We start from the raw sequence: 72089 nt of genomic DNA, 5'->3' as shown, positions 1-72089 counted from the left end.
AGTGCACCACAGGACAGCTGCTACACTGCCAGCCACCTGCACCCCCACCTGCGACCCGCGCGCGGGCGGTGTTCAACATCTGGCGCCCATGCGGACCACCGACACCCACGGCCAAGAATGAAAGAGTCACTTCCAATGGGACACCGAGTTAAGACTCCCGTTTTCCCAGCACACATTTTCCCAGCTGCATATGCTCTCGCTTCTATTTTACTGCGCGTCTACAGACCCTTGAAATAGAGGCCAAATCGATGTGCTGGCATGTTCAGACACACAGCCACGTGTCCCCACAATCTCTGCCCTGCTGCACTCTCCCCACGTGGCATTTAGGGCTCAGAGCAGAAATATAAGAGTCTTACGCAAACGCCCACTGAGATCTGACTTGAGTTCATTCCTGCCTGAATACCAAACTTTCTGCACCCGCTTCTCCACTACGACGATCTCCGCCTCCCTGAGACATCTGCTCCAGACAAGAGACGTAGACAACTCCATGCCTGCATGCTCCCAAGGCACACGGGCCACCATCTCACCCCCGGTTAGTGGTGGACAGTATACACAAAGCCATCTCAGAAGCTCTCCCTGCTGGCACCTGTGAAAACCATGAGCTACATCCCTGTCCACCTGCCCTCCACCTCCTCTCTCCTTCTCGTGTTCCCAACTAATGCCTTTTCTCTAATTGTTAACTACATAACTTCCGCCTAATTAAAAAAAAACTAAGTTTCTCTCTCCACGTGTTCCCTACAAAATGGGGAGACTCCTTAATCTCCATTCTTTACCCCTCCCCCAAAAAATCTCCCACACTCTACCTGCCAAGAGGTTTGCCCCTCCACCAGGGGTCAACTTTTTTAACTCTGCCTGCTAGCCTAGTGTAAACTTCCCCCACTCCTCCGCCATTTGTAGCCGGCTGGTTACAGCCCAGCTGACTCACCTCAACAAGAGGACTGGCTCCCTACTTGCCCCCTTCCCCACTTCACCTTCTAGGTCATTTGCAGCCAGCTATAGCCCAGCTGGCTTGCCTGAAAGCAGAAGGTCTGAGACTCAATCTGCCCCCTTCGCCTCCGTTTACCTTACGGTTTCTTTCTCACAACTAAAAACTCCAGGCTGAGCCTAGAAAAACTGCCACTGTCTGTTTACCCCTCCCCCTCTGACTGAGAGCTGCCACCATGACTCAGTCTTTCACAACCTTTTACTCCTGACTTTCCTATCAAACACCCATATTTCTTACTTTGAGCTTTTCTTCAAAGTTAGCCTTTCTTTTCTCCAAGAAAAACTAAGGGAGGAATGCCCTGGCTTCTAACAGGCTCCTTCCCCCACTGCTTTTAGGCCCTTCATTAATAATTTTCTCCCAAACAGGAATACCTACAGTAACGTTTGCACTTTTCAACCAAAAAAATTTTTGCCTTTTGTTTTAATATTTCCTTTTCTCTCTAATACTCATGATATATGTCCAACACTTTCTTCAACTCTTTAAAAATTTTTTTTCTTCAAGATTTGAAAGTCATCTAAATTTACTTCCACAGGTTAAATCAACATGCTGACGACCATCTTTCAGCTTTTAATTAACAACTAATTTTCCTTCACAGACAAACTGTGGATGTCTACTCCAGATATTATTAACACAATGTTTTCTCCTTCAGCCACCCAATTTCCTCAAACACCTTTGAATTTCCAAGAGTGACTCAATGCTCACCTTTTAGACGTCTCCCTGCCAGAGACACTGCTTCCCTGTGATTATACCCACAGACTCCAGAGACAAGCTGATACCGAGACAGTAAAACCTCCTGGAGCCTGCCAAGCTGGCTTCTCCCAGTCATTTCGTCTGACTAAAGACCCAGAGATGCTCCCTACCAACTGCAGATGAACTCTTGCCAAAGTCATATAACTGAAGTGACGTGTTAGTGAGGAAATCATAATGTCTATTTAGATTAATCAGATGTCATTACTCTCAAACTGTACAATATATATTTAATTGATTCAATGACTCCTTGCTTTCCCAACCCCAACCCTCAATTCCCGTTACCCTTGGCTTTATTATGCTACACCTCCCCGATCTGTGTGGTGTTTTCTTTTATTTTCACTACAAATGACACCTCTCCTGAGAGGGAATTGTGGGTGGCAGGCTGTGAAGGCTGGAATGCCTGGTAGTAGAGCCCTAGAAGCCCCATGCCCTAGTCTCTGGGGCTAGCCTCTGATGCAGAAGGTGCTTCAGACCTCCCAGGCCTTCTAACTCTCTCAGCTTCAGCTTCCACAGTCCCTCCCACAGAGAGACTCACAGTCATTTTGTCACATGAGAATAACCTCCACACATGTGACCTATATTATATCTCCACCTTCAGAGTTGCCCCTCCTCTTATGAAAGAAAAAAGGGTGGATTGTGGTGCTGGGTGTTCGGCCACGCTCCCAAAACCCAGAGACCTAGCATAAAGCCCAAGCTAGGTCACATAAGACACAAGACTAACAGGTCTCTGCCTCAAAATTTAAGTATTACCTGAAGCCCCGCCTGCTTCCAATATATAAACAAACCCCTTCCGACAGTTTTTGGGAAAGCTCCACACCACTCAAACCTGCCATTGTGTCAATAAATCAATGCGTCTTAAATTTCCACGTGTCTCTTGAAATCTGGACTCCTTGTGTAAGCCAAGACTCATGTGCGCCACTATCCATGTGGGACGGGGGAGGAAGAGAAGCCTTTCGCCTGCCCTGGCGCTCTCTGCACTCTAGCTAGCCGCCGGTCCCGGGATGGCCTCGGAGCCAGCGCCCAGGACGTCCCCGCCCATTCTTGTTAGCGTCTGCGTGGCAGCCCAGCGTGACTGAACAGTGCACCATGGGATAGCTGCTCCGCCACCCACAACCTGTGCCCCCACCTGCGACCCACACATGGGCAGTGTCCGACACAGGTGGACATGACTGCATGAGTAATAAAAGAATAAAGAGTTAAGAACTGCTGTAGCACAGTACAGATCTGCTGTTCCTTTTATACAAGCTTCATTGGATACAATTGTAGAGGCAAATTTATCCTCCCAATATTGGAAAGGAGATCTCTGAGGGAATTTTGTCTGGTATGAAACAAGGCCCTCATGAACCATTTCATAAATTTTTGGATAGACTACTAAAAGCAACTGATAGAATTTTGGGGGACCCACAAGCAAGAATTCCTTTTGTTATACAATTGGCTTATGAGAGAGCTAACTACAATCCAAGCAATACTTTCACAGTGCTGATAAGAAATATTTTAAGTATGGGGCCATAGGTCGTTTTAGAGAAGACTGTCCAAAACTAGAGGCATAGACAAGGCAGCAGAATTACTCCTGTGGAATGTCGCCTCAGTGCAGAAAGGATAATCATTGGGCCAGGCCAAGGAAATAAGCTCAGATTAAAAACATTTACATGTAAATGCAAAGCTCAGAGTGGGCTCAGCAACAAGTTTGTGTGGCATTCATTTTCTCTTGGTCATCCTGACCAGCCCCTAGAATGGTGTTTTCCATATTTTGTTTATTGCCTTGCTTGTTCCTTGAAGAGAAAGGGTCAGTCTCACACCACAAAGGCACTTATAACCAGCAGCTTATGATTACTATTGCACAGGAGAAATTAAAATTATGACTGCTTCCCCTCATGGCATTATAACCGTGCCTGCTAACAAAAGAATTGCTCAAAGAGTAAGAAAGGACAAGATTGGCTTTCAACTTGACCTTTATCTGATACTCTCCCTTAGCTACAGGGATTGGTTATTTCCTTAATCCAAAACAAAGCTCAAATTTAAGATTTCTGAAAGGTTAATGAAACTAGGAACTTGTGGGACACTACACCCTGTCTTGCTTACTCCAGCTGCCATGCCAGAAAATGCATATAAAATTATTATGGATTTGGAGGATTGATGTTATACTGTTCCTTTATATCCTGGTGACTGTAGGAGGTTTACACTCAGTTTGCTTGTAATTTTGGAGAGCCCATGAAGCAATATCATTGAAAAGTTTTGCCTCAAAGAATGGCTAATAGCCCATCTTCATTTCAAAAATTTGTTGCTGCTTCAATACAAGAAGTTAGGAATTTGAATCTTTCAGTGTATATTATTCATTATATGGATAGTTTATTAGCTGATCCCACTGAAGGAGTTTTACTGCCAGCCTTAGCTCTCATACAACAAGCTTTAAAGTTTTGGGAAGTGCTTGTTGCTCCAGAAAAGATTCAAAGGCAATGTCTTTTTAATATTTGGGACCTCAGTTATATCCTAAGCAGATTTTCACACAGAAATTTTCAATAATAAAACATAGTTGAGGGCATGTGAGATGGCTCAGATGGGTACTGATTATACTTCCAGAAGTCCTAAGTTCAATTCCCAGCAACCACATGGTAGCTCACAACCGTCTGTAATGGGATCTAGTGCTCTCTTGTGGCTTGCTGGTATGCATGCAAAAAAAAGATAGTTTACTTTTAATGATTTTCAAAAGTTGTTTGGAGATATAAAGTGGCTAAGACCTCATAATAATTTTGTCACAAGAGAACTTAAAACTTTGATATTCTTAAAGGGAATGCAAATCTTAATTCCCCTGGACAATTAACTGAAGAGGAACAAATAGCTATGGAGAAAGTAGAAGAGGCTATTAGCCGACAACAGATACATTACACAGACTTATCAATTGCTGACTGTTTTACAGCACTTCTTTGGCAAAGGAACCATTAATGTGGATTCAACCTTCATTTGCAAGTAAAGTTTCAACATCCTATTATGAAACTGTGTTAAGTATAAAATTGTAGGATAGAATCCTGAAAGTATTTTAGATAAAATGTTTTTTCGTATTTCAAAGAGCAACTAAATTGGTTATTGCAGAATACTGATCTTTGGCCTATTGCATGTGCAATTTTTTCAGGTAATATTGATAATCATTATCCAAAAGACAGATTGTTATAATTTGCCTCTATGGATGCTTTTGTATTTTCTGTAAATTACACATGCAGCCCATAAACAATGTGCTTACTTTATTTACAGACTCTCAGCTAATGGGAAGGCAGCATATATGATTGGATCAGTTGTACTCTTGAGTTTCCCACAACTTCAGTGCAGATAACACAAGTATGTGCTGTAGCTACTGATTTTGAAATGTTCAAAAGTTTTAAATTAGTATACAATTATATTCAATATATAGCTTATGGTTTACAATTGCTTAAAATTGCTCCATTTTAAGATATTTCTAATTCTCATTTTGCAATAATTTATGCAAATACAACTAAATCTAAGAAACATGTACTGTTCCTAACTTTATAGGACATTTAAGAGCTCATACTGGATTGTCTAGACCCCTTACTGAGGGCAATGCTACTATTTGTATACCAGACAGATTATAGGCCTTATAGAAACAATTGTCCATACGATCTTACTCTTTACATCATCAAAACAGTAATAGCTTGAGAGAATAATTTAGCATTTCTAGAGCATGTGTACGTCAAACTGAAAAGACTTGTCCTCAATATCCTCAGTTTCTACCTGTACTGCATAATGATGTTAATCCTTGAGGACTAATCAATTATGATCAATAGATGTTATTCATCTCCTATTTTGGGAAAATAAAATATGTACATATGACTTGACACCTTTTCAGGTTTTCTAGTTACACCTGCTTTAACCAGAGAAGCAACTAAAAACACAACTAGTCATTGCTAACATTGTTTTTCTATACTGATTATTCCAAATCAGATTAAGATAGATAATGGAAGTGGCTATTGCAGTTTGGTATTTCAGATGTTTTGTTGACAGTTTAATATTACACACATTAGTTAGATTCCTTATAATCCTCAAGGACAGAGTATTGTGAAACAGATATTGTGGAACTTTAAAATAATATCTTCATAACCCACTGAGCTATACTGACTCCTCTGTCCTGGTTTTGCAAGGAACTCTGAAAAATTAGCTTTAAAAACTAAAGAGGGGGAGTTATACCCTCCAAGTTCACCAAAAGTGCACCTTTGTTTTATCTTATTTGTTTTAAATTTTTTGCAAACTGATGCTGAAGGTTAGTCTGCAGTAGATTGTGGGACTGCATAAGGGTATCCTGGGTCAATGGTTGAGCAGGTGCCTAGAACCCCGAGATTCTGCAGACTCTGCAAGGGATTCTGCGTGAGAATCGGCAGGAGTTTGGCGCCACCCAGAATCTAGGATCCTGAAAAGCATTCACAGTCTCCATAGAATTACATTGTTCAGTCACATCGGCCAGGCTATAGGCCTCAGGCCCTAGGGATTTACGTACTAATGAAGGCCAGAGAGCAGAGCAAATTAAGCATGCCTCCCCCAGATCCTCTCCCAATCCTCCCCCTTTCTCCCTCCTTATATAACTTGAGTCTGCCCTGAGTTCTGGGGGGTACGCCTAGATCCATCTATCATCCGCCATGACAATAAACCTTTTTGGAACCAAGGACTTCCTCATGTTATTGGGGCCTGCCGCCACCAAAGCCTCTAGGACGCTGGAACTATAGGGTTCCTCTCGAATGTGGGACCCGCCACAACGTGGAAGCCCCTCCGGGGCCCCACTGCTGTGGTGGCCTCTAAATTTTCCCCACATTTTGGCGCATCCAACATGGGGCACAGACACCCATGGACTTCAAGAACCGGGCCACCCCAGTCTGCTACAGAACACAGCCAAGCTTCCCGCCTTGCTTGTCTGGTGCTGTGAGGAATCGACTTAGTGAAGATTCAGCACTTCTCCCATGCTGACTAAAGCTACAGCTGCTTAATCTCTCACTTGTAGGATCTCTGCATTCCAGCCATGAGGACCCACATCTTCAAACAAGCTGGCCAGGCCACCGAGTCTGCTAAGCAAGTACAGTCTCTCCCATGGGTGCTGCTAGGGCCTTTTTCTTCGTCCCTATCCCTCTCCTTTTCTTGGCTGTGGGTCATCCAACATGAACACACATGCCCCTGTCTCAGTCCTGAGAGCCAAGGGCTTGAGACCAGTCAGTCCCTGGCTGCCTCAGAGCACAGGGATCCCCAATCCCTTTCATTTTTCTCAGCAGTGGGTTGTCCAATGTGAGCCCACATGCCCCGTCTCGGTTCTGAGAACCAAGGACTTGAGACCAGTCCATCTCCGGCCATCTTCTGGCCTGGAGATCCCCAGTCCAAGAGCTCTACACCCCCGTGGAACCTGAGTGAAAATTCCCCATGCTGGGCAGGGCCCTGCCGCGCTTGCCTGGTATTGCAGGGAATAAACTCAGCCAAGATCCCGTGTGCTCCTGCCATGCTGACCTACAATCCCAGCCTACTGTGTCATGTCAGACACACGGACCCACATCGCAACAGTGCGTACCCACGCATGGGCTTACATCATTCCCTATAGGTGGTAGAGGATTCTGACAAAGCCAGCCACAAGAGTACCCCCCACTGGCACCCACCAAGACCCTCTCCATGGAACCATGAGTAACCCCAGCCTAGTCCCCAAGACTAGGTGGGTCTCTCTCTATCCTTTCTCCCTCTTTCTTTCTCCACGTGTTTCGGGCCAAAGTTTTCTCTCTCAATCCACTACCACTAGCTCCTGCCTGGCTCAAAAGACTAGGTCTATCTCTCTCTCCCTCTTCTCCATGTGTTCCCTACAAGATGGTGAATCTCCATTCTTTACCCCTCCCCCCCAAAAAAACTCCTGCGCTCTGCCTGCCAAGAGGTTTGCCCCTCCCCCAGGGGTCAGCTTTTCGACTGACTGAGAGCCCCTGGCTTCTCCCAAGAGCTACTCTTTGTTAGCCTCCAGGTGTCTCCCTGCCATGGCACAGTTTCACACAAGCCGTTCACTCCTTCTAACTTTCCTATCAAACACCCATATTAAATGCTTTGAGCTTTTCTTCAAAGTTAGCCTTTCTTTTCTCTAAGAAAAACAACAGGAAGAATTCCTTGGCCTCTCTGCTAGAACACCCAGCCATCACATGGTAGCCCAACCACCACATGGCAGAACAGGCCTCTCCTCCACTACTTCTAAATCTACCATTAACCTTTTCTCCCTAACAGGAATACCCACAACAATGTTCGTGCTTTCCCGCCATTAATGCCTTTTCCCCTAACAGAGATATCTACAGCAACGTTTGTGCTTTTCAACCAAAAATTTTTTGCTTTTAGTCTAAATGTCTCCTTTTCTCTCTAATACCCATGATATATTCCCAACATGTTTTTTCAACTTTTAAAATTTCTTCAAGGTTTGAAAGCCATCTAAATCTACTTCCACAGGTTAAATCAACATGCTGATCACCACCCTTTTATTCTGAGGTAGTGTCTGTCTTTGTCACTGAGGTGTGTTTCCTATATGCAGCAAAATTCTGGGTCTTGTTTGTGTATCCAGTCTGATAGTCTGTGTCTTTTTATTAGGGAATTGAGTCCATTGATGTTAAGAGATATTAAGGAAAAATGATTGTGGCTTCCTGTTATTTTTGTTATTAGAGGTAGAATTATGTTTGTATAGTTATCTTCTTTTGGGGTTGTTGGAAGATTACTTCCTTGCTTTTTCTAAGTTGTAGTTTCCCTCCTTGTGGGCATTTTCCATCAATTATCCTTTGAAGTGCTGGGTTTGTGAGAAGATACTGTGCAAATTTGGTTTTGTCATGGAATATCTTGGTTTCACCATCTATAGTGATTGAGAGTTTTGCTGGGTATAGTAATCTGGGCTGGCAATTGTGTTCTCTTAGGGTCTGTATGATGTCCGTCCAGGCTCTTCTGGCTTTTATAGTCTCTGGAGAGAAGTCTGGAGTAATTCTTATAGGTCTGCCTTTGTATGTTACTTGACCTTTTTCCCTTACTGCTTTTAGTATTTTTTCTTTGTTTTGTGCATCTGATGTTTTGATTATTATGTGACGGGAGGTATTTCTTTTCTGATCTAGTCTATTTGGTGTTCTGTAGGCTTCTTGTATGTTTATGGGCATCTTGTTCTTTAGGTTAGGGAAGTTTTCCTCAATAATTTTGTTGAAGATATTTACTGGCCCTTTAAGTTGGGAATCTTCATTCTCATCTATACCTATTATCCTTAGGTTTGGTCTTCTCATTGTGTCCTGGATTTCCTGGATGCTTTGAGTTAGGAGTTTTTTGCATTTTGTATTTTCTTTGACAACTGTGTCAATGTTTTCCACCGTATCTTCTGCATTTGAGATTCTCTCTTCTATCTCTTGTATTCGGTTGGTGATGCTTGCGTCTATGACTCCCGATCTCTTTCTTAGGTTTTCTATCTCCATGGTTGTCTCCCTTTGAACTTTCTTTATTGTTTTTATTTCCAGTTTCAGATCCTGAATGTTTTTGTTTAATTCCTTCTTTGTGTTTTCTTGCATTTCTTTAAGGGATTTCTGTGATTCCTCTTTAAGGGCTTCTATCTGTTTACTTGTACTCTCCTGTATTTCTTTAAGGGAGTTACTTAATTCCTTCTTATAATCCTCTATCATCATCATGAGAAGTGATTTTAATTCTGAATCCTGCTTTTCAGGTGTGATGGGGTGTTCAGGGCTTGCTATATTGGGAGAACTGGGAACTGATGATGCCAAGAAACTTTGGTTTCTGTTGTTTATGTTCTTGCGCTTGCCTTTCGCCATCTGGTTAACTCTAGTGTTACCTGCCCTCACTGTGTAAAACTGGAGTCTGTATTTCCAGTTATCTTGCTTGTTGCAGAGCTCCTCAGAGTCCAGATGTTTCTGTGGTCTTATGCTCCTAATCTCCTGGGTGGAAGAACTCCTGGGACTCAGACCACCTCTTGGATCTGGAAATCCTTCTGCTATGAGTGCAGTGGCTCCTCGGCTGCTCTGAGTGCAGTGCTTCCTCGATGACTCAGGGTTCAGTATCTCCACATGACAGGGGCAGACCGACTCTTTGTCAGCCCCAGCCCAAAGGACTAGGCAGGGGCGAAAGGGAAATGGAATTCCGGAGGGGCAGGGTTTGGGTAGCTGCTGTGTCCCGAATGTCCCTGGCTCCCAGAAGTATCTCTGGGGCTTAGGGAGTGAGATGGAGTTCTTACCAGCTGCTCTGAGTGCAGTGACTCTTCTAGGATGACTCAGAATTCAGTATCTCCATAGGACAGGAGCAGACCAATTCTGTGTCTGCCCCAGCCCAAAGGACCAGTCAGGGGCAGAAGGGAAGTGGAATTCCGGAGGGGTGGGGTTTGGGTAGCTGCTGTGTCCCGAATGTCCCTGGCTCCCAGATGTATCTCTGGGGCTTAGGGAGTGAGATGGAGTTCTTACCAGCTGCTCTGAGTGCAGTGACTCTTCTAGGATGATTCAGAATTCAGTATCTCCATAGGACAGGAGCAGACCAATTCTGTGTCTGCCCCAGCCCAAAGGACCAGGCAGGGGTAGAAGGGAAGTGGAATTCCGGAGGGGCGGGGTTTGGGTAGCTTCTGTGTCCTGAATGTCCCTGGCTCCCAGATGTATCTCTGGGGCTTAGGGAGTGAGATGGAGTTCTTACCGGCTGCTCTGAGTGTAGTGGCTCCTCGATGACTCAGGATTCAGTATCTCCACAGGACAGGAGCAGGCCGATTCTGTGTCTGTCCCAGCCCAAAGTCACAATGTACTTTTAATTTTGCAATTTTCTCATGGCTATTGGGGTGAACAGTTTTAAAATATCGATTAGCCATTTGTACATCAACTTTTAAATTTTATTTTTTATATTCTTTTCTCTGTCTTTTTCTCAGTCTCTGTCTTTCTTTCTGTCTCTCTGTCTCTCTCTGTCTCTGTCTCTGTCTCTCTCTCTCTCTCTCTCTCTCTTTCTCTGTGTGTGTGTGTGTGTGTGTGTCTGTTTGTGTGTGTGTGCCACAAGTGTTTAAGTGTCAATAGAAGATAGAAGGCATCAGTTTTCCTAGAGCTGAAACTACAAGTGATTGTAAATGGCCCAACATCTGTGCTAGCAACTTAATTTATTTCCATTGGAAGAACAGAAAGTGCTAATAACCATTGAGACATTATTTCAGCCCCAACGTACTTGGCTTTTTGAAAACCTTTTGCTAATTTAATCAACTCATGCATTAACTGGGTTGCATACTTTCTTGTTATATACATTTTAACATTCTTGAATGTCATAGATATGCATCCTCTATTTGGTATATACCTTGTAATCTCTTTTCCCTATTCAGTCAGCTATTCCTTCACACAATTTCCCTTTCCACTAGGAAGCATTTAAGTTCCATGAGGTTAATTCTTGGGCAGTTGTGCCCTAGTCCAGAAAGATTTGCCTATACCAACAACTTGAAGTATTATCTTTGCATTTTTCCCAGACCAAAGAAATTTAGGTTTTACATTAATGATTTTGATACAATGAAGACTGATTTTTAATATGAGATGAGATACTTATATTTAGTTTTATTTTCCTATGTATGACTATCCATTTGTCACCAGCAACATTGCAGAAGAGAATACATTTTTTCTACATCATATTCTTGGAATCTTCTTCTGAAATCAGGTAGCCATAGCTTCCTGTATATATTTCTGGTTCTAGTGTTTTGTTCCTTTGAAGTTTTGTCTGTTTTTGTACCAGTGTCATGCTGTTTTTAAAAGAGATATTATTATTTATTTATGTATTTATTTGTTTATTCATTCATTCATTCATTCATTCGTGTGTGTGTGTGTGTGTGTGTGTGTGTGAATATGAACACATAGGTTCTGGGTGTGGGTTCCTAGGGAGGCCAGAAGAGGGCATTGAATTCTCTGGATCTTGAGTTCCAGGCAGTTGTTAGCTGTGAGTCATGAATGCTGGAAAATTAACTCTGGGCTGCATAAGGAACAATGAGTCTTCTTTTTTTATTGGATGTTTTATTTACATTTTATATGTTATCCCCTTACCCCATCCCTCCCCACTGAAGAACCCCCATCCCCTCACCCCTCCTCCTGCTTCTCTGTGGATGTACCCCTACCTACCCCCTCACTACCACCTCCCCACACTCAAATTCCCACCCCCTGGGGCATCCAGCCTTCATGAGACCAAGGATCTCTTCTCCCAAGTATGCCCAACAGGGCCTTCCAACCTTACATATACAGCTGAAGCCATGGATCCCTCCCCAAGTGTTCGCAGGCTGGTGGTTTAGACCTTGGGAGCCCTGGTTGGTTGGTATAGTTACTCTCCTCATGGGACCACAAACACTTTCAGCTCCAACAGCCTTCACTCTAACTCCTCCATTGGGAACCCCATGATCAGTTCAATGGCTAGCTGTGAGCATCTGCCACTGAATATGCCAGACCCAGCAGACCTCTAAGGAGACAGCTTTATCAGGATCTTGTCAGCATGCACTTCCTGACTTCCACATCAGCATCTACCTTTGTTGACTACACATGGGATGGATACCCAGGTGGAATGGTCTCCAGACGGTCCCTCCTTCAGTTTCTGTTACTCACTTTGTCTCCATATGTGCTCCCTTGAGTATTTTGTGGCTCTTTCTAAGAAGGACGGAAGCATCCCCACTTGGTCTTCCGTCTTCATGTGCTTCTTGTGGCCTGTGAGTTGAATCTTGGGCATGTCAAGGTTCTGGACTAATATCCAATAATCAGTGAGTGAATACCATGTGTGTTATTTTGTGATTGGCTTACCTCACTCAGGATGACATTTTTTAGTTCCATACATTTACCTCGGAATTTCTCAAATTCATTGTTTTTAATAGCTGAGTAATACTCTACTGTGTAAATGTACCCCCCCTTTTTTTTATCCATTCCTCTGTTGAAGGACATCTGGGTTCTTTCCAGCATCTGGCTATTATAAATAAAGGCTGCTATGAACATAGTTGAGTATGTGTCCTTGTTATATGTTAGAGCATCTTCTGGGTATATGCCCAGGAGTAGTATAGCTGGATCCTCAGGTAATGCTATGTCCAATTTTCTGAGGACTGATTTCCAAAGTGGTTGCACCGTCCTGTAGTTCCACCAACAAAGGAGAGTGTTCCTCTTTCTCCACACCCTCGCCAGCATCTACTATCACCTGAGTTTTTAATTTTAGCCATTCTGACTGGTTTGAGATTGAATCTCAGGGTTGTTTTGATTTGCATTTCCCTGATGACTAAGGATACTGATCATTTCTTTAGGAGCTTCTTGGCCATTATAGTTTCCTCAGTTGAAAATTTTTGTTAAGCTCTATACCCCATTTTTAAAATAGGGTTATTTCATTGTCTGGAGTGTAATTTCTTGAGTTCTTTGTGTATATTGGGTATTAGCCCTCTATCAGATGTAGGATTGGTAAAGATCTTTTCCCATATTGTTGGTTGTCATTTTGTCCTATTGACAGTGTCCTTTGCCTTACAGAAACTTTGCAATTTTATGAAGTCTCATTTGTCAACTCTTGATCTTAAAGCATATGCCATTGGTGTTCTGTTCAGGAACTTTTCCCCTGTGCCCAAGTATTCAAGGTTCTTCCCCACCTTCTCTTCTATTAGTTTCAGTGTATCTGGATTTATGTGGAGGTCCTTTAACCACTTAGACTTGAGCTTTGCACAAGGAGATAAGAATGGATCAATTTTCATTCTTCTACATGTTGTCCTCCAGTTGAACCAGCACCATTTGTTGAAAATGCTGTCCTTTTTCCACTGGACAGTTTTCACTCCTTGGACAAAGATCAAGTGACGATAGGTGTGTGGGTTCATTTCTGGGTCTTTAATTCTATTGCATTGATCTTCCTGCCTGTCTCTGTACCAATACCATGCAGTTTTTATCACTATTTCTCTGTACTACAGCTTGAGGTCAGGGATGGTGATTCCTCCCGAAGTTCTTTTATTGTTGAGAATAGTTTTTGCTATTCTGGGTTTTTTTGTTATTCCACATGAATTTGAGAATTTCCTTTTCTAACTCTATGAAGAGTTGAGTTGGGGTTTTAATGAGGGTTGCATTGAATCTGTAGATTGCATTTGGCAAGATGGTCATTTTTATTATATTAATCCTGCCAATCCATGAACATGGGAGATCTTTCCATCTTCTGAGATCTTCAGTTTCATTCTTCAGAGACTGTAAGTTATTGTCATATAGGTCTTTCACTTGCTTGGCTAGATTCACACCAAGGTATGCTATATTATTTGTGACTATTGTGAAGGGTGTCATTTCTGTAATTTATTTTTCAGTCTGATTGTCTTTCATGCAGAGAAAAGCTACTAATTTGATTGAGTTGGTTTTATAACCAGACACTTTGCTCAAGTTGTTTATCAGGTTTGGGAGTTCTCTGGTGGAAGTTTGGGGGTCACTTAAGTATACTATCATATCATCTGCAAATAGTGATATTTGGACTGTTTCCTTTCCTATTTGTAACACTTTAACTTCTTTTTGTTGTCTAATTGCTCTGGCTAGGACTTCCAGTACTATATTGAATAGGTAGGGGGAGAGTGGGCAGCCTTGTCTAGTCCCTGATCTTAGGGGGATTGCTTCAAGTTTTTCTCCATTTAGTTTGATGTGGGCTATTGGTTTGCTGTAAATTGTTTTTACTGTGTTTAGGTAGGGGCCTTCAATTCCTGTTCTTTCCAAGCCTTTTATCATGAAGGAGTGTTGAATTTTGTCAAATGCTTTCTCAGCATCTAGTGAGATGATCATGTATTTTTTTTCTTTGAGTTTGTTTATATAGTGGATTACATTGATGGATTTCCGAATATTGAACCATCCCTGCATTCCTGGGATAAAACCTACTTGATCATGATGGATGATTGTTTTGATGTGGTCTTGGATTCGGTTTGCTAGAATTTTATTGAGTATTTTGCATGGATGTTCATAAGGGAGATTGGTCTGAAGTTCTCTTTCTTTGTTGGGTCTTTGTGAGGTTTGGGTATGAGTGTAATTGTAGCTTCATAGAATGAATTGGGTAGTGTTCCTTCTGTTACTATTTTGTGGAATAGTTTGAAGAGTATTGTTATTAGGTCTTCCTTGAAGGTCTGATAGAATTCTGCACTAAAACCATCTGGTCCTGGGCTTTTTTTGGTGGGGAGACTTTTAATGACTGCTGCTATTTCTTTAGGGGTTATGGGACTGTATAGATGGTTTATCTACTCCTGGTTTAACTTTGGTACCTGGTATCTGTCTAGGAAATTGTCCATTTCATCCAAGTTTTCTAGTTTTGTTGAGTATAGGCCTTTGTAGTAGGATCTGATGATTTTTTTAATTTCTTCAGTTTCTGTTGTTATGTCTCCCTTTTCAGTTCTAATTTTATTAATTTGGATACTGTCTCTGTGCCCTCTGGTTAATCTGCCTAAGGGTTTATCTATCATGTTGATTTTCCCAAAGACCCAGCTCCTGGTTTTGTTGATATTCTGTATTGTTCTTTCTGTTTCTATTTGGATGATTTCAGCCCTGAGTTTGATCATTTCCTACCTTCTACTCCTCTTGGATGTATTTGCTTCTTTTTGTTCTAGAGCTTTTAGTTGTGCAGTCAACTTGTTAGTGTGTGCTCTCTCCAGTTTCTCTTTTTAGGCACTTAGAGCTATGAGTTTTCCTCTTAGCACTGCCTTCATGGAGTCTCACAAGTTTTGGTATGATGTGTCCTCATTTTCATTAAATTCTAGAAAGCCTTTAGTTTCTTTCTTTATTTCTTCTTTGACCAAGTCATCATTGAGTAGAGAGTTGTTCAGTTTCCATGTGCACATGTGTTTTCCATTGGTTTTGTCATTATTAAAGACCAGCCTTAGTTCATGGTGATCTTATAAATTGCAAGGGATTATTTCAATCTATTTGTATCTGTAGAGGCCTGTTTTGTGACCAATTATATGATCTATTTTGGAAAATGTATCATGAGGTGCTGAGAAAAAGTTATATTCTCTTGTTTTAGGATAAAATGTTCTATAGATATCTGTTAAATCCATTTAGTTCATAACTTCTGTTAATTTCAATGTGTCTTGGTTTGTTTCTGTTTCCATAATCTGTCCATTGCTGAGAGTCAGGGGTTGAAATCCCTCACTATTATTGTGTGAGGTGTAATGTGTGTTTTGAGCTTTAGTAAGTTTTTTTATGTATATAGGTGCCCTTGCATTTGGAGCATAGGTGTTCAGAATTGAGAGTTCACCTTGGTAGATTTTTCCTTTGATGAGTATGAAGTGTTCTTCCCTATCTTTTTGGATTACTTTTGAATGAAAGTCGATTTTATTTGATATTAGAATGGCTACTTCAGCTTGTTTCTTGGGAACATTTGCTTGGAAAATTGTTTTCCACCCTTTTACTCTGAGATAGTGTCTGTCTTTGTCATTGACATGCATTTCCTGTAAGCATCAAAATTCTGGGTCCTGTTTGTGTATCCAGTCTGATAGTCTGTGTCTTTTTATTGGGGAACTGAGTCCATTGATGTTAAGAGATATTAAGGAAAAATGATTGTGGCTTCCTGTTATTTTTGTTATTAGGGGTAGAATTATGATTGTGTAACTATCTTTTGGGGTTGTTGGAAGATTACTTCCTTGCTTTTTGTAGGTTGTAGTTCCCCTCCTTGTGTTGGCCTTTCCCATCAGTTATTCTTTGAAGTGCTGTGTTTGTGTGAAGATATTGTGCAAATTTGGTTTTGTCATGGAATATCTTGGTTTCATCATCTATAATGATTGAGAATTTTGCTGGGTATAGTAGTCTGGGCTGGCATTTGTGTTCTCTTAGGGTCTGTATGTTGTCATTCCAGGCTCTTCTGGCTTTTATAGTCTCTGGTGAGAAGTCTGTGTAATTCTTATATGTCTGCCTTTATATGTTATTGACCCTTACTGCTTTTAGTGTTTTTTTCTTTGTTTTGCGCATTTGATGTTTTGATTACTATGTGACGGGAGGTATTTCTTTTCTGGACTAGTCTATTTGGTGTTCTGTAGGCTTCTTGTATGTTTACAGGCATCTCGTTCTTTAAGTTTGGGAAGTTTTCCTCAATGATTTTGTTGAAAATATTTACGGGCCCTTTAAGTTGAGAATCTTAACTCTCATCTATACCTATTATCCTTAGGTTTGGTCTTCACATTTTGTCCTTAATCTCCTAGCTGTTTTGGGTTAGGAGTTTTTTGCATTTTGCATTTTCTTTGACAGCTGTGTCAATGTTTTCCATGGTATCTTCTGCACATTAGATTCTCTCTTCTATCTCTTGTATTCAGTTGGTAATGCTTGTGTCTATGACTCCTGATCTCTTTCCTAGGTTTTTTATCTCCATGGTTGTCTCCCTTTAAGATTTCTTTATTGTTTCTATTTCCATTTTCATATCCTGAGTGGTTTTGTTTAATTCCTTCATTGTGTTTTCTTGCAGTTCTTTTAGGGATTTCTGTACTTCCTCTTTAAGGGCTGCTACCTGTTTACTTTTACTCTCCTGTACTTCTTTAAGGGAGTTACTTATGTCCTTCTTAAAATCCTCTATCATCATCATGAGAAGTGATTTTAATTCTGAATCCTGCTTTTCAGGTGTGATGGGGTGTCCAGGGCTTGCTATGGTGAGATAACTGGGTACTGATTTTGCCAAGTAACTTTGATTTCTGTTTCTCATTTTCTTGCACTTCCCTTCTGCCCCTGCCTGGTCCTTTGGGCTGGGGCAGACACATAGCTGCTCTGCTCCTGTGGAGATACTGAATCCTGAGCCATCTTAGTGGAGCCACTGCCCTCAGAGCAGTGGGTAAGAACCCCATCTCACTCCCTATGCCTCAAAATTGCAACTGGGAGCCAGGGACGCTCAGGACGCACCAGGCACCCAAACTCCGCCCGTCTGGAATTCCACTTCCCTTCTGCCCCTGCCTGGTCCTTTTGGCTGGTGCAGACAGATAGCTGGTCTTCTCCTGTGGAGATACTGAATCCTGAGCCATCCTAGAGGAGCCACTGCACTCAAAGCAGCAAACACCTAGCTGGTTTGCACCTGTGAAGACACCATGTCCTGAGCCATCCTAGAGGAACCACTGCACCCAGAACAGAAAGATTTCCAGATCCCAGAGGTGGCGTGAGTCCCAGGAGTTCTTCCACCCAAGAGCTTAGGGTCATAAGACCACAGAGACATCTGGACTCTTAGGAGTTCTGACACAAGCAAGATAACTGGAAATACAGACTCCAGTCTTACACAGTGAAGGCAGGTAATACTAGCATTAACCAATGAATGTTCTTAACTGCTGAGCCACATCTACAGCTTCACCTATTTTTATTAGTATGGCTATGTAGTAGAACTTGAAGTAAAATATGGATATCTGCAACATTTTTATGGGAATTGCTTTGGCTATCTAGGATATTTTGTGTTCGTATTTGAGTTTTAAATATACTATTTAGAAATTTATATGCTTGTATGACATATCATGTTCCTCCACTCCTCTCCCTCCAATCCCCCAGAGTCTCTCCAATTCCTTAAGTTAAGAGTCTCTTGTTAATTATGATTATTACACATACATAAGCATATTGACTTATAAATGCAACTTTCTAAAGTCATCTAATATTGGCCCTATGTGTTTAGGGCTGATTCTTTAGGAGTGGTTAGGGATTCAGGGATACTCATGTCTAGAAAAGAATGGTGTTTCATCTATCTGTCTGTCTGCATGTCTGTCTGTCTTAGCAAACATTAATTTACTAGAGCTTTTCTTATAGAATTGAAGATTTGTGAGAGCTAAATTTTGTGAAAAATGAAACAGGGGTTTTGATGGGGTACTTCATTTAATCTGTAGCTTGTTTTGGTACTATAAATATTTTTATAGTATCAATTCTTCCTATACAGAAGCATAGAAGTTATCTCTTCCCATCTTTTAGAATCTTCAACTTCATTTTTGAGTGTTTTCAAGGTTTATTGTAATGGTCTTTCATTTCTATGGTGTTCTGATGTCATGTTCCCCATCCCATACCTCCCCCACTCATCTCAAAGAGGATATTCTAACCATCTACCCTCACCTGACCAGTCATACCAACTCCTTGTAGCCTCAAATTTCTAGAGGGTAAGGTGCATCTTCTCACACAGAGGCCAGACTATGCAGACTTGGTTGTATATGTGTTCGGGGCCTCACATCAGCTGAGATAGGCTGCCTGGTTGTTGGCTCAATGTCTGAGACTTCTTGGAGGTCTAGATCAGTTAAGACTGCTGGTCTTCCCATGAGGCTGCTTTCCTCTCCATCTTCTTCCAGCCTTTCCTCAATTCAACCACAGAGGTCTTCAGCTTCAGGCTATTGATTGGGCCTCTCAGAGTGCACCCATGTTAGGCTCCTGTCTGCAAGCACAGCATAGCATCAGTAAAAGTGTCAGGACCCTGATCCTTCCCTTGAGATATATATATATATATATATATATATATATATATATATATATATATATCTTTATCTTAACCTAGTTTTCATTATTAATTTGATACAATCTAGAGTCATTTGGGAAGAGACATATGTAGCTGAAAGATTGTTTCCATAAGATCTCTGTGACCATGTCTGTGAGAGACTGTTTTGATGAATGATTGATGCAGGAGAGCCTAGATCACCACATGTAACATGGTCTCTAAACAGGAATAAGAAAATTGGCTGACCATGAGCCACAAAATAAGCCAGTAAGAAGCATTTCTCAATGGTTTATGCTTCTGTTCCTAATCTTTTCTTGCCATGCTCTTTTTATGTCTTCATCATTGTGCTCACACAGAAACAGAAAACAAATGAATACTTGGTGATACATATTCCCAATCTTTGCTTTTTATTTTTCCTTGAAACAATTTTGAAGGAAATTATTTTCCTAAATTCTTTCTTTGCGTGTTTGGAATTGATATCAACAAGGCATCATCTCCTGACAAGAATACACTGATCTTATTCCTGTTTGTTTCCATTTAATTTCTGTCTCTTCATTTTCTGGTCTAGCTAATGCTTCAAGCACAATATACAAAAAGCTGAGAAAATAAAAAACACCTTTCTCTTGCTCCTGAGTGTAGTAAAATGTTTCAGTTATTAAACATTTAGTATATTGTTGGCTGTCAGTTTGCTGTATTTAACATTCATTATTTTGTGAGTTTGTTTATATGGTGAATTAAATTAATGGATTTTCATATATTAAACCATCTCTGCATCCCTGTAATGAAGCCTACTTAATCATGAAGAACGGTTGTTTATATGTGTTCTTGAATTTCATTTGCAAAAAATTTATTGTTTTTGCATTGATATTCATAAGGGAAATTGTTCTAGCATTCTTTTTTCTTGTGTCTTTGTGTGGTTTAGGTGTCAGCATATCTGTGACTTCGTGGAACAAATTAAGTAGTGTGTCTCCTGTTTCTCTTTTGTGGAATTGTTTGAACAGTAGTCATACTAGATCTTCATTGAAGGTCTGATAAAATTCTGGACTAAAAGTATCTGGCCCTTCACAGGAGAAAATTTCCTGAACAGAACACCAATGGCTTGTGCTCTAAGACCAAGAATTGACAAATGGGATCTCATAAAACTGCAAAGCTTCTGTAAAGCAAAGGACACAGTCAATAGGAAAAAGCAGCAACCAACAGACTGGGAAAAGATCTTCACCAACCCTACATCTGATAAAGGGCTAATATCCAAGGTATACAAAGAACTGAAGAAATTAGACTCTAGACAATCAAAGAACCCTATTAAAAAATGGAGCACAGAGCTGAACAAAGAATTCTCAACTGAGGAATCTCAAATGGTTGAAAAGCACCTAAAGAAGTGTTCAGCATCCCTAGTCATCAGGGAAATGCAAATGAAAACAACACTGAGATTCCACCTCACACCAGTCAGAATGGCTAAGATCAAAAACACAAGTGACAGCAGATGTTGGTGAGGATATGAAGAAAGAGGGACACTCCTCCACTGTTGGTTGGATTGTAAATTCGTACAACCACTATGGAAAGCAGTCTGGCGGTATCTCAGAAAATTGAACATAGTGTTACCTGAGGACCTAGCTATACCACTCCTGGGCATATACCCAAAAGATGTTTCAACATACAACAGGGACACATGCTCCACTATGTTTATAGCAGCCTTATTTATAATAGCCAGAAGATGGAAAGAATCCAGATTCCCTTCAACAGAAGAATGGATGCAGATGTGATACATTTATACAATGGAGTACTACTCAGCTATTAAAAACAATGGGTTCATGAAATTCTTAGGCAAATGGATGGAGCTGGAAAATATCATCTTGAGTGAGGTGACCCAATCTCAAAAGAACATATATGGTATGCACTCACTGATAAGAGGATATTAGCCCAAAAGCTCACAATGCCCAAGACACAACATATAGACCACATGAAACTCGAGAAGAAGAAGGAAGATCAAAGTGTGGGTACTTTGGTGCTTTCTAGAAGGAGTATCTAAAGTTTCAACCAGAGCTCCCAAAGTCTAAACCACCAGCCAGAGAACACAAAGGGAGGGACTCATGTCTCCACCTGTATAGGTATTTGAGGGTATCCTTGTCAGACATCAGTGGAAGTGGAGGGCCATGGTCCCCGAAAGTATGGATCCCCTAGTGTTGGGGCATTTGAGAGCAGGGAGATGGGACTGGGAGGATGTTCATAGCACACCCTCATAATGATGTAAATCCTAATTTTAGAGATGTAAATCCTAATTTTCCTCAACAATTAGTTGACAAAAGAGAAGTAATCTCACAAAAAGTAGAAGAAGCTATTACTCATCAATATATTATATAGTCTGATTAGTTGTTGACGGTGCTATAACAGTCCTTTGATAAAAAATTATTAATATAGATTTATATTTCTTTAAATAGGGTCTTCATGATTCTCTGAGTGTGGAAGGAGTGACTGTCAGCGCTTCTGCCCTGATTTTACAAGAACTCAGAAAACTTGGCTTTAAAAACAAAAGAGGGGGAACGGTACCCCCCCAGAAGGAGTCCTCCTGAAATACTCTCTATCATTCCATGTTCATTTTAACTCTCTAAAACTGGAAGTTCATGGAAAATCTGCTGCTGACTGCCTCTGGCACCACTGAGACCAACCAAAACTATGCCACAGATATGGAGAATGACCATCTTACCCTTAAAGGGAATGACCCAGACCCAGTTCCCTTATGGGGCTGAGGATTGATATGCCCGTTTGATACCACAGAAGTCACAGCTAACCAGCTACCAAAAAGATTAATGAAATAAATAGATACCCCCACAAGGCCAGGCCCAACCATAAATAAGATGAATAACAATTGACATCCAGGGAAGAGAAATCTCCCTGAGAATTCCCTTCTCTTTCCTTTCCAGGTAAAAATGAATCACCCATGATGTCTGCTGTTAGAAGTTCTAATCCAGAAGCGGGCCTCGGAAATTATACTACTCAGACCTTTGAAGGGCCACTGACAAGAACATCAAACAGCTAGAGATTGACATCACTAATCTGAAGAAGTCCCTCGTTTCACTGTCTGAAAAGACCTCCAAAAATCACAAAGAACCTTATTGGACTTGATTTACTCTATTATAATAGAAAAGGCTGTGTACAGCTCTTGACTGTGTACAGCCCTTAAAGAAGAATGTTCCCTTTACATAGACAAGACAGGGAGGGTTAAAGAGAGCATGAAATAGGTCAGTGAAGGCCCTGAGAAAAATCAGAGAGAGAAAGAGACAGATGAATGCTGGTACAAGAATTGATTTTCAGCCTCTCCAAGGTTGTCAACCCTACTTCCTCCCATCTTGGGACCATTATTTAGGTTCTTTTTGCCTATTTCTGCTGGTCTCTGGGCCTCAAATAGGCTGACTAACTCTGCAAAACAACAGATAAATAATTTGGTAGCAAAACCTATTCAGTTATATTATCTTAAGTTAGCTATGGAGGACCACGAGACTCAAGAGGAGATTGTCACTTTATACAGGGTGCTCCCAAACCCATCTCCACCCAACCTAAAAGAGGAGATTTCTGCCCCTAGACCAAGCAGAGAGGGACCACCCAGAACCCCCTCTGACTGGCAATCTGAATTCTTGCTTAGGCTGTGAGGCTAAGCACTGTAAGGGAATATCAATTAAACTTAAAAATATCTCTCTGGGTTCTCTCAGGCACAAGCATGACTGCATAGGGGTTGATGTCAAAAGTACCCCCTCTCCAGGAAAAAGGCATCGGGATGGGAATGGCCCTTATGCCTCACTGAACAATGACAGGGGGACCGGAGCCACTACAAGGTCCCATTCAATTATTGGAGGTCAGGCCTCTATCCCCGCCTTTGCAAGATTAGAATCACCACAGACCTTCTGTACTTAGAGAAGGGAGGAGATATCAGGGGCAGCCCTGATTACACACTGAAGGCCTAAAGCCAGCCATAGGCTTAAAATCAGTAATAGGCCTGTCATACATGTATAGTAACACCAAGTCTTGGGCCTCTGTGAAAAAAAACATTAAAACAGATGGCTATAAGGTATTGTAAACAGGCAGCTTTTATGGAAATTTACCAGCCTGTGTAGTCATAGACCTTGTAAATAGGTAGCCTTGGCAGACAGTACTGACTTAGATAAGCAGTGTCATAGTGACCTGTCCCCTGAACCTTCACCCAGCCAATACCTGGTTCTGAAATATATCTGTAATCACCCCTGAACACCCACACTCCTGTGTCATCCCCTTCTCCACATCCTGCCTTTCTGTGTTTATAACCTCTGTGTGAATAAATTACTATTTGAGAAAAAAATAAATAAATTATTTTTTTAAAAAAAGAATTTTACAGTCCTATTAAGAAAGTATCCTCCCCCCAAGTTAATCACGGACCCAGAAAGTCACTCCACATAAAGTTTAATAACTAAAATGTTAAAAAAAAGTATCTGGCCCTTGTCCTTTTTGCTGTAGAGACTTTTAGTGAATGTTTACCTTAGGATTGTGAACCTGTTTATCATATCCTGATTTAACTTTGTTATATAGTATGTATGTAAAAAAAAATCATCCATTTCATCTAGTTCCACTTTTGTTGAGTATAGACTTTTGTAGTAGAATCTGATGATTTTTTTTAAAATTTCTTCAGATTCTGTTGTTATGTCTTTCTATTCATTTCTGATTTTGTAAATTTGGATAGTGTCACTATGCCCTCTAGTTAGTTTGGCTATGAGTCTACTTATCTTGTTAATCTTCTCAAAGAACCATCTCTGCAGCCAACCACTAGACTGAGCCCTGTGACTTCAATGGAAGAGTTAGAGGAAGACCTAAAGGAGCTTAAAGGGATTGCTCCGCCATAGGGAGAACATCCACAGATTCCAGAGACTAAATCACCAAACAAAGAGTACACATGGAGGGACCCATGGCTTCAACTATGTAAGAAGCACAGGATTACCTTATCTGGCATAAATGGGAGGGAGGCCCTTGGCCCTGTGGAAGCTTGATATCCAAGCATAAGGAGATGCTAGAGCAGTGAGGTGGGAATTGGGGGCTAGGTGCGATACACCTTCAGAGAGGAAACTGAGAGAGGAATAGGATAGGTTTGTGTAGGGGAAAATTGGAAGGGGACAACATTTGAAATGTAAATAAATAAAATAACCCATAAAAAAGAACATTAAAAATAACATTCACAAAAAAATCATTATTTTAAGACATGTTCCATGTATTTCTGGTAATTCTCATGAAAAAAACTGGAATTCTTTTCAGTCATAGTCATCTTTTCTTAATCTACTAAGGCAAGCATATATTTGGTCTTGTCCATCTGTGTAAGATGTACCACATTAAAACACCATAAACATAAAGGTCTTTTATATTCAGAAGATATTATCTTTACATATACAAATCCATTATAAGTTTCATGATTTGTGTTGGTCATGATGGCATTTTTATTTAACTTTTTATTGTTTATAAATTTGACAATATGCACCAAATCATCTGGTCCTGGGTATTTTTGATGGGGAGATTTTTAATGACTTGGTTTTATTCTTTAGGGGTTATGGGACTGTTTCGATGGTTTATCTGCTCCTAATTTAATTTAGGTACCTGGTGTATGTCTAGAAAATTGTCCATTCCATCCAGATTTTCCAGTTTTGTTAAGTATAGGCTTTTATATTTGGAGCTGAGTTTGTTTTTGGATTTCCTCACTCTCTATTGTTATATCTCCCTTTTCAGTTCTGATTTTATTAATTTATTCCCTCAGGTTAGCCTGGCTAAGGCTTTGTCTATCTTGTTGATTTTCTCAAAGAATCAGCTCCTGGTTTTGTTGATACTTTGTATAGTTCTTTTTGTTTCTACTTGCTTGATTTCAGCCCTGAATTTGATTATTTCCTGCCTTCTAGTCCTCTTGTGTGTATTTGCTTCTTTTTGCTCTCTCTAGAGCTTTCAGATGTGCTATTAAGTTGCTAGTGTATGCTCTCTCCAGGTTCTTTTTGTAGGCACTTAGAGCTGTGAGTTTTCCTCTTAGCACTACTTTAATTGTGTCCCATGAGTTTTTGTATGACAAGCCTTAGTTTCCATTAAACTCTAAAATGTCTTTAATTTCTTTCTTTATTTCTTCCTTGACCAAGTCATCATTGAGTATAGTGTTGTTCAGTTTCCATGTGTATGTGGATTTTCCATTGTTTTTGTTATTATTGAAGACCAGCCTTAGCTGTGGTGATCTGATAGGATGCCAGGGATTATTTCAATCTTTTTGTATCTGTTGAGTCCTGTTTTGTGACCAATTATATGGTCTATTTTGGAGAATGTACCATGAGGTGCTGAAAGAAAAGTTATTCTTTTGTTTTAGTATAAAATGTTCTATCAATATCTGTCAAATCCATTTGGGTCATAATGTCTGTTAATTTCATTGTGTCTCTGTTTAGTTTGTGTTTCCATGTTCAGTGCATTGATAAGAGTGGGGTGTTGAAATCTGCCACTATTATTGTGTGAGTTACAATGTGTGCTTTGAGTTTTAGTAAAGTTTCATTTATGAATGTGGATGCCCTTGCATTTGGAACGTAGATGTTTAGAATTGAGAGTTTATCTTGATAGATTTTTCCTTTGACATGTATGGAGTGTCCTTCATTATCTTTTTTGATGACTTTTAGTTGAAAGGCGATTTTATTCAATATTAGAATGGCTATTCCTGCTTGTTTCTTGGGAACATTTGCTTGCAAAACTATTTTCCATCCTTTTACTGTGAGGTAGTATCTGTATTTGTCACTGAGGTGCATTTCCTTTATGCAGCAAAATTCTGGTCCTGTTTAGGTATCTAGTCTGTTAGCCTATGTCTTTTTATTAGGGAATTGAATTCATTTAATGTTAGGAGATATTAAGGAAAAATGATCATTGCTTCCTGATATTTTTGTTATTTGAGGTAGAATTATGTTTATGTAGCTATCTTCTTTTGGGTTTGCTGGAAGATCATTTTCTTGCTTTTTCTAGGTGGTGGTTTCCCTCCTTGTGTTGGAGTTTTTTTTATCTATTATCCTTTCTAGGACTGGATTTGTGGGACAATATTGTGTAAATTTGGTCTTGCCATGGAATATTTGGTTACTTCATCTATAGCTATTGAGATTTTTGCTGGGTATACTAGTCTAGGCTGGTATTTGCTTTCTTTTAGGGTCTGTATGATATCAGTTCAGGATCTTCCAGCTTTTATAGTATCTGGTGAGAAGCCTTCTGTAATTCTGATAGGTTTGTCTTTATATGTTACTTGACCTTTTTCCCTTACTGCTTTTAGTATTTTTTCTTTGCATCGTGCATTTGATGTTTTGATTATTATGCCAAGGGAGGAATTTCTTTTCTTTTTTTTTTTTTTTTTTTTTGATGGGTGCAGAACGTTTATTGATGGTATCTCAGAGAGTAAGGAGGGCTCCCTAGGCCCCTCCTGTTGTTATCGGGGGTCCGGGAAGGAAATTGTGAGGGAGATGCTCAGTGTTGGGGACAGGGACTCCTCAGCAACCGAGGGCCTCTCTCTTGCTCTCAGTGTCCTTGCTGGGGTGGGTGGTCCAGGGTTTCTTACTCCTTGGAGGCCATGTAGGCCATGAGGTCCACGACCCTGTTGCTGTAGCCATATTCATTGTCATACCAGGAAATGAGCTTTACAAAGTTGTCATTGAGAGCAATGCCAGCCCCAGCATCAAAGGTGGAGGAGTGGGAGTTGCTGTTGAAGTCACAGGAGACAACCTGGTCCTCAGTGTAGCCCAGGATGCCCTTCAGTGGGCCCTCAGATGCCTGCTTCACAACCTTCTTGATGTCATCATACTTGGCAGGTTTCTCCAGGCGGCATGTCAGATCCACAACGGATACATTGGGGGTAGGAACACGGAAGGCCATGCCAGTGAGCTTCCCATTCAGCTCTGGGATGACCTTGCCCACAGCCTTGGCAGCACCAGTGGATGCAGGGATGATGTTCTGGGCAGCCCCACGGCCATCACGCCACAGCTTTCCAGAGGGGCCATCCACAGTCTTCTGAGTGGCAGTGATGGCATGGACTGTGGTCATGAGCCCTTCCACGATGCCAAAGTTGTCATGGATGACCTTGGCCAGGGGGGCTAAGCAGTTGGTGGTGCAGGACGCATTGCTGACAATCTTGAGCGAGTTGTCGTACTTCTCGTGGTTCACACCCATCACAAACATGGGGGCATCAGCAGAAGGGGCAGAGATGATGACCCTTTTGGCCCCACCCTTCAAGTGGGCCCCGGCCTTCTCCATGGTGGTGAAGACGCCAGTGGACTCCACGACATACTCAGCACCAGCATCGGCCCATTTGATGTTAGCGGGATCTCGCTCCTGGAAGATGGTGATGGCCTTCCCGTTGATGACAAGCTTCCCATTCTCAGCCTTGACTGTGCCGTTGAACTTGCCATGGGTGGAGTCATACTGGAACATGTAGACCATGTAGTTGAGGTCAATGAAGGGGTTGTTGATGGCAACAATCTCCACTTTGCCACCAGATGGAGAGCAGAAGGCAGCCCTGGTAACCAGGCGCCCAATACGGCCAAATCCGTTCACACCGACCTTCACCATTTTGTCTACGGGATGAGGCTGGCACTGCACAAGAAGATGCGGCGATCTCTGGAACAGGGAGGAGCAGAGAGCCGGAATTTCTTTTCAAATCCTGTCTATTTGGAGTTTGGGAGGCTTCATGTATGTTCTTGGGCATCTCTTTCTTTAGGTTAGGAAAGTTTTCTTCTATAATTTTGTTGAAGATATTTACTAGACCTTTAAGTTAGGAATCTTCAATCTCATCTATAACTATTATCCTTAGGTTTGGTCTTCTCACTGTGTCCTCAATTTCCTAGAAGTTTTGGGTTAGGAGATTTTTGCTTTATACATTTTTTTGACAGTTTTGTCAATGTTTTCCATGGTATTTTCTGCATATGAGAGTCTTTCTTCTATCTCTTTTATTCTGTTGGTTTTGCTTGTGTCTATGACTCCTGATCTCTTTCCTAGGTTTTCTATCTTTAGGATAGTCTCCCTTTGAGATTTCTTTACTTTTTTCTACTTACATTTTTAGATCCTGGATGGTTTTGTTTAATTCCTTCATCTCTTTGGTTGTGTTTTCTTGCAAATGTTTAAGTGATTTTAGTATTTCCTCTTTAAGGGCTTCTATCTGTTTACCTTTGCTCTCCTGTATTTCATTTATGTCCTTCTAAAAGTCCTCTATCATCATCGTAAGAAGTGATTTTAAATCTGAATCCTACTTTTCCAGTGTGATGGGGTGTACAGGACTTGGTATGGTGGGAGAACTGGGTTCTGGTGATTCCAAGTAACTTTGGTTTCTGTTGCTTATGTTCTTGTGCTTGCCTTTCCCCATCTGGTTTTCTCTAGTGCAACTTGTACTCACTGTCTCTGACTAGAGCCTGTCTTTTCAGTTATCTTGCTTGTGTCAGAACTCCTCAGAGTCCAGCTGTCTCTGTGATCCTATGATCCTGAGATCCTGGGTGTAAGAGCTCTTGGGAGTTAGGCTGACTCTGGGACCCTGAACTCCTGCTGATCTGAGTGCAGTGGTTTCTCTGCTGCTCTGAATGCAGTAGTTCCTCAAGGATGGCTCAAGATGTGATGTGTTCATGGGAGACAACCAGCTAGTTGTTGTCACCAAACAAAAGGACCAAGTGAGGGGCAGAAGTGGAGTCGTATTCCGGAGGGATGTGGTTTGTGTGGGTGATGGGTCCTGAGTACCCCAGGCTGTCATGTGCAGCGCTGGGGTGTAGGGTCACAGGGGAGGGTTTTTACCCACTGCTCTGAATGCAAGGGGTCCTCTTGGATGGCTCAGGATATGGTTAAAAGGGATATGTTTATATATGCCATTTGTCTTTATTTCAAACAGCACATTTTATCAAACTTACTCATTTTGAACAAGGTGAATTATAGTTTAATTACAAGAATAAAGGGATTTTAAATTATTGTTTGATTGTAAATTAAATGAGAAGAAAATTGTGAACTATAGAATACTCAAAAAATGTATCTACAAGCTGAATTTTATGCTTTCTGTGACAGCATTGGTTTGTTTTTGTTGTTGTGGTTATTGTGGTTGTTGTTGTTTGGTTTCTTTTTTTTCGGTTTGTTGTTGTTGTTGTTTTGTTAATGAAACCAATGCTAGTAGCTCTCTTTTAAATTCATGTCATGGCATATAATCTAGGCATAAGTTATTCATTTTGTCCATAACTATTCTTTACAATTAATAGTTGAGAGAAATACCTTAATTTTAATATTAAACTGTAGCCTCTGGTTAGTACACTTTCATATAATTTATTCACCAAGTGATTAACATTCTATTCCTCATTTGTGTCCCATATGAATTTCAAGGGTATGTTTTTCATGTTACAAGAACATAGAAACCATGCTACTAGTTCCATTAGAAATTCATATCATGGAAAACAATAGGCACAAGGTAATAATTTTGTCTGTAAATTAGGCTTATTACTAATAGTTAAGCGCAACAAATACATTAATTTTAATATTATAGTACAACCTCTGGCTAGTACATTTTCATATGATTTATTCACATGGTGATTAAATTCTACTCCTCATTCATGTCCCAGATGAATTTCAAGGGGAAGTTTTTCATGTTTCTGTGAAATATCTTGTCAAATCTTTCACTCTGATCCACAGTCAAATGATGTTTCCAGTCTCCAATGGCTCCTAATGGGAGAAGCACAGAGAATCCCTAAGTAAACAGAACTCTACTGTCTATAACTCACCTGACACATCACTGAGCTCTTAGTAAGGACCAGTTGGATACCTTTCCTTAGATCACTGATTAGTAAAATAAACTTCAGTTTAAGAATGTAGTAAGTAGAGATCACCTGCTAATACTGCCAATATTTAGAAGCAAAAATCCATTAATATTTAAAATATATTAGAATTTAAAGCTATGTTTTGCAAATTCTTTAATATTTAAAATATATTAGAATTTAAAGCTACATTTTGCCATCTAACAATCACTAAATTGACAAAATACTTCTTCCTTCAAAAGCAACCTCATTAGATACAAGTGAGTTTTTTTTTTTCAAAAACAAAAAAATGAGTTCTCAAGATTTCATCAAGTAAAGACAAAGTGACACAGAGTGTCAGCGGAGCCAGTGTTATCATTTTACTAGACAAAATTTGAAATAGCCAGTTTGTAGTGGCACATGACTTTAATATCAGTACTCAGAAGGCAGAGGTAGGCAGATCTCTGTTAGTTCAAGGCCAGCATGGTCTACCCAGTGAGTTCCAGGACAGCCAGAGCTGCACAAAGAGACCCTGTCTTGAAAAAGCAAAACAAATCAAAACAAAACAAAATTTGGAATGATCACTGTATCATTTCAAAAGCAAATAGCCACTTGGTATGTTCAACTGTCAGAGACAACAATGTTAATTTATTATTTGCATTTGGGACAGATGGTGAGCTGTACTGGGTAAAACATTTGGTCTTGTTCAGAATGAGATCTGAGAGCTGATATTAAGTGGAAGAAAAGACAAACAAGAAAAGTTTCTGAAAAATATAAAAATCAAGAGATAATAAATTATAAGCTATTGCCATGATAATGGTGTTCAAAGCATATTACAAGAAAAATTTTCATTCTTATCAAGACCTCCTGACTTAAAATGAAATTATAAGGTTGTATAATGCCTTTTATCAAACTCAATTCATATGAGATAAATATATTCAGACATCATTATAATCGTTATAATGAAAACATGGAGAAACTCTTTAAACCTACCTCATTTTTAAATTACAAACATTGGTATAAGTGTGTTGCAGAGACAAGAGGGATATGAATTCAAGCCATGGTTGCCTGAGAAATACTGTGAATCTCTCTCTCTCTCTCTCTCTCTCTCTCTCTCTCTCTCACACACACACACACACACACACACACACATACACACACACACACATACACACACACACACAAACACACACACACACTCATACACACACATACACACAAACACATATACACACACACTCATGCATGAACACACACATATGCATGCTTACAAACTAACATCACCACTACTATCACCACCAAAATCATCAACAAACCAGAGCAAAGAAAGAGTAACAGAACAACAGCATAAGATGAATTAGAATCCTTACTTCTAACACATATATTGCCTAGGATAAAACTAGTTGACTTAAATAGTTGATTTGTGTGGGCCAAATGGAAGGAAATTAATATTTATTTAGTAAGTGAAATTGTCAGATTTTTGTATTAAATACTACTGGAAACCTAGACCTTCTATTGGGTAAGATATTTGATTCTTCCAAATACCATTATCATCTTGAGAAATATATTGGAAACACAGATTATTTCTCCTATACAGAAGCACTCCTGGAAACATGTAACATTTTTGCTACTACAGACCACTGAATATCACCTTTGCGAAGGAAACTTCCCATATCATTTCTTGTTCCAAGTTCATGTTTTATAAATTGTTCACAATTTGCCAGTGGGTCATCTTTCATGTTCTGAAATGTAGCTTGTCTCACAATAGCATCCACATCTTCTTCACTAAGTTCTTTCTCCAGAAAACTGCAGATTTTAAGCACTGAGCTTCTGAGGTCCTGAAACAATCATGAACTGAGAAATTACTAACATTATGGAGATATGAGTTACAACCAATCTTGTAACATGAATGGGTAGGGTTCACTTTTGGAATGGAAAAATTGTTCAACACAGGAAAATGTCATAGAAACAGAGTGAAAACACTGAAATGAATATTTAAGGCCAATGATACAGAATAGGCCTTTAATAGAACACAACATTTTGTGCCTCTGTAGCCTAAGCTATCTTGAAACTCAGTACTCTAGGCTGCTCTCAAAGTTAGAATGATCTTCTGATTTGTCTCATGTGCTGGGATGCAAATTGGAGCAACCACACTTCTCTCAACATCTTCCTGTGAGATAAAAACATCAACAAAGTGGTGAAAGAAGAAAAGTACCTCAACACAAAATACTGTGTATTAAATACTGATAGATAAAAATCACACTTAGTTGAGAAGAATGTGATCATTTTTACCTGAGGTCTGGTACAACCCAGATTTTACCCTTTCTATTTAGTATATTTTCTGGAAATAATAGGCAGAGCATTTTGGCCAACAAATAGAAATATAGCATCTGAATTAGAGAAACAGAAGAACATTTTCTCCTTAAAGCAGACAGCATGATCTCATATGTATAAAACTAGCAAATGCACATATAAAGAAATCTACTAGAGCAACAAGTTAACATAATTTAAGATATTGAATTAAAAAAACACAAAACAAATATTAATTCAAATTCTAAATAGTATCACTGGGTTATCTGAAAACAAAATAAGAAAAACTACATGAACTTTGAAATGGTAGCATTAAAAAAATGAAATAAAATGAAAAGTATATAAACTGTCTCTATATATAAACTAAAATATATAGAGAATATATGTAAAAAAAAAAAACTTGCCGTGTAAATTTAAGAATGAATTAAAATGGTGAGTGACAGACATATTGATACCAACAAAACTTTTGTGGAAAAAAACAGAAATACACAGAACACTATTCTTCACACATGAATTGGACAGTTATTTTAAATGTGCTATACACACTGATCCACATATTCAGTGCAGTCCTTATTAAATTCAGAATTACAACATAAAGAGATTCTAAAATTATGGAAGCAGGGCATAGAACATAAGACAGAGGAACTTATGGAGAAATATGAAATCTAAGACTTCGCAACATGCCCTAAAGAGATCACTAGAATTGAAGATATAGAAAATCACAGATCAGAATGAGGAAGAAAGAGAAAATAATAAGGATTGCAAGCAAGACTTGGGGAATAATCTTTTAAAATTAATCAGTTAAAATAAAATGGACAACAGAATATCATAACGGCAGTATAAAGAAAATTTTAAATGTGGACAGATTTAAATTAAAACCTTGAACAGAAACTACAGGAACTGAGGGAACAGTAGTAGAGACAAAAGAAGAGATATGACGCATGGACACAGACGTTAAGGGGGGGATTCAAAAGTTCAATTCAGGAAAATACTCAAGTAGAGACAGAAGATAAAGAAGGCTAACCAAAAATTATTAGAAAGCAAACTTTATCTGATTTTTAAAAAACAAAGACCTACAGACGATGGTCATCCATGGGGCTCTCAGCAATTTGATGGTAACCTGTGGATGTGTAAGAACTGAGGAAATTTAAGGAAAGTGTCACCAATTTTGAAGTGACATCAGATATAAAACAAATCCTGACTTTGTGGGCTGTTAAAAATAGAATAATCCCCCAAAACTGGAAGAATATGGCAAAACCAATACTAGAACCCACCACATACTTAAAATGGTTCTCATGGTGGTTAGAAGAAGCAAGGGAGATAGAGCCACAAAATAGAGCCAGAGGCAAAGAAATTTCCACAGATCAGTTGCTTGATGAAGGTCACATTGCTGAAGTAGAAGTGCAGTCTGTATATGAAGAAGAAACATTGTATTGTATTGATTGACAGCCTTAAAGTCCTGGGACAAAGTCACAGAATCAGGGGAAAGGTCCAAAGGAAACTTTCCCTGACTATTTGGAAAGGCTAACCTCAGCTGTAGAAAGGACTGTATCAGATTAGGCAATAATTGAGTATTTATCCTTTGTAAATATAAATGATGAATGCAAAGAAGTAATCAGACAACCACTGAGAACAAGGTCAGAATCAGTAGATGAGGGGATTAGATATACACCTGATGTTAGACCTCACTTGCCTGATATGACTGTAATCGAGAAGCTGCCTCTAGAGACCTAGAGGTGCCCTAAGATTTCAAGTGTTTTGATTGTAGTGAATAGGGCCATCTCAGAAATAACTGCAGGAAAAACAAAGTAATTCCAAAAGGGGTCCTATGCCTTCTGGACTATGTCAAAGGTGTGGCAAAGGTCAACATTTGGCTAAGGGATGCATAGTAACAACAGACAAATCTGGCAACACCCTACCAAAACCCTCCCAGGGGGACCACTTGCAGACCCCAATGCCAGGCAGGGAGTGCTCTCTTCCTCAGGACAACTAAACACCACAGCTTCAAAAACAGATGTTGTGAGAACAGATAACAAGGCTGAGGAAAGTTTTGAAGACAATTCAAAAAACCTAGAAGGGAGCCAACAATGAATATTTTGGCAAACGTCTACAGAAGATCAAAGGCCATAACTAATAATACTAGTAAACAATATTGAAACTAAAGAAATGGTTGACAATAGAGCATTATCTCCCCAAAATCTTGGCCTGCAATTTGCCAACTTCAAGAAGTATACATCTAATTTCAAGGAGTTGGTACTTTATGCCCCCCTCCCCCACAAAAACAAAACAGCAAATGGCTTAAATGTACAAGACCTGAAGGGCAGATAGGAAAATTGAGGCCATTAAGTTTTGGGGAAGAGATCTATTACAGTAGCAGAAAACATTGATACGTTCTCAGTTTCAATGTCTGGCTAGAAAACCTGTCAGGCTCTTAATAAAAAAATTAAATTACTTAGGGAACATTGTTGAAACCTACAGACTGCCCAGGCTATCCATGAACATGATACAGCAGAATCTGACAATTTAGTTCTATTCCAAGGAGCCACTGATAATAAGATACCAATAGCTTTACTACTAAGGAGCTTGACTGACCAACCCATTAGGATTGATCAATGGTCCATGACAAAAGAAAAACTACAGGCATTAGAACGGCAGGTCCAGGAGCTCAGCATATAGAAGAGTCTACCATCCCTTGGAAATATCCAGTATTTGTCATAAAAAAAAATCTGGTAGATGAAGTATGTTGAGAGACCTTAGAGCAATTTTTAAGATAATTCAGTCAATGAGTTCTTTACAGCCTGGAATCCTATTGTCTTCCTTGTTGCCTAAGAAATGTCCTATCATAGTGATTGATCTAAAAGATTGTTTTTTCATAATTCCTCTACATGATCGTGATAGGGAAAGGTTTGCTTTCTCAGTACTTAACCTCAATAGAGGTCACTCAATAGAAAGATACCACAGGAAACTCATGCCCCAAGGAATGTTTATTAACCCTCTCTACTTTGTGTCAGTATTTTGTACAACAGCCACTGGGGATGATTCACAATTTCCAGGATCCATTTTTTATCATTATATTGGCGACATCCTATTGGCTGTCCTAGATATAAATATTATTGAAATAATGTTTGATGAAGTAAATAAACAACCTTGCCTTACTGGAGATTGCATATCATCCCTGAAAAAAAAAGAGGGTGCATTCTATCAATTATCTAGGATATAGAAAACGTGTGCAAAAGGTTAGACCACAAAAGGTGCAAATCAAAAGAAACCAATTAGGGACCCTTAATGATTTACTGAACTTATGGGAGATATTAACTGGCTGCAGTCTGTGATTGGCTGGGCCACTCAAGAGCTCAACAATTTATTTCAAACCTTACAAGGTTATAAGATTTAAATAGCCAAAGAAATTTGTCAACCTAGGCCTAGAAGTAGTTAGCTGTGGTAGAAAGGAAACTACAAGATACAGATCTAAATTATTTTGATCCAAAGATGACCTGCATCTTAGTTATCTTACCTTCTACTCATTCCCCTACAGGATTTCTCATACAGAGGGAAAATTATATCTTAGAATGGATATTTTTAGCACATAAACAGAGAATGGAACTAAAAACCTACATTGAGAAGGTCTGTGAATTGATACTAAAAGGAAAACTGAGGCTTTGACAATTAGTCGGAATGGATCTACGTGTAACTATGGTTCCTTTTATTAATATACAGATTACCTCATTATGGGCACAAGATAAACATTGGTAAAGAGCAAGCAGTAATTTCTTGGGAGAGATTGACAACAGATACCCTGAAAGCAAGGTACTTCGATTCATAAAAAGAACTAATTGGATTCTCCCTCATATAATAAAGGTAATTCCAATATCTGGAGCCTCTACATTTTACACTAATCCCAATAAATCAGGAAAGATAGGATATCAATCAGAAGATGTAAGGTGGCTGAGAGTCCCTATAAGTCAGATCAAATTTCTGAATTATATGCAATTCTCATTGTGTTGTCAAATTTTCAAGATATTTTAATATAGTAACTGACTCTCAATATGCAGAAAGGGTTGTTTTACTCATAGAGACTGCTGAACTTATTCAGGATGATTCTGAATTGACTTCACTATTTATTCAGCTACAGCAAATGATAAGAAATAGGAGTTAGTCACCATATTTAACACACATAAGATCCCATATAGGTCTGCCAGGCACTATGGTGCAAGGTAATAATGAAATTGACCAGCCACTGATAAGAAATGTACTAGAGGCTTCAGAATTCCACCAAAAAACCCCACCATTTTAACAGCAACAGTTTAAATAATGATTTTTCTTACACTTGGCAACAAGCAAAGGAAATTCTGAGGTAAAGTCGTACTTCTTCATTGTGTAACCAAACTCCATTATCTACAAGATCTAACCATAAAGGTACCCAAAAAATGAAATTTGAAAAATGAGTGTCTTACATTTTAAAAAGTTTGGTAAACTGGAATATGTGCATCATACTATAGACATACATTTAAGATATCAATGGGAAACTGCTTTAGCTTCAGAAAAGGCTGATTCTGTAATTACATATTTGTTAGAAGCTATGGCCACTATGGGAATACCCAATACAAATTGAAACAGAAAATGATCATGTGTATATCTCTAAGAAGATGAAGCAGTTTTTTATATCTTAAAATATAAAGCATTTTACAAGCATATCACACAATTCTACAAGACACAAGATGGTGGAGTGATCTAATCAAACTTTAAGAGCGATGCTTGCCAGATGCAAGATGGGAAAAAACAAAACCACAAAGATAGATTACATAGTGCTTTATTAAGCTTAAATTTTTAAAATGTAAATTAACAAAATACTACAGCTACTGAAAGACATTGGGTTGTGGAAAAATCCTAAACTAATTCAGCCTGTTTATATTAAGGATATTCTAATGTCTGGATGGAAAACTGGAAAAGGTATTTTACTGGGGGAGGGGTTATGGCTATATTTCTACAGGAAAAGAAAAGCTATTGGTTGCTTCCAAGTTAATAAAAATCAGATATCACAAAAGGAGACCTCCTGGAGACCTTGGAGACAGAGAAGAAATGGAAGATTAACAGAATCAACAAAATAGGTGATGTATATGTGCTGATGTCTCTGTCTTTGTGAATGGAGACAGCTCTGGAACTAGCTGAGACTAAAATATCTATACACAGCCAATAACACTTATTTGGTGCAAAATACCCATGACTTGTTATTACAGACCATCCTATAAGGTGACAAGTATAGAAATTTATATTGCACTTTGATTATATGATCAAATTGATCTCTAAAGAAAGGCAGTCATCTTTCTTTGTCATCATTAACCAATCTGTGCAACATGCATGTTGCATATGAATGTGTTTACAGAACTATATGTTGCTTGTAAGTTTATATACTGCAGGATGAAAGAAGAGAAAGACATCCCTGACAAGATTCACACTTTCGAATGCTGAGATTCTCAGATCTTCTATTTCTGCTCCTTGTTTAATTCTACCTCAACTACATTGAATCTGTTTCTTGTGCCCTCCTCCAGCCTTAAGCATGCCTGAAAGACATTGTCTACCAAAATAAACTTTGCCAAAATAGGATCTAGGTGGAGTCATCCACCCTGGCTGCATGTACAACTTCCTACAGGAACTGAGAAGAATAGACTGCTGGTTAAGCTTGCCTTGTGACGAAATCAAGCTGAAAAAAAGGATAGGTTCCCTGGGCTTTTAACCTTGATCAGAAAACTTTGACTTGGCTCCATGTTTCTCCTGCCCCTCCATCTCTTTTTCATTTCCAGCCTTTCTTTCAGGTGAACCCAATTTGTATTTTACCACTGAGTGGCTACAAATATATCTGAACAAGGGACATGAAGATGGGAAGAATGACTGAGAAACACTGTCTTGGGTGGAGCTCCACAGAAAATGAAAAAAGTAAAAATATCTCACACTCAGTAAGCAATAAACAACATAGATGCTAGTGGTATTTTATTTTTTGGAGGCTCTTGATACAGATGCAATAAGCAGATTCAGCAAGGCTGAAGAAGTATTAACCTGACTCTGACTTTATCTAGGGGTGACAGCAAAATTTTGCATGGAGGAATCATAGAGAGGCCTTCATCACAGTCAGAGCGCTGCCTCGGGCGAGAGGAGCAGGTTTAGGAAAAATTGGGGAAGTTAAAAAATCAGGGCTCCGAGAAGTAACTACTATCAGTAGCCGCTGCTACACCTCCTAAAGAAGGAGATGAAGTGTTAGACCTTGAATGTGTGTGAGAGAGAAAGGGTTTTAGAAAAGCTGTTGTCCCCTAACTGTGATGTATTAACAAAAGTGAAGGAAAATGGATATAAGCTATTTCAGAGCTCTCCTAGGAACAGTATGAAATCAGGAGATGTCTTGTTTTCTCTCTGGCTCCTACTGGAAAAATCCATAGTTCTGGTTTATTGTCTGGTTTTGGCATGCCAATCTGACCATGTCTGTCAAAACTGACTGTTTTATATTAAGTCTGTGTTTTTGTTTCATTGTTTGAATGATGGTTGTTCTGTGTTTAATATTTAAAGAAAAAGAGGGTTAAAACTCTATCTGCTAGCTATCCACCCCTTGACTTAGGTTAATGTGTTTAAAAAGCAGTCACAATTGGCTTTTGGACCCCTGTACCTGTAGCTAGGAGTAAAGAACAGCAGGGGAAACCTTTCCAGGAGCTGAGTGTCTGTATAAGCTGCTGTTAAAGAGGCCAACAGCTTTTAGGCTTCTATGATAAACAAACAAACAAACAAACAAAACGCTGATGGCTGTTTTTCCTAGAAAAATCTCTGTGACAGTGGTTATTGTGTTCATCAGGTAACAAGGTGCTTCTTTTGAAATAACAGCTTGAAAAGGTTAGAAAATATTGTTTGGTTTAAATATATAAGATGTGTATCTACTCCATTTTTGTTCTGACTGGTTTTAAAAATATAAATATTGTTCTGCATGTCTTAGATACAGATTAGTGGCTTATAAGTTATTGAGTATGATTGAAATTTGTAACATTGGTAACAGGAAGTTGGATTAAAACTAGTAACTCAGGATTGGAGTCATTCAGACAATACATGGCATGAGCCAACCCACAAAAACAAGTCTCCAAAAATCCTAGATACTAGATTTATAAAAGATAGGATCTAGGGCTGAGTTTCTTTGGTGAGGTATTGGAGGCTGCACAGTTGTGTATTCTTGTGCAGGAATTGGCAGCCAAAAACTTTTTACCCTGGGGGTGATGCACTTGGTGTTGACTTCGAAAGACTAGATTGAGTTTTGCTTTTTAAAGTTGTGGTTGCTCTAGTGTTGCAAGGGAAACTTAGAGGTATGGTTGAATTGTCAGTGTTTCATTGGCTTTAATTTGGAGTTCAATCATGGGCTTGGATTTTTTTGACTTACCAATGTTTGTAGTTGAGAATAGAATTGAGCAGGTGGAGATGGTTGTAAGAGTAATAACAGAGTTAAATTCAGCTGCAGAACAGTACAGGCCTGCTGCCACTTTTAAACAATCTTTATTGGATACAGTGGGAGTAGCAAATTTAATCCTCAAGATTGGAAAACTATATGAAAGACTACTTTGTCAGGAGGAGATTACTTACTTTGGAGCTCTGAATGAAGTGAAACAAATAAGAGAACCATCATGATGAATGCTCAGACAGGTAAAGCAGATTGGAATATTACCATGCTTCTGGGAAGGGTAAATATGAAGGTAATGATAATTAGATTGGGCTACCTGCAGGAGTATATGCACAGATTGCAATGGCTACCTCTGGTGCTTGGAATCAATTACCACTTAAAAGGGATCTCAGTGGAAATTTACCTGATATCAAACAAGGTCCTGATGAACCGTTTCAAAATATTTGTGGATAAGCTGCTAAAAGTGGCTTGGTAGAATTTTTGGAGACCCTCAGACAGGAATTCCTTTTGTTATATAACTAGCTTATGAGAACACTAAACTGGCCTGCCATGCCACCATCCAGCCATACAAAGCAAAGACCTGGATACAGTCATCTTTGTGCTGAACTTGGATCTTCATACAATTATTGGTTTGACTATGGCTGCTGCATTACAAGAGACCACTGTACAAGCAATGTTTTCACTGAGACAAGTGAATAAAGGATGTTTTAAATGTGGACATTTGGATTATTTTAAAAATGATTGTCCCAGGATCAAAGGCATGAACAGACAATGAGGTCATGCCCCATGAATTTGTTTTCAGTGCAAGAAGCGTAATCACTGGGCCAGGGAATGTAAATCTAAAACAGATAATCAGGGCTATTTCTTATTGGGAAACAAGCAGAGGACCCATCCTCAGGCCACAAGAAATACACAAACAGCAACTTATAGGGCCATGAAGCTGTTCCCAAGGCAGGGAAATTCATTTTGGAACTTATCAAAGCAACACCACGAAGTGCAGGACATCAGTTTCACTACCTACACAGTACTGACCACAGAAATGGGAGTTCAGATGCTGCCTATAGGAATTTTTGGGCCCTTTCCTTCAGAGACCTGGGGATTACTTCTAGGTCAAAGCAGAATTATTATAAAAGGATTACATACCTATCCAGGTGATATAGATAATGATTATGTGGAAGAATTAAAATTATGGCTGCTTCCTCCCATGGCATTTAACTGTACCTGCTAACAAAAGAATTGCTCAACTTGTTTTTGTTTCTTTGCAACTGCTACCATCCAGATTCATTAAAAGTAAGAGAGAACAAGATGGCTTTAGGTCCTCTGATGCACACTGGGTTCAATCTATTACTAGTAATAGAATTAACCTCAAATTAATAATTGAAGGGAAATGTTTTTAAGATTTATTAGACACTGGAGCTGATGTACTCACTCACCTAAAAGGGATTGGTTATTCTATTAATCAAATACCAAGTTCAAACTTAAAATTTATGAAAGGTAAATCAAAACTAAGAACTAATGGGATCATTACAGCCTGGCTGTATTGCCTGGCTTTCCAGCTACTATTCCAGGAAATGGATATAGAATTATGGATTAGTAGCATTGTTTTTATACTGTTCTTCTGCATGGTGACTGTGGGGGGTTTGCATTTCGTGCGTCTGCTTATAATTTTGAATAACCCATGAAGTAATATCATTAAAAGGGTTTGCCTCAAAGAATGGCCGATAGCCCTTCATTTTATATATATATAAAAAAAATGTGTTTCTGTTTTGATACAAGAGGTTAGGACCTTGAAACCTTCAGTGTATATTATTCATTATATGGAGGTTTTATTAGCTGGTTCATCTGAAGGAGATTTATTGAAAGCCTTTGCTCACATACAATGAGCTTTAAAATTTTGGGAAGTGCTTGTTGCTCCAGAACAGATTCAAAGGCAATATCTTTTTGAATATGTGGGGTCTCAGTTACAGTCTAAGTAGATTTTGGCTCAGAAAATTCCAATAATAAAGATAATTGGTTCTGGAGAGATGGCTCAGGGGTTAAGAGCACTGTCTGCTCTGCCAGAGGTTTGGAGTTCAATTCCAGCAAACAGATGGTGGCTCACAACCATCTGTAATGGAATCTAGTACCATCTTCTGTATTGCAGGTGTACATGCAAAAAAAAAAAAAAAACACCAGATAGTTTACTTTAAATGATTTTAATAGTTGTTAGGAGATGTTAAGTGAATAACACTTCATCTTAAGTTTACATCAGGAGAACTTAAACATGTGTTTGATATTCTCAAGGGGAATGCGAACCATAGTTCCCCCAGAAAATTAACTGACGAGGGACAAATAGCTTTGCAGAAAGTAGAGGAAGCTGTTCACCAACAGTTATTTATACAGAATAATCAATTGTTGGCTGTCCCAAAGCAGTTCTTGGGCAAAAGGGCACCATTATTGTGGATTCACCTTACTTCATCAGCAAGTAAAGTTTGAGCATCCTATTATGAAACACTTGCCATGTTAATACAGAACTGTAGGATAAAATCATGAAAGTGTTTTGCATGAAATATTTATTCCTTATTTCAAACATCAACTAAATTTGTTATTGCAGAATGTGGGATGGAGGACTGTGAAAGGATAGAATGGTTTCAGGTAGAGAACTGGCGAGAGATGGCCAGAGATCCAACAGGTATCCCTGCAAGGAACAGCATACATTTTGCCACACTCACAGACTTCAGGCTCCTGACACAAGACCGAAGACTTCCATTGATCTAGGCCTTTCATTCATGTAGGGCAATGCCCCTACCAGCCCCTTCACAGGTACAGGGCATGATTACAGGCCACAGAGCCTCAAGAGATCTCCATATTAATGAGGTATCTAAAGGTCAGAGGGCATAGCTAAATAAGTATTCCTTCCCAGACTCTCCTGCTTACAAATGATATTTAACCTCAGGCCAGCCCTGAAGACACGGGATACAGCTATAGCCACTCTCCACCATTACGATAAACCTTTTAAAACCATGGACTTCTTTGCATCTTTGTGGCCTGCTGTAAAGAACCATAGTGGGTGTCTTCGATTACTGAGCCACTGCCTGATCTCCCACCTGCAGGACTTCTCTGCATTTCAGCCACAGAGCCCTGACAACTCAAGCCAGCTTGCCAAGCCAGCCTTGACCTAGCCTAGTGAGTTGCTGTGACCAAGAGTTTCGACCCCATAGGGTGCCACGTCTCCCTTGCCCCTCTCGGCCATGGCCAGTCCAGCCTGTATGCCTCTGCATCTCAGTTCTTCTGTTGCTCCCAGCAGCATCTGGGAGCCCAAGGACAGAGACAACCTGTCTCCCAGTCCGCTGCTTTGGCGTGGAGACCCCCAACCCAGGAGCTCTACTTCCATGGGACTTCAGGCTGAGACCTCTCTATGCTCAAGTGGAGCCCCGCAACTTCTCATAGCCCAGCATCCTCATGGTGCCACATCGAGTGAACTCAGTCAAATCCCTGTGTATCTGCTCCCCAAGCCTCAGTTCCAGCCACCTGGGGTGGCAGAAATGCAGGATCCATAACTCATCCCAACAGAACTCATTCCCATGAGCAAGCTACAGCCCCACAACTGGTGTTCAGATGTGGACATAGCCAGCTTTAAGAGTACCTCCACTGGTGCCCACAAAGAACCACTCCATGGAATTCAAGAACAGTGAGTAACTCCCGGCCTAGTTCAAAAGACTAGGCCTCTGTCTATCTCCACTCCCCCCTTTCACTCTCCATATGTTCCTGGCCAGTGTCTTCCCTTTGACTCTTAGCTACAGTTTAACTTCTGCCTAGTTCAAAACAGTAGCGCTCTCTCTCTCTCTCTCTCTCCCCCCCCTTTCTCTCTTTCTCCATGTAGTTTTTGGCCAGCTTCTTCCTTTTGATGTTTATCTACAATGTCCAGCTCAATGTCAAGATGGCAGCAACCCCCAGCCTCCACTCTCTGCACTCCCCCATCCCTACAGGGAGGCTTCTACACAGCTAATAACTGCCTGTCAGGCCACAGCACCAGCTGTGACCCTTGTTCTAAGACTCTTTTCTTGGGGTGAGACATCCCCTTTCCTTTTGAGACAGTTTCTTTCTCATGGCTGAGAACCCCAGGCCAGGCCTGAAGGAACTGCTCCCAGGAGCTGCCGGCTCCAATCCAGCTACCATGTGTCGCCCCCATGTATCAGTCTCTTATACAGTCTCTCACTCTTTCTAGCACTGACTCTCCTATCAAACATCTATGTCTCTTCCTTTAAGCTTTTCTTCAAGGTTGGCCTTTTTTCTCCTCTACATTTAAGATTTACCAGCTAATAAAAACAAACAGGAAATACGGGAGACCTCTCTGCTAGAGCACCCAGCCACCACATGGCAGAGCAGACACCACATGGCAGAGCAGGCCCCTTCCCCACTGCTTCTACACCCATCAAAGACAACAGAGAAACACACCTGAGACCCTTAACACAAGTTTTTATTCTCCCTAACAGAAATACTTAAAACAGTGTTTGTACTTTTTAACCCAAAATTTTCTTGCGTTTTATTTAAATGTTTTCTTTTCTACCTAACATTTGTGATATATGTCCAAAATTTTTTCAACCTTTTTTAGGTTTCTTTAATGTTCAAAAGTCATCTATTCTACTTCCATAGGTCAAATCAACTATGCTAGTCACCATTTTTCAGCCCCTAATTAACAACTAGTTTCCTTTTACAAACAAACTATTGCTGCCTATCCCAGATACATAATTAACATGTTTTTCTTTCTCAAGCATCCAAAATGGACTCAAAGGTGCCTTCTAAGACTAAATTTCCTCAAACACCCTTAACCTTCTAGGATCAGAATTACAGACCATGATGTACTTGTTCACCCACTTTTTGTAGATATTCCCCTGCTGGGGTTCTGCTCCCCTGTTTTGATCACTCTACAGGTGCTCTGACAAATCCAGTGGATACAATGCCATCTCCTAGAACCTGCCTGTGACACCAAGCTGCCTTCTTCCAGACACCTCATCTGACTAAAGACTTCCAAGAGACACACACACTGAGATCCAGAGACACAAGCTGAGTCCTACAGAAGACAGACCTGGACCTTCCAGCTACAGATGAACTCTCTTCCCAAAGCCAAATGGCTACTAAACTTGGGAAAGCTTACATGTTAGTAAGAAAAAAACATAATATTTATCTAGATTAATCAGATGTCATTACCCTCAAACAACACAATCGTAAAACACTTAATTGGTTCAATGACCTCTTGCCTTCCCAACCCCCAACCTTGACTCTCCTTAGTCTGTGACTTAATTGTGCTACCCCCCCTATAGCCTACATAGTGTTTTCTTTTGACTTCCACCTCAGCTGAAATGTTCACTACAAGTGACACAGTCACTCCAGTGCTGTCCCTCCTTATTAAAAAAGAAAAAGGAGGAATTGTGGGGTGAAGGACCATGAAAGATAGCATGGTTTTGGGTGGTGCACTGGCCAGAGATTGCCAGAGACTCAAGAGGTATCCCTGCAAGGAACAGCATACATTTTGCCACACTCACAGAATCCAGGCTCCTGACACAAGGCTGCAGACATCCATTGATCTGCACCTTTCAGTTGCATAGGGGATCGCTCCTACCAGCCCCTCCAGTGGTAGAAGGTGTGACTACAGGATATAGAGCCTCAAGAGATCTCCATATTAATGAGGTATCTAAAGGCCAGAGGGCGTAGCCAATTAAGCATTCCTTCCCAGACCCTCCTCCTTACAAACAATATTTAACCTCAAGTCCACCCTGGGGACACAGGGTACAACTATATCCACTTTCTGCCATGACAATAAACCTTTTAAAACTATGGACTTCCTTGCATCTTTGGGGCCTGCTGTGGTGAACCGTAGAGGGGGCCTTTGACTACCGAGCTGCCACAATCTAATCTCCGGCCTGGAGGACCTCTCTGCATTCCAGCCACAGAGCCCTGATAACTCAAGGAGCTAGCCAAGCCAGCCATGACCCAGTCAAGTGAATAGCAGTGACCAAGAGCGCTGGCAGAGCTTCTCCCTCTTGTCCCTCTCATCTGTGGGCTGGTTCAGCCCACATGCCCCTAAGTCTCAGTTCTTCTGCTGCTCCCAACAGCATCTGGGAGCCCAAGGACAGAGACCACCAGTCTCCCAGTCAGATGCTTCAGTCCTGAGACCCCCAACCCAGGAGCTCTGCTCCCACAAGACTTCAGGCTGAGACCTCTCCATTCCTGGGTGGATTCCCATGGCTTCTCATAACCAAATATCCGCCTGTCACTGCATGGAGGGAACTCAGTCAAATTCCCACATTTCTACGCCCAAGCCTCAGTTCCAGACATGCGGGATCCACAACTCAGCTCAACAGGAGCCATGCCCAGGCACAAGCTACACCCAGCCCCACAGCAGAATACTGATATTTGGCCTATCACATGTCCAAAATTAGGAGACAAAATTGATAATTATTATCCAAAGACAAGTTATTAGAATTTTCTTATATACTTGCTTTTGTACTTCCTATAATTTTATGCAAGCAGCCCATAGAAAATGTGTTTACTGTATTTACAGACACCTCATCTAATGGGAAGGCAGTATATACAATTGGATCACATGTTCATTTTCTTGAGTTTCCCCTTATTTCAGCACGAATAATTGAATTACGTGCTGTAGCCACTGTTTTTGAAATGTAGAAAAATCAAGCTTTAATTTGCATACTGATAGCCAATATGGAGCTTATAGTTTACAATTTCTTGAAATTGTTCCTTTTTTACATACTGCTAATTCTCAGTATTTATAGTTATTTATACAAATACAGCTTAATTTAAGAAACATGTATTCTTCCTTAACTTTATAGGACATTTAAGAGTTCATACTGGATTGTGTGGACTCCAGTGAAATGTATGGCAGATTTGTAAACCACACAGATTACAGGCCTTACAAGAACAATTGGCCATACAATATTATTCTTTACATCGTAAAAAATAGTAATAGGTTGAGACAACAATTTTGTATTTCTAGAAAATATGCACATCAAATTGTACAGACTAGCTCTCAGTGTCCTCAATATATTCATAATGATGTTAATCCTTGAGGACTATTTCTAACCGATTATGGCAAATGGATGTTATTCATTTCTGATTTTGGAAAATTAAAATATGTGCATGTGACTTGATACCAATTCAGGCTTTCTAGTTGCAACTGCTTTAATAGAAGAATCTAAAAACATAATTAGTTATTGCCTACATTATTTTTTTATGCTTGGTGTTCCATATCTGATTAAGACAGATAATGGAACTAGCATTTGATAGATAAATTTGACAGATAATGGAACTAGTCAGGCATTTGAGATGTTCTGTTGACAATTTAATATTACCCAGATTACTGGGATTCCTTATAACCCTCAAGGACAAGGTATTGTGAAACACATATTGAGGAACCTTACATAATATCTTTTAAAACAAAACAAAACAAAAGATGGGGAGTTATACCTTTAAGGTCACTAAAAGCACACCTTGCTTTTGTCCTATTTATTTTAATTTTTTTGCAAATTGATACTAAAGTCAGTTAGCAGTGGCTCACCACTGGCATCAAGTGACTTCCAGCTCATATGCCATTGTGGAACTGCATAAGGGTATTCTGGGTCATGGTTGGGCAGCTGCCTAGAACCCTGAGACTCTGCGTGAGAACCAGCAGGAGTTCGGCACGCCCCCAGAACCCTGGGTCCTCAAAAGCAGTCTAGTCTCCATAGAATTACATTGTTCAGTCATGTAGGCCAGTCATTACAGCCCCTCCCAAAGTGCACAGGTAAAGGGTGTGACTAGAGGCCTCAGGGCCTAGGGATTTATGTACTAATGAAGGCCAGAGGACGGAGCAGATTAAGCACGCCTCCCCAGATTCTCCCCCTTTCTCCCTCCCTACATAACTCGGGACTGGCCTGAGTTTTATGGGGATACAACCAGATCCATCCACCATCTGCCATGACAATAAACCTTTTGGAACCAAGAACTTCTTCATGTCATTGAGGCCTGCCACTGCCAAAGCCTCCAGGCTGCTGGAACTTTAGACCTTCTCCCGAATGTGGGACCCGCAGCAGTGTGGAAGCCTCCCTGAACCACCACCGCTGTGGCCTGTAATTTTTTCCCACATGCCATGGTTAAATGGACAAACCCCCTAAATAATACATGGAATGGTCCTCACCCTGTTTTAATTTGGGGCTGAGGTTCTGTGTTTATTCACAAAAAGAAAATATAGCTGGATGGCTGCCTGAAAGATTGGTCTGCCAAGTGGACTTGGATCCTGAGCATAATGATTATGATACCAATGATGAAAACAGCTCAAAATCTCTATCACCCCACTGAGTTAACCTGGAGTGTAGTCTCCACTCTTACTGGAGAGAAAGTGTTTTCTTATCAATACTCAAAGTCACCCCTCATATACCTGGTGGCCATACATTGTGTTTGATTCTTGCCAATTAGCAGCAGGATTAGATACCTGGGACATTCTTGCTTACAACTTTAATTTCTACACTGCTTGAATTGTTAATTATAATCTTGTTGCTTTTAACTTTTGTACCTTATATCTTAAAAAGATTGGTTGCTTTTGCACAGGATTGTTTTTAGCAAGCTCATTTATTCACTATGGATGTTACTCATTGCTATGAAGAAATGTATTGGGTGCATGTTCATATATCCTTTGGTTTTAATTCATATGTGGCATTGTTCTGAATGGGAAAAAGTGTGCTATAGAAGGCCAGTAGTAAGAGATGGGTAAGAGTGTTCTTGAGCTTTTATTGACATAAAACAAAGGCAAACATCAATGCTTCTATGTTTGTCCTCCTTGATGCAGGAGACAGAGCAATATAGACACCAACCTAAGCCATACATGGTCACCACTCTACTTTAGACTGGATAATAGAAAACAAGTAAATCTAGTGCCCCCGCCCAGCTACTAGTACTCCTCATCTTTAGAAAACTAAAAATGGGTAATTGTGCCCTTGAGCAGGCCAGAAAGATCTTGTTTACCACAAAAAATCTTGACTTTGTGGAGTCATCCACCCTCGCTGCATGTACAACTTCCTATAGGAATTTACAAGATTAGACTGCCCACTGAGCTTGCCTTCTGAAAAATCCAGTTGAAACAATGGATTAGTTCCATGGGCTTCTCCTATATACACAATGTGCTGAATATTAAACTTTAAGCCTTGATCAGAAATTGTTGCCTTGGCTCCATGTTCCTCTTGCTTTTCCATCTGTTTTTCATTTCCAGTCTTCCTTTCAGGTGAACCCAGTGCATCTCTGGCCACTGGGCAGCTACAGTTTCTTTTAAAGACTTGCCTCCAGAACTTTTCCAGAGCAGCTAGTTAACCTTTCGAGCCTTTCAGACTGTTATAGTCATGATGTCAGCTAAGCAATTCATCTTTATAGCACATAGTGACTGGAAGGCAAATGATGCCAGCAAGATCTCCTTTGACAAAACCAATTTTCTTATTTCCCTTTGGGCCCCCAGAAGGTAATTCTTCACCATAATTTATCTGAAAGCAGACAAAAGTAGATCATCATCCAAGTCTCTTAGGTTGAGATGGATGATTCTGGTTGCTTTATGAATTATGTTCTCCTTTTACAAAATACTATACAAATGTTGTAGCATTGGAGAGGGAAGGAACTATAGAGTATAAACTCATGGATTTCTACCTTTCCTTTCTTCTTCTTTATCCTTCCTTCTTAGATGAATGAGAAGAGGGTTGAAAAAAGAGGGAATATAGTAATTGTATACAAATTAGCCAAATAGACAATTAGAGATAGATTATCAAACTTACTTTTAAACAAAACACTACTTAGCCACATCTTACATTGGAAGAAATCTTTATAATTGATACAAAGTTAAAGTTGTAATTTCTTAGGCTGGTACCAAATTTATTTTGATATAAATTTAAGGATTTCATTGGTATCAATTTCTTTATAGATATAAAAAATGGGATTAATATGGTTAAACTTATAGAGTGATTGTGCCTATGCAACACATTTAAGAGTACAAAGCTTAGACCTAGTATAACTGCTGTTACAAACAGTTTCTATATGATTAAGCAAGATGGCTTAAGGGACAGATAGCAAACTCATGTTTCTGAATTAATTTAATGGGTGTTTTTGAGATATTTCCATAATAAATGGAATGTAGTCAAGGCTTAATAGTTCAGATATACTTTGCATAGATAAATAGTCTTTAAAGGTGTCAGCAGTCCACAGAATATGACATTTACGGCCATTTCTTTATTGAGAATCATTTGACTACAGATATGTCTAACCCTGACAGCACCCCATTCTTGTATTTGAAGAAGAAATTGAACATCAACGGAGTTGGTCCAGTTGTAGTGAGACAGCCACTAAGCAAGCATTGCTTCAATCCATCTACAGACAAAAATACTGTCCAGAAAAATGGCACACTATGCAGAATATAAGACTGATAATCTCTGCCAAAACTGTGTCATCAGTCCTTCAGAATCCTGAATTACAAAGGTCTGTCAGATGATCCTGGGTCAGAAGGCTGACGACTGATGCTCCAACATTTTGAGGAATGAGGGACTGTCCTAGTTATCAACTGTCTCTATAAAGTAGTCAAGTTTTGGAAGCTATGTTTTCAGTTCCTTATATTTTCAGGTAATTTTTAAGTTATTCTAGAATTTCTGATAGGGTTGAAGACTGGATGTAGTCTCATAGCCAACCCTAGCTGTTTAGCATTAAGAAAGATGGAATAGATTTGAGATAATGGGTTTTCAGATGCTATGTAATGTAAAATAAAAATGTAATTCGGGGTAGAATTGCATACCATTTAAGTTAGGATAAATGCTAGATTTCTTTATTTCATTGACAAAATTATTGGATTGAGTGTTAAGTGTGTCTTATACTTTATAAATTACAGAATGGTGAGAGTTGTGCTCACTTTACATCTGAGAGAAAGAGTCTTTTAATTGGACAAAGGGGGAAATGCTGTGGATTGCTGTTTGTATTTTGATGCTAATTCTGCTCCCTCAAGAGGAGTGCCATGAAGAAGCATAGGTGACATAATCAGGTGAACACTCTCCCCATGTTAACTGGTCAAATAAAAGCTAGAGCCTATGATTAGGCAGTGGAAGAAAAAGGTGGGACTGGAAGTTTCAAGATGAGTAGAGAAGTAGGAGGGGAGACAAAGAGACAGAAGAGAAAAGGAGGATGAAAAAAGAAGAGATGGAAGGAAGATGGAGAATGTGGCATCGAGGAACCACAAAGTAGCAAAATAGTTTATAACTGAGGAATAGATTAGTGTAGTGGCATTTATGCTCAATTTGGGTGTGCCTTTTATAAATATTAGAATTGAATTATATGTTCTTTGCATGGGCTTATTGGGGTTGGAGATTTACTACAACAGGTTTATGTTAGGCTCCATCTTGTAAGGGATCATATATGGAATGAATTTCATGCCCTGCATGAATATAATAATAGGACTCTAATGCTAACTGATTTATACAAAAGATTTTGATGCATGGTGACTGAAAAAAAAACAAAAGATAAATACCCCAAGTCCTGAGAAGTATGGAAAATAGAAAGATATAGATAAAAGAAAGATATTGAACTTGGGTTGTCAGGTATGCTCAGCAGACCCATTTACCCACTAAGCCATGTCACCCGGCCAAACACACTTCCATGTTTATTACTCTGAGTATTTGCTTCCTGGTACTTTGCCTTTCCTTGTGAGGTCATGAACTCTATAAAGAGGTAAATCCTCAGTGCCTGCATAGAGAAATCATTTACTCATTTTTTTCATTAATTATCATGTCAGTAAGTTTTCAGAGAGTGTTAAAGTTCAACCCCTTGGATTTGCAAGGCATGTTACAACATGGTGTAAGGAGCAAAACAGCCATTGCCAAGATAAAGCTTGGGACATGCATGACAAGAAAAGAAGAAGAAAATGGTGAAAAAAACAGGAGGATGTGAGAATTTGAATGTGAAGCTGTCCCAGCTTCAGGTCACCAATGTGACAGGTGCTGACAGGAGTCATGTGAAAATCCATCACCCTTGTCCTCATTGTCTTTAACCAGACTCAAAAACAAAACCTCAAGAAATTCTACAAGAGTAAGGAATACAGGCTACGAATCCTGTGCCCCAAGATGAGAAGCATGAACTGCTGACTTATGAACCATGAAACATGAAAAAGAATCTAAAGACCTAAAAATTCCAGCAGAAGGAGCAGGTCTACCCAATGTGCCACTATGCAGTCAAGGTCTGAGGTGGCAATGACAATAAAGTGCAAAGCTGGCAAAAAAAAAAATGTGATACTGTTTAACTGTGGTCAATCTGAAAAATATCCTACAGATTCATCTGAGAGACATGATCCAAGAATTTTTTTAAACATGGAAAACTTGTCTTACATGTTCAATTCTGGTCTGTGGATCTAATTGTCCACATTTAACACTAATTTTACGTTCCTTTATAGCCTTTATTAATTACTGATCATGGAAGACTATGAGAAGATGGGTCATCATGATAGCTATAGCATCTCTGAGGATATAGGCAATGGAAATGATGCCACCATTCAAAATCATATAGTTATCTAGTGTTACTGCTCTATGTTTACAACCACAAGACATGGACTCACCTTATAATCCATCAACAGTTTGAAGAGTAAAGAATTTATGATATTTCATATGCTATATTTATGAAATAGATTATTACTCAGACATAACAAAGAAATGTAATGAAATTCTGTCACATGCATGAATGTATGAAGCTAAGAACTAACTGAAATAAGCCAGAACAAATGCCATGTGTGATCTCATATTTCAAAACTATCAGTAGAATTGAGATTAATAGTGATTTGTATTAATAATGTTTGGAAAAGTCTTAGAGGAAGAACAGATGACAATGCAAGAAGAATGGCTAGATGATCCATCTACTCTATTGAATATTTTATTCAATGTATACTCTATTCATATGCAAGAACACCACACCAGACATCATTATTATATGTAATTATCCTGAAATAATAAAGTATTTAATAATGAAAGCCATTGCTGCTGTAAATGTTTGAAGTTTGTTTTACATGTCCTTTCTTGAAAAAGAAGGGACCAGAAAAGATTACTGTACAATGAAAATAGAGTACTGAGGAAGTCCAGTCAATGAGACAAAGGGAAGAAATTAGATATCTTCTCACACAAAACACCCAATGAAGAGTTATGTATGGAGATACCTGGAAGAATATGTTTTCAACAAAGAGAAGAACAATGTAAAAAATCATCTAAAAATGACTCACCAGAGACTTAAGGCCAGGGAGTGAGAAAGCCTGACAGTGGGTGAAGTGGGAACATCCTCTTGGAGGCAATGGATAGAAAGAATGGGATGAGGAACTGTGGGAGATCAGACTGCAAGTGGTTCAAGACTTCATTTTTAAAAAGAGTAATTAAAAATATGGTTTTCCCATCTTACCGTCTTCATGTCTTCAAAGCTCATGAACATTACGTTGAAATCATGTCTGTGTTCATACCAGCTCTTATGTGGTCAAACCAACTGTTTCCTGCCACTGGGAAGAAAGGTAATGAGTAAGGGCTGGGAAGATGTCTCATCAGTTAAGAGCATTGATTGTTCTTTCAGAGGTCCTGAGTTCAAATTCTAGCAACCATATGGTGGCTCACAACCATCTGCAATGAAGTCTGATCCCCTCTTCTGGTGTGTCTGAAGAGAGCAATGGTGAATATATAAAATTTAAAATAAAAAGAATTAATTTTTTAAAAAGTATGGCAAGTTGTGTATGTCTGTAGTAAATAACAAACTCTACCCTTTGCTCTGTTTACGAATTTTCAGAAATAAACCAGAGTTGCTGAAGTGGACATCTGTATCACTATTTAAAATTTTGAATGTTTTGGGAAACAAATTACTGACATTTTTCAAAATACCACATATAATGTGACCATACAAGTAGGAAGGAAGCAATACCCAAGGGTCTGAGGCTGAAGATGGCCTTATGACACAATATTTCATTTTCCTTCTTCTCCACTGAGTGCACATGTCTCTATTTCTCCTCTTATTTGAGAAAATATCTGAGCAACAATATTCACTGTATACAGTGGCACAAAATATGAATATCATCTTATAAGAGGCTCATGCTATGAGCTCTTGAATTAGTTTACCTCTAAATTGTCAAGTGAACAATCCTATAACTGTATTTAAAGCCTTACAAGGGCCCAGGGGAAACACGCACTGCCCTCAACATTCACTCTGCCAGAATGGATCATTCTTCTTTGTCTCTAGCTTGAAGGAGTTTGTAGAATAGCTGTAAACAAAATACTTCCTTTGTGAGTTTGATAATCGTTCAATGATATACAAAGATAGAATAGTTGGATGCAGATGAGTTTAACATTAATTGTCACTCAAGATTAATTTTTGCGGTTTTGTTTTTTCTTTGTTGTTATAGTTTTTGCTTCTTCTTTTCATTTTCCTTTCTCAGAAATGGAACATATGGATTTGCATTTCATTGACATGATCCATTTCTTTAAATTGTTTTCCATACATTTCAAAATTTGGCTAAATAGAAGCTTTCGTGTAGTTCAAATATGTCCAGTTAAAAGAATGAATACTTACTGTTTCCATCTAGAAATTTTTGCATACAATTTTCTATAGTATCTGTGGCTTGGAGTATAACCATCAAATTTGCGAAATGAAAATAGGAGACCAAAATATCTTTAGGATTTCGGTAGACATAAAGAATCTGTGGAAAGAATTACAGAGTTATTTCTTTTAACAATCCTTGTTTAGGCTTATAAATTTAAAAAACAATTTACACTATTTAATTATGACAATAAGAATAATTAATTCTTCTAGTCTTTGAGTTGTAGAAAGGAAAGTGGTTAATATATCTTTTTAGTGTTACAAGTATCATTGTAATAAACAGCTTTTCTCCATGGCATTTCATACATGTCCAAGAATGTATCTAAGTTCTCAAGAAGTGATATTATTTGTAATTCATAAATACTGAAAATTAATTTACATTATATGATCAAAATATATTGTATAACAATTTTGAAAGGAAAATTAATTTCCCATAAAGGTCAATTGATGGGTATTATGTGATAGTAAATGTACAAATAGGACAATGTAGGAGATAATTTTAAAAACAACGATAATCAGATCAATATAGATTTTTCCTTTGTACTTTTCAGAAAATAACTTAAATATAGATTAAACATATAAGTAGCTTAAAAACTCATGCATAAAAATAATCATCTTCTCTGTCCACAATACTAGAATCTGGGAATTTAGGACAGGAAGACCAGATCATGCTAGCCTTGAGTACAAAGCAAGACTATCACCAGAAAAAAAAAAGGGGAGGAAGGAAAAGAATAAGAAAGAAATACAATTACCAAAGAATGTAAGTGTACCCTTAAAGCAAGGAAATGCTTATTAAATATGAATTTATTTTAAAAAACAATCATTAGTTTGATAACTCTAAAATTAAGAATGATTTTATTAGGTTTTATTGCTAGGGTGGGTTGGTACCTATGTGGGGGCCTTCTGTTCCCAGAGAAGAAGGGAGGAGAAGAATGAGAGGAGGGTTGTGTGAGGGTGGGACAAAGAGGAGAGGAGAGAGGAGACTGCAGTTGTAATGTAAAGTGAATAAATAAATGAATAAAAAAGAATGTTGCTAATCAAAACATACATTGAAAAGCACTGTGGATAGCTGAAATAGATTAATTTCTAGAAATGATACAAAGCAGACTGACAGAAAAATGTAATAAAATGTTAGCCTAATGGCAGTCTTTTCAGAGAATGAAAAATAATTTTGGACAATAAATATCAAACATTAGTATTCTCATTCTGAGTATGCAGCTTAAGATCTATTTGAGACACATTTTATTAGCTGCCATGTTGATAAACATTTAAAAGTCTGAGAAAAACTCATTCAAACAAAAGAATGGTAAACCTACTTTTTTCAGAAAAAAAGCTGAGTACTCTGGTACTTGTGGTTCTTCATAGCAGTTGCATTATAATAGCATTATACTGAAATAACCTAATTATGAAGTACTTAGAGAAGGCAATTTGTGAGTACAACAAGTGACTAAGCTCTATGACATACTTTGGCTTTTTTGTTCTTGAGACCTTTTGGTACTAAGTAATATGGAAGGTGGGAACAGAAGATACGAGGTGATGAGATGTTGGCATAGTCAACTTTGCGAACATTGTACTCGAAGGATGGTACTCTATCCACCGTTTGGATGTTCTCAGTTCCGTTCCGGTGATCCTCAAAACAAATCAAGCTGAGGATCTGTTGAGTCCAGATGGTACCTGTAAAAGTAGAATGTTATCCTGTTTTCAATTCTGAGTTAGGTTTTAATAATGAGTACTAACAGTAATGCCATCCATATTACAAATAGTTTGGACCTTTGTCCTCCTTTGCATTTTAAGCATACTTCGATGTTCCCAGTTATCATTCATTATTGTCTGTATTTATACCCAAGTATGTAAGGCTGAAATCAATGACTCTTCATTCTTTTTTCTTGTGAATGAAAGCAGTGATTTAGGAGTAGTTATTCAGATTATTCTTGTAGTGATGATGTATTCCATGCTTCATGTGGAGTCCCTGTGGTAATGTTTAACTGTTTTTTATTTAACATTGGTAGATATTCACTTGCAAAATGCAGCACATCACTCACTACACATGGATGGAGTGTGATCAGATAAGATCAGACAAGGGTGAGTGGTGCTTCCATCTTACTGCATCTTTTATTTTTGCCTTTTTAAAATATTTGTAGCCTTCTAAAATGTTTTTTCTTGATTTTCATAAAACATATATCAGGTTACTGAATGCCACTTTATTGTTGTTCATGAGTAGTTTAATTTCTGAAATTACTTTGTTATTTGTTTACCTGTAGTATAAATACTAGAATCAAATATTTCCAGTATCCACTCCTTTACTTGCTTTGCATGCTCAAACACTTCTCTGGCATATTGCAAGCAACAGATCAGAACACAGACATTGAAAGAGGACACTAAAGATTTTAGTGTTCTTTCAAATATCTTACTGATATTTGGTTTCTTGCTCATGATATTCAAGCCACACAGTGGAAAATTTGGAAAATACAAAGTACAAAACCTATTTCCTTTAAGGACAGACCTAGATGTGATCAAATACCATACTGGTGAGGTTATTATTAATTTATTATTTATAATTTATTTATAGTATAAATTTATTTAACTTTATGAATATTTATTGAATTTTATCTATTCCAATAAATTTAATTTATTACTTAAAATTTAAATAAAACATAAGTTTATTATTCATTATAAATTTGTAATTTATTTATTATTTTTAATGGTTATCCAAAATAATTCACTGGGTTCAAATAAAGTTATGTATAATTTACTCATTATTTATTAGTGGCTATCTAAGATAATTCACTGGTGGCAATGTGGACTTCATTGCTTAGTCTCTACTTCCAATGAGTTCTGGTGAGTCTAAAATTATGTAAGAACTGGTCATGCCATCAGTTTCCAGGGTTTTTAACAATGAATGTGTCTGGTATCCTGGGTTGTACAAGGTGAATACTCATTGTCTATCCCAGTCTTACTGGACTTTCATAAGCACCTAGAAACTGTTTAGTGGCTGAGTTATTTAGTTATTATCTACAGTCAAACAGAGTAACTCACAGAGTTATTCAAGTTCTGTAACATATTAAACATTGCAAAGACCAAAAACAAAGTAGGATTTAATATGAATAAATATTGCTTTGCTAACTATTCTTGCTAAAATGGTCAAATATGGTGTTATTGTGCATAAACAAAAATACATTGTGTGTGGGGCACATGTGGAATCTTAACAGCTGCTGCTTTACTCTTTAGTCTGTCTCTCAACCACTGCAGAAACTCAATCCAAGACATCCCAACATTCACCTGTTGAAGTAGAAGTTACCTTTACTAAAGAAATTGGAGTTCATCTTCCTGACCACAAGAATGATACAATAAAAGAGAAATTATTGTGGCAAGCTTGTCACAATTAAGTTTCACAAACCCCAAAAATAATTGTAGGAAAGCTCCCTGCTCAAAAATGTTTGTTTATTAGTCTTTGTTTGTTTGTTTATTTATTTATTAGAAATTGAAATATATTACAATTGTCTCAGAAATGTTGTCCATGAAATTAAATTTATTGGAAATTGAATCATTGCTTGAGAAAATACTTCTAAATAATAAAGTATGTGTCTCTTGCAGAAAAAGGAGGTTTTGGACTATCTCAGTCTTGTTCAACAGGCTAAGGCAATTCATCACCATTTATCAAGTAGTTGCTATTGTTTACAAACTTATTTTCCCTCTACTTTTCCACAATCAATGGTAATATAAGCATAGCAATATATGACATAGAGAATTCCATTCGATTTAATCTCTCTTTGACCATAACTTATTCTAAAATTTAGAGTGCAATGGTACCTAATATTGGTTTTCTGTTGTGATTTGGAATTATCATGGAGAAAATTCTTTGGATATATATGTGATTGGTTATCTCTACTAGATTCTTTCACTTGAGCTTCCTGACAGCACACATAAGATGATGAACTTCTGCCAGTTTGATTTCTTTGACATGATGAGAAATTTGGTTTTAACTATGAGAAAAGGAACTAATTCAGTTTAATTGACATTATTATGTGAAGACTATATATGTACTTATCTAACCAAAACAAAAGGCCAGTATAACATGACCTAATATGGCACTTACCAGACTTTGGATATGTGACTATAAAGAAGTCATCATCTCGAATTTCAAAATCGTACATATTTTTCACTATCTCCATTTTAACTAAAGTTTTCTTAAAATTATACCCTTTGAAATTAACAAAAAGAAAGCTCAAAGGGAGACAACCATGGAAATAGAAAACGTAAGAAAGAGGTCAGGAGTCATAGACGCAAGCATCACCAACCGAATACAAGAGATAGAAGAGAGAATCTCAAATGCAGAAGATACGGTAGAAAATACTGACACAGTTGTCAAAGAAAATGCAAAATGCAAAAAACTCCTAACTCAAAACATCCAGGAAATCCAGGACACAATAAGAAGACCAAACCTAAGGATAATAGGTATAGATGAGAATGAAGAGTCCCAACTTAAAGGGACAGTAAATATCTTCAACAAAATTATTGAGGAGAACTTCCCTAACCTAAAGAACAAGATGCCCATAAACATACAAGAAGCCTACAGAACACCAAATAGAATAGACCAGAAAAGAAATACCTCCCGTCACATAATAATCAAAACATCAGATGCACAAAACAAAGAAAAAATACTAAAAGCAGTAAGGGAAAAAGGTCAAGTAACATACAAAGGCAGACCTATAAGAATTACACCAGACTTCTCACCAGAGACTATAAAAGCCAGAAGAGCCTGGACAAACATCATACAGACCCTAAGAGAACACAATTGCCAGCCCAGATTACTATACCCAGCAAAACTCTCAATCACTATAGATGGTGAAACCAAGATATTCCATGACAAAACCAAATTTGCACAATATCTTCCCACAAACCCAGCACTTCAAAGGATAATTGATGGAAAACGCCAACACAAGGAGGGAAACTACAACCTAGAAAAAGCAAGGAAGTAATCTTCCAACAACCCCAAAAGAAGATAACTATACAAACATAACTTTACCTCTAATAGCAAAAATAACAGGAAGCCACAATCATTTTTCCTTAATATCTCTTAATATCAATGGTCTCAATTCCCCAATAAAAAGACGCAGACTATCAGACTGGATACACAAACAAGACCCAGAATTTTGCTGCATATAAGAAACACACCTCAGTGACAAAGACAGACACTACCTCAGAATAAAAGGGTGGAAAACAATTTTCCAAGCCAATGGTCCCAAGAAACAAGCTGGAGTAGCCATTCTAATATCAAATAAAATCGACTTTCATCCAAAATTAATCAAAAAAGATAAAGAAGGACACTTCATACTCATCAAAGGAAAAATCTACCAAGGTGAACTCTCAATTCTGAACATCTATGCTCCAAATGCAAGGGCACCTACATACATAAAAGAAACTTTACTAAAGCTCAAAACACACATTACACCTCATACAATAATAGTGGGGGATTTCAACACCCCACTCTCAGCAATGGACAGATCATGGAAACAGAAACTAAACCAAGACACTTTGACATTAACAGAAGTTATGAACCGAATGGACTTAACAGACATCTATAGAACATTTCATCCTAAAACAAAAGAATATACCTTTTTCTCAGCACCTCATGGTACCTTCTCCAAAATAGACCATATAATTGGTCACAAAGCAGGCCTCTACAGATACAAAAAGATTGAAATAATCCCTTGTATCTTATCAGATCACCACGGAATAAGACTGGTCTTTAATAATGACAAAACCAATGGAAAACCCACATGCACATGGAAACTGAACAACTCTCTACTCAATGATGACTTGGTCAAGGAAGAAATAAAGAAAGAAATTAAAAACTTTTTAGAATTCAATGAAAATGAGGACACATCATACCAAAACTTGTGGGACTCCATGAAGGCAGTGCTAAGAGGAAAACTCATAGCTCTAAGTGCCTACAAAAAGAAACTGGAAAGAGCACACACTAACAAGTTGACTGCACAACTAAAAGCTCTAGAACAAAAGGAATCAAATACACCCAGGAGGAGTAGAAGGCAGGAAATAATCAAACTCAGGGCTGAAATCAACCAAATAGAAACAGAAAGAACAATACAAAATATCAATAAAACCAGGAGTTGGTTCTTTGACAAAATCAATAAGATAGATAAACCGTTAGCCAGATTAACCAGAGGGCACAGAGAGAGTATCCAAATTAATAAAATCAGAACTGAAAAGGGAGACATAACAACAGAAACGGAAGAAATTAAAAAAATCATCAGATCCTACTACAAAGGCCTATACTCAACAAAACTGGAAAACCTGGATGAAATGGACAATTTCCTAGACAGATACCAGGTCCCAAAGTTAAACCAGGAGCAGATAAACCATCTAAATAGTCCCATAACCCCTAGGGAAATAGCAGCAGTCATTAAAAGTCTCCCCACTAAAAAAAGCCCAGGACCAGATGGTTTTAGTGCTGAATTTTATCAGACCTTCAAGGAAGACCTAATACCAATTCTCTTCAAACTATTCCACAAAATAGAAACAGAAGGAACACTACCCAATTCGTTCTATGAAGCTACAATTACACTCATACCCAAACCCCACAAAGACCCGACAAAGAAAGAGAACTTCAGACCAATCTCCCTTATGAACATCGATGCAAAAATACTCAATAAAATTCTAGCAAACCGAATCCAAGAACACATCAAAACAATCATCCATCATGATCAAGTAGGTTTTATCCCAGGAATGCAGGGATGGTTCAATATTCGGAAATCCATCAATGTAATCCACTATATAAACAAACTCAAAGAAAAAAACCACATGATCATCTCACTAGATGCAGAGAAAGCATTTGATAAAATTCAACATCCCTTCATGATAAAAGTCTTGGAAAGATCAGGAATTCAAGGCCCATACCTAAACATAGTAAAAGCAATTTACAGCAAACCAGTAGCCAACATCAAGCTAAATGGAGAGAAACTTGAAGCAATCCCACTAAGATCAGGGACTAGACAAGGCTGCCCACTCTCCCCCTACCTATTCAATATAGTACTAGAAGTCCTAGCCAGAGCAATTAGACAACAAAAAGAAGTCAAAGGGATACAGATAGGAAAGGAAGAAGTCAAAATATCGCTATTTGCCGATGATATGATAGTATACTTAAGTGACCCCCAAACTTCCACCAGAGAACTCCTAAACCTGATAAACAACTTCAGCAAAGTGGCTGGTTATAAAATCAACTCAAACAAATCAGTAGCCTTCCTGTACATGAAAGATAAACAGACTGAAAAAGAAATTAGGGAAATGACACCCTTGACAATAGTTGCAAATAATATTAAATACCTTGGTGTGAATCTAACCAAGCAAGTGAAAGACCTGTATGACAAGAACTTCAAGTCCCTGAAGAAAGAAATCGAAGAAGATCTCAGAAGATGGAAAGATCTCCCATGCTCATGGATTGGCAGGATTAATATACTAAAAATGGCCATCTTGCCAAAAGCAATCTACAGATTCAATGCAATCCCCATTAAAATCCCAACTCAATTCTTCACAGAGTTAGAAAAGGAAATTCTCAAATTCATATGGAATAACAAAAAACCCAGGATAGCGAAAACTATTCTCAACAATAAAAGAACCTCTTGAGGAATCACCATTCCTGACCTCAAGCTGTACTACAGAGCAATAGTGATAAAAACTACCTGGTATTGGTACAGAGACAGGCAGGAAGATCAATGGAATAGAATTGAAGACCCAGAAATGAACCCACACTCCTATGGTCACTTGATCTTTGACAAAGGAGCTAAAACTGTCCAGTGGAAAAAGGACAGCATTTTCAACAAATGGTGCTGGTTCAACAGGAGGACAACATGTAGAAGAATGAAAATTGATCCATTCTTATCTCCTTGTACAAAGCTCAAGTCTAAGTGGATAAAGGACCTCCACATAAAACCAGATACACTGAAACTAATAGAAGAGAAGGTGGGGAAGACCCTCGAATACTTGGGCACAGGGGAAAAGTTCCTGAACAGAACACCAGTGACATATGCTCTAAGATCAAGAATTGACAAATGGGACTTCATAAAATTGCAAAGTTTCTGTAAGGCAAAGGACACTGTCAATAGGACAAAACGACAACCAACAAATTGGGAAAAGATCTTTACCAATCCTACATCTGATAGAGGGCTAATATCCAATATATACAAAGAACTCAAGAAAGTAGACACCAGACAACCAAATTACCCTATTAAAAAATGGGGTATAGAGCTTAACAAAGAATTTTCAATGAAAGAAACTCGAATGGGCGAGAAGCACCTAAAGAAATGTTCAATGTCCTTAGTCATCAGGGAAATGCAAATCAAAACAACTCTGAGATTCCATCTCACACCAGTCAGAATGGCTAAGATTAAGAACTCAGGTGATAGTAGATGCTGGCGAGGGTGTGGAGAAAGAGGAACACTCCTCCATTGTTGGTGGGACTGCAAGATGGTGCAACCACTTTGGAAATCAGTGTGGCGGTTCCTCAGAAAATTGGACATAGCATTACCCGAGGATCCAGCTATACCACTCCTAGGCATATACCCAGAAGATGCTCGAACATATAACAAGGACATATGCTCAACTATGTTCATAGCAGCCTTGTTTATAATAGCCAGGAGCTGGAAAGAACCCAGATGTCCTTCAACTGAGGAATGGATTCAAAAAATGTGGTATGTTTACACAATGGAGTATTACTCAGCTATTAAAAACAATGAATTCGAGAGGTTCCTAGGTAAATGGATGGAACTAGAAATTATCATCCTGAGTGAAGTAAGCCAATCACAAAAGAACACACATGGTATTCACTCACTGATTATTGGATATTAGCCCAGAACCTTGAAATGCCCAAGATGCAACTCACAGGCCACATGAAGCTCATAAAAAAGGAAGACCAAGTGGGGGTGATTCAGTTCTTCATAGAAGGAGCAACAAAATACTCAAGGGAGCAAACATGGAGACAAAGTGAGGGACAGAAACTGAAGGAGGGGCCATTTGAAGACCTTTCCACCTGAGTATCCACCCCATATGCAGTCACCAAAGGTAGATGCTGATGTGGAAGTCAGGAAGTACATGCCGATAAGGGCCTGATATGGATGTCTCCTCAGAGGCCTTCAAGAGTCTGACATATTCAGAGGCAGATGCTCACAACTAGCCATTGAACTGATAATGGGGTTCTCAATGGAGGAGTTAGAGTGAGGACTGAAGGAGCTGAAAGGGTTTGTGGCACCATGAAGAGAGCAACAATACCAACCAACCACAGCTCCCAGGGTCCTAACCACCAGCCTGGGAGCACTTATGGAGGGATCCAGGGCTTCAGCTGAATATGTAAGAGTAGAGGGCCCTGCCGGGCACAGGTGGAAGATGAGATCCTTGACCTCATGAAGGTTGGACGCCCCAGGGGGTGGGAATTTTGAGGGTGGGGAAGTGGGAGTGGGGAGGGTAGGTGGGGGTTACATCCACAGAGAAGAAGGAGGAGGGGTAAGGGGATGGGGGGTTCCCGGGTGGGTGGGCGATGGGGTAAGGGGATAACATATGAAATGTAAATAAAATATCCAATAAAAAAAAAGAGTTGGAACCACAGCTCAAAACTAAGAAAAAAACCTAGCAATCTTAGTACTGTGCTTTTAATAGCAGTGTATTTTAAAGAGAGATCGATAACAGAAAGACAGTGGGGGGAAGAGAGAGATGGAGAGAGGTGCACACAGACAGACAAAAAGAGAGACAAAAGGAAACTGAGACAGAGAGACAAATACAGAGAGACCGATACTTAGAGACAGACAGACAGACAGACAGACAGGCAGGCAGGCAGGCAGGCAGAGATGCACACAGTGTGAACAAGGAGTATGTACTGGTTATGACATAGGATAGGGCAGTGCTAGGAAATGCTAACAAAGGAATGACAAAAAGTCATTTTATGAAGAATCTTGTTGAGTTGGTGGTTAGACAGCTCTAGAGGCAAAGATCTCTTTCTGCATGGCTTATCGTGAGAGTCAGGGGAAGATGCTTGGGACTGTATGCTGTCATTCGACCTACAGAATAGTTATATGTAGAGGGGAAAAATTTTTAATCAAAATGTAACAATTTTCTTGAATATCTGCTCTGAGACATAGCTTGTGGTGTACTATGGAGAACCAGATTTGGAAGTTGTGCCCATACAAAGACCAGTTGGGATGAGAGGATCATAACAGCAAGTTTATGTTTAGCCAACATAACATAGATATGGATACACCATGGGCCAAGATAGATGGTGCTGGAAACCCAAGAGTTAATGAGTGACCACAAACCCAATGACTCCAGGAACCTGTAAACATTGATAGAAGTTGTTATACAATGATTACTTGCAAAAATGTCACATTTGTGTGATTCTATTTAAATATGTTCTTAAGAGGCTTGAGCTTACATTTTTCTCTTTTCCTTGATGACAGTCTACCTGTTTGTGTGTGTACCTCCAAAGCTTGAGTGCCAGTGAATAACTATGTGTGGTTGGTCCATGGATACTTACATATAACTCCACCTCATGACCTCCCATGATTACTTTACTATCCTGGCATGGAGATTGGACCATTCAAGACCATGTGCACAACACATCCAGTAATACACAGTTTAAATATATAGTACATCTGCTTTGCTCTGTCATGTTCTTTTTCATTCTTTATTGGAGTTTTGGTTTTGTATTGATAGGTTTTCTTAAACTACCTAGTTTGCCCTGTGCGTGGAAATATGCTTTAGCATACTGACTATGATATCATATTTAGCATACAATTATATCATCTAGGACTCAGGTAACTCCAAAAAGCTTTATCAGAGAACACTTTCTGCTGATAAATAACTTCAGCAAAGTGGCATAATAAAAAGTTAAGTATAAAAAGTATCCCTCCTTCATAAAAATGATAAATGAGCTGAGAAAGAAATCAGGAAAACATCACACCTCACAATAGCCTCTAATAATATAAAATATCTAAATTAATGTCTAAAATGTGTAAAGAACTAATAAAAACTGCACAAATTATAAAAAACACTCTCCTTTTGTCTTCCAGTGTTTCACACACACACACAAAAACACACACATGCACACATAAACACACACGTACTTTTGTATATTAAAAAATCTAGTATCCATAAATACAAGAGAGCATGAGTATATTATAGTTTCATTTCATAAGTCTATTTCTAAATTACATGAAGATGAACATGTTCAGTGTGAATGATATATTAATGCATGAGTCATACTGTTTTTAGGAAACCTGGTGTGATGAAATATGCCAAATAAAACAAAATAGCCTAACCAACAGCAACTATAAGGACAATTAAAATTAACACCCAGGTTTTTATATATGAATATTTTATTTATGTGAAGTACATGTTATCATAAACATATTAATTGGTGTAGGATAGTAACAAATGACAGTAAATATAACAATCTAGCTGATAATATGTGATGTAAGAGAATAAAATAGATAAGATTTACCTATTAATAATTTTTAAAATCTCAATTAACACTCTTAGAAAACAAATCATTTAGATATTAGTTAGACTTTTCTCCTAATTATTAGCTTTTAATTGAAATCAACTTAAAGAAGAAATAAAATAAACTATTCAGTAAATTTAATCTCATTCAGAATCAGAGAGAGAGAGAGAGAGAGAGAGAGAGAGAGAGAGAGAGAGAGAAGAGAGCTTGCATCTTTTTGAAAACACAGATTGCATGTTTTCAAAATTTAGCCCAGACCAGTATGTGTGTAGGACCTGCCAGTGAAATCTCTACTAAATGTAGAGGTAATGTGTAGGTAAGAGGATGCCAGTAGGTCCAATATCATTTTAAGTACATATTTGAGTTGATTATTCCAAAGGAATATCTATGTACATTAAGAAATTTAGTGTGTCAAAATCTAAAAAAAAAAAATCTAGTTCTGTTCATGTTACATGCCATCCAACATTTCATTTTATTTGAAACATCTAAGACACTTGAGCAATACAAGTCAGAGTTTAGATGTTTGGAAAGAAGCAATAGTAAGTCATTTTACTTTATAGTCACCTGTGTGAAGTGCTTCAGGGTTGGTAGTTAAATAAAACTGAATGATATAGCTTGTGTCTTAAGTCATTAGTTATTATTTTTTCTGGCTTGCTGAAGTCCAGACAGCTAGAGTAGTGACTAAGGGAAATAGAATACTTGTGTTCTGTTCATGAATATTGGTTATAAGATGGTAGACAGAATGAGATTTTAACATCGATACCATAAATTTTCCAACAATTTACTCACATACTCCCTAAATGAAAATTGTGATTACAAAGAAATCTGGTGGCTGAGCAAAACAAACTGAAAAATAATCACTATTATTTGTTATGTCTAATGAGTGGTCACTCAAGTGTCTGTCTTTTACTATAAGCTGTGTCTCTCGGAATAGAGAAAGGTAAGAAAGAGAGATTCATACATAACTTTTGAGGTTGGTATTTTAAGGTGATCTATAGTTCCTTATTACAATTCAAGTGTAAAGAAAGGATAAAGGCAGAAAATATAAGAGAAAATAATAGGTAAGTCATGGATAGAAAAAACTGAGGTTTAAAGATGCTAAACATTTACCATTTGACTACTCACTGTTGCAGATCAGTTGTGGAAACAGAACAAGTCTGTTACAGTGTTAAGAATGACAGGTATTAAAGGATTGCTGAGGTACAAATGGTCCCTACATAGTTTGTTTTGTTTAATGAGTAATGTACTAGGTAAGACATTAGAAGTTCAGCCTAGGTAGGTTGGGTAAATTGACTTTGTAAAATTTTATCATATTATTATAGGAACTCCAGAGGAGATTTATTTATGGAGGAAATACAAAGAGCTGTGGAAAAACAAGGTACCTATTTACTGAGTCACAAAAATTACTAAGCAAACAGTTATGATATATTTGAAAGTGACAGCTACAATGAGCATTGATAATTTCCTTGGATAAAACATCATCCTGTTCAAACCTATCTGGGAGTGGGTCGGTGGCTGCATTCCTCAAGGCTTGATCTTCACCATCCCCTTTCTGGTTCTGATGCTCATCTAACCTGTTTCTTCCATTACAAAACCATCCTGTAGAAATCAAGTTAGCTGTGGATTTAGTACCTCCCAAAGTAAATAAATTCATTTTCTAATGTTCAAAGTATCTTCTCTGAGCAACACTCTCCCAAATCCTATTTGTATTCATATTGGTAGAAATTAGGTGCCTTTTCTTTCCTACAATAACAGGGTTTTGTTATACTTATGTTCTTAGTCCATTCTTCACTTGTTGATTACCCACATGAGCTGCTCATAGGCAATGATTGATGTCAGGTTCCCACAAAGAACAGAATCTACCTGTCTCATGTACAAAACTTCCCTGGTAAGGGAAGAGAGCAGTCTTAGAATAATTTAAGCTTCTAAACATCAAGGCTGTTCAACATTGCAAACTAAAGCAATATTTGCAAAATAATCCATTTCGTGGGGACAGCATAGTGAAGAATTTTGAAATCAGTGCACTAGACTACTTACTCACAGGAACAGCCTAAATAAGCATTTCTGACTATGTAACACAAATTGTCACTGACTTGAATGTTTTCCTATGAGATGTGTCTGTCTGTCTGTCTATCTATCTATCTATCTATCTATCTATCTACCTACCTACCTATCTACCTATCTATCTGTGGGGTGGTGGGCTGTGAGAGGCAGCTCGGAACCTGGTCAAGCACAGACCTCAAACCCTGTAACCTAATGGGACGGTAGGTGTTCCGCTTTGTTCCTGGGCCCTTGGTTCCTTTCACTTAGCTTCAGCCCTCCATATCCCCTCCCACAGAAAGGTCTATGGCCTTCAGTCATGTAGGGACAGTGCCTCAGGCTCTCCCACATGTAGATGATGTATCTCCAAGCTCTCAGACGAAACCAATAGTTTTATCTGCTTCCAGATCCTAACCCATCCCAAAACTATATATAAGAGCCCTATTCAGGAGAAGTAAAGGTGTGTGAGAATCATCTCCCCCTCCTTGCTAGTTAGCAAGCTTCTCACTGGCCCAGACCAGACCAGCTCAGTGCAGAGAAACAGGTGCAGCACCTGGGAGTAACTGAGTAGCAACAGCAGAGACTAGGGCAGAGGCAACAGCAGAGGCAGCTGAGGCAGTGGAGGCAGCAGAGGAGATCCCCCCTCCCTGCTCACACTCTATATCCTTGGCCTGGAACCCCTGCACATGGCCAGGCCAGAGATCTTCATGGGACGCCCTCTGGAACAGGTACCCACATCTATTTATCTATCTATCTATCTATCTATCTATCTATCTATCTATCTATGGAAGGAAACAGAAAAACTACACATATACACATAGGTGTTAGAGGAGGATAATTAGAATGAAATACAAATGATTGTTAATATAACAGTTGTAAAATTATGAAAAAATTACTTTTTCACTCAAATGATAGTCATTGAAGTTTGGATGTAAGTAAAGATAAGAAAGTTTAGCCCTCCACGTGTGATGGTGTGTGACTTTAATGCCAACACTTAAGTGGTAGAGGCAGATGGATCCTTAAGCATTCCCAGGCAACTAAGGGTAGAGAGACCATGTTTTTTAAAAAAAGGAAAGATAAAAAAAAGATTTTATCCAATATAATCAAACTGTAACTGTCAATGATTCTGATTCATTGTATACAGTTTCTTTACATTTGTAAAACAAATCAAAACAATAGAACAAATGGCTAAAACCATAATAAATAAGATTAAATAAGTGACAATGCAAAAGAAATCTAAATAGCATATTAAGATATACACTTGGGGCTAAAGCAACACCTCAGTGGTTAAGAGCACTGACTGTTCTTCCTAGAGGTCCTGAGTTCAACTGCCAGCAACCACGTGTTGGTTCACAACTATTTACAATGCAATGTCCTCTTCTTGTGGGTCTGAAGACAGATAGAGTGTACTCTTATGCATAAAATGAATGAATAAAAAAAGTTACAAACTAAACTAATTTAGCCATAGTTATGTAAATATAACTTAAAATATTTCACATAAATCAGATCATCATGTAAATCAATGTGTTAATCTGTTTTATCTAATTTGATTGTCTTGCTTAGAAAGGACTGTTATAGGAATATTAAAACACACTATATGTGACTAAGCTTCCAATATGTGAAAAGGAATTCCAGAACAGTTTAGGCTTAGATATGATGGCACACACCTTTAATCTCAGCACCCAGGAGACAAAGGTATGCAGATATCTGTTTTACTCAATATATCAATAGGGCATTTCTACCCTGCTTTTGACCATTTAGTTCCCAGATAGAAGACATAAATTCTTTATTTTTATAATAAAACATAATAACATTAGAGCTGGGCAGATATCTACCCTCTAAGCTATTTGGTCTGTTTCCCTGTCAATAACATTGAGATATGACTTGTTATGTTTTGCCTGGGCCACTCTTACACCGACTGATCAACCCTCATGGCTGGTACTCACAATTCCTTACCCCCATTGCAGCTTCCTCACTCTCCATTTCCTCCCTGTCTTCTCATGGTCTCAGTTGACACTCCAAGCCCAGGAACCAAAGCTACTCCTTCTCCCCAGCTGTAGGCTGTAGACATCACAGACTGTAAATCAGTCTGAAAGGCCAAATGAATCAAGGTAATCTTGTATTAACAGCCCTATCTGAAGGTGTTCTAGAATCATGTCTCTTGAAATAGTATCAGGTTGGGAAAGGATCAATCAGGCAGAAAGCTGGAACAGCAATTCTCAGGGTATCAGCATCTCTGAGGGTGAATCTTGTTAGTGTTGTATTCTTTACCTTCCATTTTTTAGGAAATAAACAGTACAAGCAATATATAGTACTATAAAGACATTTTTGTGATATATGCATAGATATAATACCAATCAATTAAGGATGAATTTCTGCTCTTTGTTTGAGCAGGTCAAAGAAAACTTGCTAATTGAATTACACACAACACCTTTGTCCTTAAGAAGCAGCAGAAACATTTTGCCTCTCCTTTAATTCTTCAGATATTAGTTTGATCATATAATCAAGTTGAAAGATAAATCTCCAATCATGTATGTAATAGTAAGTCATGAGAATATTGTAGCCACCAAGATTTATTAGTTATGTATAGATGAAGTTCTGGCTGCATATACACATGCATGAATCAGTCAGTTTTAGTGGTGTTTCCATAGCAATGTTTTGCATTATACAAGTTTATGTGGTCCTTTTGATTTCTTTCAAGAAGGATGTACAATACCATTCTAACCATTGAACATATAACCAGTTTGACTTTGATAATTAAAAACAATCATCATCACCATCATCATCATCATCATTTATTGAGACAGGTGCAGCCTGGGCTAACTTGGATTTCCTCTGTTGGCTGTGAACACATTAGGAGCTTTTCTGTCCCTGTCTTTGACTCCCAAGTATCGAGATCAAAGGCATGAATTCATTTATTAGTTTTCATATACCTTTGAAAACAATTATATCAATTCTTATTTTTTTCTCCCTTCTTTGGGGAGTATTATCTATCTGGATAAATATGACTATGTACTTCTTTCTCTTTATACAAATTAATTTAATATTCTTTTCTATATTTAACTTTCTTTAATTCCCCCCTATTTCCTATATAAGCATATTTTCAAGCAACATTTTTTCTGTTCCAGTGTTTTTCCTGGGTATGTTCATACATTAGGGTGATTTGTAATCATTTCTCCTGTGGGAGCCCATATTTAAAGAGACTGGTTGTTTAAAGTACCCTGACCTCATGTACACAGAAGGGACCTTTAGCACCTGAGTGTCTAGACTGACATCGATCCCTAGCATCCAGAACTGCCTTTCAAGAATTAGCACTAAGTAGCTCCATGGAAGAACACATGGTGACCAGCATTTAAGACTGCCATTGTCGATCATGGGATCTTCTGCTTGTTGCACAGTCAGTTATGGGAGGAGGGGGACATCTGTTTCTAATCTAACACTACAAACCCTGGGAATCATGCTTACCAAATTAACATACATTTTAGACCTTGTCCTGAACCCGCTAATGCTTGGGGATAAAAACAACAGTAGCTAAGGTACCATATTTCTCTGCCTCTCTAGTATTAAAAGGACAGTATTGTCTTTAATCTAGGAATTGGAAATCAATTGTGTTAAATCTTATTCCTGTAAGTGCTTGACACTCATTGGTTAGCCAATATGTTATACTAAATACTCAATATCACTATAGAGTTTACCTCCCACATTTGATCATTTAGTTTTCAGATAGAAGAAACAAAACTTCTATATTTTAGTAAGCATAATAGAGTTAGATCTGGACAGATATCAATCCTATAAGCTATTTGGTCTATTCCCCTATTAATAACTCTGAAATATGACATGCCATGTTCTCCCTCAGCCACTTTTCTTTTTTACTGGCCAGACCTCATGGCGAGTTCTCATAACTCCTTAGCCCATGGCATCTCTCTCTATATCCACCTTCTTTCTCTCTTCTCACAATCTCTGCCTCAGTCCCCAAGCAAAAAATTGAAGATCCTCTTACATCTCTTCTGCCCAAATACACAATGAAAGCATCTTTATTGAACCGATAGTTTTAAATTAAGGGAAAGGATTACATTAGTATCTTATCTCTATGGGCAACAAGAAATTCAGGGCCAATGTTTAGCATTACAATATATAGCAAAAGGAAAAATCCTCAACAGATATGAAAACATAGGAAAGGTAAGATCTGTTCCACTTGAACCACCACCCAGCCATAAGCCATCAACTGTGGAGAGCCTGGCAGCAGCCACAGTAGGACAGGCCCAGCTCAGCATGGCCCATGAACAATAA

The 72089-nt window shown here is 38.7% G+C and overlaps 1 pseudogene; it reads right to left on the bottom strand.

Annotated features, from left to right (window-relative positions):
- Nucleotides 1-29711: 29711 nt before the first annotated feature.
- LOC114625297 lies at nucleotides 29712-58461 on the bottom strand (annotated as a pseudogene).
- Between the last annotated feature and the right edge of the window lie 13628 nt (nucleotides 58462-72089).

This window comes from Grammomys surdaster, unplaced genomic scaffold, assembly GCF_004785775.1.
Source record: "Grammomys surdaster isolate TR1022 unplaced genomic scaffold, NIH_TR_1.0 215, whole genome shotgun sequence".
NCBI lineage: Eukaryota > Metazoa > Chordata > Mammalia > Rodentia > Muridae > Grammomys > Grammomys surdaster.
Note: the sequence above shows the minus strand (reverse complement) of the source record. Positions and strands in the feature narration are given on the sequence as shown.